We start from the raw sequence: 72,089 nt of genomic DNA, 5'->3' as shown, positions 1-72,089 counted from the left end.
GAGGTCATCTGGTCCAACCCCCCTGTTCAAGCAGGGTCACCTAGAGCAGGCTGTCCAGGACCACGTCCAGACAGCTTTTGAGTATCTCCAAGAATGGAAACTCTGCAAACTCCCTGGGAAACCTGTTACAGTGCTCAGTCACTCTCAAAAAAAAAAGTATTTCCTGACTCTCAGATAAAGCTTCCTGTGTTTCAGTTTGTGCCTGCTACCTCTGGTCCTGTCACTGGATGCCACTGAAAAGAACCTGTCTCTGTCCTCTTTGCATACTCCCTTTAAATATTTTTGCACATTCATGAATCCCCTCTGAGCATTCTCTTCTCTAGGATGAACAGTCCCAGCTTTCTCAGCCTCTCCTCATATGAGAGATCCTCCAGTCCCTTAATCATCTTCGTGTCCCTTCGCTGGACTCTTTCCAATATGTCCACATCTCTCTTGAACTGGGGAGCCCAGAACTAGACACAGGACTCCAGGTGTGGCTTCACCAGAGCTCAGTAGAGGGGAAGGGTCACCTCCCTTGACCTGCTGGTAATACTTTGTGTAATGCAACTCAGGATATGATTAGCCTTCTTTGTGGCAAGGGCACATTGCTGTCTCATGGTCAACTTGGTGCCCAACACAACCCAAGGTCCTTTTCTGCCAAGCTGCTTCCCAGCTGGGTGGCCCCCAGCATATACTGGTGCATGAGGTTGCTCCTCCCCAGGTCCAGGACTCTGCACGTCCCCTTGTTGAACTTGTCCCCTTGTTGTAGTGGGTGACTCTGTTCTGAGGGGTACGGAGGGGCCCATATGTTGACCAGACCCATACCATAGAGAGGTCTGCTGCCTCCTTGGGGCTCAGGTCAGAGATATTAAAAGGAAGGTCACTTTTCTGGTGCGGCCCTCTGATTAACACCCCTTTTGGTTATCCAGGCAGGTAACGATGAGGTGGTAGAAAGAAGTCTTAAGTCACTCAAAAAGGACTTCAAGGCACTGGGGTGGCTAATTGAAGGCTCAGGAGCTCAGGTCATGTTTTCATCAATCCCTCAAGTGGAAGGGAAAACCACTGATAGAGGGTGGAAAACATAGCTGATTAACACATGGCTCAGAGACTGGTGTCACCGTCGGAATTTTGGGCTCTTTGACCATGGCGAGGTTTATAAGGCACCTGGTCTGCTGGTGACAAATGAGACAGGTGGGATGCAGCTGTCCCAGAGGGGGAAAAGGATTCTGGGGCAGGAGTTAGCAGGGCTTATTGACAGGGCTTTAAACTAGGTATGAGAGGGGACGGGGAGATAACCGGGCCTGTTAGGAACAAGCTCAAGGGAAGCGTGCCAAAGCTTGAAGGATGGTGGACTGGTGAGGGGTCTCCCTCTGCCACTTCATTTGAGAGAAAGGAAAGATGTTTAGGAACCGTGGAAGCACCTGAGAAGGGTCTGGTAGGGAATGGGGCCCACACTCACAAAAAATGTTGGATTCACTAGCTCATCTCAAGTGCATCTATACCGATGCACACAGTATGAGCAACAAACAGGGGGAGCTTGAGGCCATGATGCAGCACAAGAACTATGACATAGTAGCTATAACAGAAACGTGGTGGGATGCCTCACACGACTGGAGTGCTGCAATCAATGGCTACAAGCTCTTCAGGAGGGATAGACAGGGAAGGAGAGGTGGTGGAGTGGCCCTATATGTAAGAGAATGCTATGACAGCTCAGAAATCAAGTATAGTGATAACGGGGTTGAGAATGTTTGGATTAGGTTAAGGGCCAATAAAGCAGATCTTGCTGTGGGAGTCTGCTATAGACCCCCCAACCAAAGCAGTGAGGTGGATGAAGCTTTCTATAAACAGCTGGGAGAAGTCTTGCAGTCACTTGCTGCTGTACTTGTGGGGGACTTTAACCTCCCAGATATCTGCTGGGATCACAACACAGCAGAGAGGGAACAATCCAGGAGGTTCCTGGAATGTGTGGAGGATAACTTCCTCACACAGCTGGTGAGTGAGCCGACCAGGGAAGGTGCCCTCCTGGACCTGCTTCTTGTGAACAGGGAAGAGCTTGTGGGGGAAGTAAAGGTTGGAGGCCATCTAGGGTGCAGTGATCATGAGATGATTGAATTTTCAATCCTTCGAGAAACAAAGAGAGGGGTTAGTAAAACTGCCACCTTAGACTTCCGGAGGGCTAACTTTGACCTGTTCAAAAGACTGATTAACAAAATCCCTTGGGAGGGTGCCTTAAAGGATATGGGAGTCCAGGAAGGCTGGACATACTTCAGGAGCAAAGTCTTAAAGGCACAGGAGCAGGCTGTTCCTGTGTACTGAAAAACAAGCAGGCGGGGAAGGAGACCAGCATGGCTAAACAGGGACCTTTGGCTGGATCTCAAGAACAAAGGAGAATCTATTGCCTTTGGAAGAGGGGCCAGGTCTCTCATGAAGACTATAAAGATGTAGTGAAGTTATGCAGGGAGAGCATTAGGAGAGCCAAAGCACAGCTAGAGCTCAACTTGGCTACAGCTGTAAAGGATAACAAAAAATGTTTCTATAAATTCATTAACAGCAAAAGGAGGATTAGGGAAAATCTCCCTCCTTTACTGGATGCAGAGGGAAACATGGTAACTAAGGATGAGGAAAAGGCTGAGGTGCTCAACGCCTACTTTGCCTCAGTCTTTAGCAGTGGAACTGGCTGTTCCCTGGACACCCAGCCTCATGAGCTGGGAGATGGGGAGGGGAAACAAATTGAGGTCAGCACAGTTGAAGAGGAGGTGGTCAGAGACCTGCTACACCACTTGGATGCACACAAGTCTGTGGGACTGGATGGGTTACACCCAAGGGTGCTGAAAGAGTTGGCAGATGTGCTCGCCAAGCCGCTTTCCATGATTTACCAGAAATCATGGCTAACTGGGGAGGTCCCATTGGACTGGAGGGTGGCAAATGTGACACCCATCTACAAGAAAGGCAGAAATGAGGATCCAGGAAACTATAGACCTGTCAGTCTGACCTCGGTGCCAGGGAAGGTCATGGAGCAGGTCATCTCAAGTGCCATTAAAAGTCATATAATGGACAACCGGGGGATCAGGCCTAGACAGCATGGGTTTATGAAAGGCAGGTCCTGCTTGACAAACCTGATCTCCTTCTACGACAGGGCGACCTGCTTATCAGATGAGGGAAAGGCTGTGGATGTTGTCTACCTTGACTTTAGTAAGGCCTTTGACACCGTTTCCCACAGCATTCTCCTGGCGAAACTGGCTGCTCGCGGCTTGGATGGGCACACGCTTTGCTGGGTAAAAAACCGGCTGGATGGCCGGGCCCAAAGAGTTGTGGTGAATGGAGTTAAATCCGGTCGGCAGCCCGTCATAAGTGGTGTCCCCCAGGGCTCGGTTTTGGGGTCACTCCTGTTTAACATCTTTATTGATGATCTAGACGAGGGGATAGAGTGCACCCTCAGTAAGTTTGCAGATGACACCAAGTTGGGTGTGAGTGTTGATCTGCTCGAGGGTAGGGAGGCTCTGCAGAGGGATTTGGACAGGCTGGAGCAATGGGCTAAGGCCAACTGTATGAGCTTCAATAAGGCCAAATGCCGGGTGCTGCACTTGGGCCACAACAACCCCCAGCAGCGCTACAGGCCTGGGGAGGAGTGGCTGGAGAGCTGCCAGTCAGAGAGGGACCTGGGGGTGTTGACTGACAGCCGGCTGAACATGAGCCAGCAGTGTGCCCAGGTGGCCAAGAAGGCCAATGGCATCCTGGCTTGTGTCAGAAATAGCGTGGCCAGCAGGGACAGGGAAGGGATCTTACCCCTGTACTCGGCACTGGTGAGGCTGCTCCTCGATTACTGTGTTCAGTTTTGGGCCCCTTACTCCAAAAAGGACATTGAATTACTGGAGCATGTCCAAAGAAGGGCAACGAAGCTGGTGCAGGGTCTGGAGCACATGTCGTACAAGGAATGGCTGAGGGAACTGGGGTTGTTTAGTCTGGAGAAGAGGAGGCTGAGGGGAGACCTCATCGCCCTCCACAGCTACCTGAAAGGAGGTTGCACAGAGCTGGAGATGAGTCTCTTTAACCAAGTAGTAAGCAATAGGACAAGAGGTAATGGCCTCAAGTTGCACCAGGGAAGGTTTAGACTAGATATTAGGAAGCATTTCTTTACAGAACAGGTTGTTAGGTGTTGGAATGGGCTGCCCAGGGAGGTGGTGGAATCCCCATCCCTGGAGGTGTATAAGAGTTGGGTTGACATAGCGCTTAGAGATATGGTGTAGTTGGGAACTGTCAATGTTAGGTTAATGGTTGGACTGGATGATCTTCAAGGTCTCTTCCAACCTAGATGATTCTGTAATTCTGTGATACATGAAGTTCCTGTCAGCTCATTTCTCCAGCCTGCCGAGGTCCCTCTGGATGGCTATATGCCCTTGAAGTTGATCAGAGCCTATCCAGTACATATTACATATATCCAGTAGGACGGATTGAGGAAAAGATGGTTCTCTCAGCTATATACTAAAGTGACATTAACGTGACAGCAGCTGTGCTGCCAAACACTTTTATTTCCTTGGGCAGCTCAACTCTATATCTCAATTCCATCATATACAAAATGGAACAATAACACTAAATTTTATTTGACTTAATATGACCAATTAGCTCCCAATCTTCAGTGATAATCTCAAATACTACTATGTTAAATGGCTTTTATGTTCTTAATATTTCTAACTCTCTGTAGGTAAGAGATGGTAGGAAATGCTTCAGAGTCACTGTGGAAAGCACAGAAAGGGTATCAATTATTTACAATACTGAATTTGCTGTGCTGATGATAAGAACTATTACAGGGAGTAGGGAGAAGGCAGTGTGTAGTCTTGTGGAGGTTATAGTTTGCACTGGAGTTAGCAAGGCAAGTTTAAGTCTAAGCAGGCTATGGTACTCTTAACTCTAACAACCTTCTCTCCATTAGGACTCTATCACGATTTAGCTAAATTTAGGTGAGAATTTGTTCCCACATTCACATTTCATAGAATCATAGAATTGTTAGGGTTGGAAGGGACCTTAAGGATCATCTAGTTCCAACTCCTCTGCATGGGCAGGGACACCTTCCACTAGATCAGGTTGCTCAAAGTTGAGCTAATGAAAAATACATGGGTAATGGAAGGATTTTGATGGGCAGGAAGAATGCAAAAGCCCTTCAGAATGAGGAAAATATTTAGTGAGTAAGCAGAAGACCCAACCCCAAAAAAAACAGAAGTAAACAAACAAAAATTCTGAAGAATTAGGGGATAAAAGCAAGAATGTTAAGAGGAAATAATACTTGAAGTCTATGTAAGTACAGTCTCTCATTTACACTTTAAGGAGTTGGTATTTACAGTATTAAAAATTTTAATCTCATTCAGAAGGGGACTACTTAACAGTAATATGAACCTCATACCTGTGGAATAATGTCCTGCATTAGAATTGAGCTCCTATGTGACCAGCAGTTTCCAGTAAGCCTTCTTGAGATGCTAAAAATCCCTTCTGGGTTTCTGATTGAAAAGTAGCCCTAACTTTGACATTTGGAAGCATTCAGTTCATACTGCAAATGAGGTTATTGAGATCAAAGAAGAAGACAGATCTTCAAAGTGATACTGAGCCAGGTGATAGAGTTGAGTTCTTTTGGTTTTTTATAATTATAAATTGTGTGAAGTGCAAACATTAAATAAATGGACACTTTCACTATAATCTCAAAGAAGGCAAAGTGATACCTGTTTAGATGTGTTGCACTTTCACTTACAAAGGGGAAATACTATAAACTTCCCCCATAGGGAATCTGAAAGGAAAAACATGAAAGTTTAAGTTTTATCTAGTGTCTCAATGGTGTTCTATTTCTGGTTCAAATGCAGCTGTCTCTTGTAACAGCTGTCTTGGTTTTTGTCATAATATAGAAAAGGGTCTCAAATGGCTGAAATGGTTGTTAAAAAGTGGACCACTTGCAGAGGAATCAAAGTTGAAATGTACACCACTAACTGTTGCTACTTTCAGAGGTCATAAATAATCACTAACTGCAGTTATTGTTAATTTAGACTAGTCATACAAGCATGTTTTCAGAAGTAACAAGTATTTTATCACAGCAAAATCGTGCTAAGCAAGTGAGTGCTAAGTACAGAAACTTTCTTGAAGCTCAACACACTAGATCTTGATTGACGCAAAGGCAGACATCTAATGTAAATGGTAGACACCTGTATGTCACTAGTCAGATAGCCAACAAGTTCCCTCTATAATTGAGAGGGGCTCCCAAGGCAGGATGAGTTCACATCTGAAGCAGTCTCCCACTGTTAACCATCGAAAAAACCTGCATACAGCAGCTGTCTAATATTTACATGATTGAAGTTAAGGGAAATCCACTGCCTGATTTCAGGAATGAACCTCTGAGTAATTTTAGTTGGAATCAAGTAGATGACCTTGTGTACAGAAATATGTCTATGTTTTCCATTGTAATTGTTATGTTTTTCATAATCCTGTAGGGTTTTTTATGAGATTTATGTATTTTTTACTGTTTGTGTGATTTATTTAAAGCTTGTTAAGTTTGTGAAAGGGATTATATGGTGATATGGCCTTGTGATAGTGAGGAATGAAACTCTGTGACCCTTCCTGGCACAGATTATATATAGTTTTGCACCATGGCATTTTTTATCTCCCTGCACTAGCAAAAAAAGCTAACAGATCTTCCAACTTTGAAAACAATCTCTAAATATAGTCATATGTACAACCCCCGGCATCGTCTGTATATAAGGAATGAAGAAAAAGCCTTCTAATATGTTCTTCAGTTGCATCAATTTCCTGAACAAAGAGGCTTTAGACAAGGCAATTGCAAAGGCGCTGTTGGAGGAAACAGTCCACTTGAGTGCATTGTTAGGTCACCACTGCTCTGAAAAGAGGAACACATTCACTTAGCTATGCATCATTAGTATCATTAGCCTCATACAGCTAGAAGCTGATAGCTATCAGTTGGTGTCTGAACTTCTGTTACTATTAAAACATAAGATCAGTCTATAGAAGCCTAATGTAGGCAGAGTAGTTGTTGTCTGTATGAGAAACAGGTTTAGAGTGTTCTTATATGGGCAGCAGCACTACCGATTCCCTGTATATCCAACAGGAAAAGCAATCCTGAGTATCAGGCAGTTGTAAATTACTTGAAGGTTTATGGACTGAAGAGAGCAATGAAAAATTTACGTTAAGCAACTTAAACCCTACTTGTTGCTCCTGGAAAATAAGGGCCAAATTGCTGTGCTAAGCCGGATGCTGTGGTACAGGAAACGCTCATTCCTAGTGAGTATGCTAGTCAGTCTTGCTCTAGATCAGCTTAGCTTTCCACAAAGAGCCAAATTAAACATCTTAGTAAAGCTGGGCCACAAGACACTACCACAGAAGGTCATGACAGGAAGACAGTTCTGTGGTTGGAAAATGTAAGAACAAAGAGAAGAGCAATTTTCCTGTGTTGAGGTCTAACAGTAGTTTCTCTTGCAATTTTGGACAGCATTTAGGCTGAAAACTCAGGGATCTTCAGATCTTGTGTGCCTGATAGACCCAGTAACAAAGCTCCCTCTAAACTGTGGCAATTTTAAATGCATCTTCTTTTCAGTTCCTTAAATTTAACTATTACTAGGATGAATAACTATGTCCCACTTTATGTGAGAAACGCTCAGTTGCCAATTATCCATAGCTCAGACAGGATGCGGTGTGAAGCACTCTTTATTATGTTCTTGCAAGACCGGGCGCCCCCATCAAGTGGACGCGCCTACCAGCCATCATGCAATGGTTTATATCCCTTTCTCCCAACCGCCAGTTCCCTCCCCTGATTCCTCATTGGCTGAGTACTACAGGGTGTACAGACTTCCTGAACCGCCTACCGATACGCCCCTTCATGTATGTGTTCATACATCGCATGTTCATGGAAATGAACCTTGGCTTTCTCCAGGGCGGAGAAGTTAATATGCATGAGCTCATCACTCAAGCATACTAAGATGGAAAAGTTCGCCCCAAGTCTTTCAGTATCTGCATCCATCTAAAGCCAGTTCCAAGTACTGGGTCATCACAGTTGACAAAAAGACCACTTGCCTTCTAGCCCTAGGCCAGGGATTTCAATGGTTGTGAATTGCTCTTGTTGATTGCTTTGGTCAATCGCTCCTGCCCTTCCCATCAGGCTTATTATGCGAAAACAACATTCTTTCCCTTACATTTACATGGTTCAGGATATAGAAAAGTAAAATGTTGTTGACAGCTTAACACTCAAGATAAAGTTAGGTGAAAGCCTGCACACACTCTGGAAACAAAACACAAAGGAAGGTTTTGAGTTGAACTGATGACATGACTTGGTCTTACCGAGCAAGATGCAATTAGAAATTGGGAGCATATGTCCAGCATTTTAAATCTGAACTCTTCTCTCTTCAACCTGGAGAGTGGATACTTCCACTCTCCATGGGCAGCCTACTTACTTATTTATTAAAGCAAGCCTTTACCAGAATGGTCTCCAAGTCTCTAGAATTACTACAACATATGCCCCAGTTCCAAAAAGGCTAAGCAGTTTATTCTGTTATTCTAACCTCCTTTGGGATCCAGAGAATAGGAGCTCTGTAGTACAAGACTTTTGATGAGTTTAATCTGTTGCTGAAAACACTGATTCTGCCATTGTTTTCTTACAGACAAATACTGCAGAAGAGTTGTTCGTAAAGAGAAAATTCTCAATGTTCTCAAGACATGTTTTACATTTACAAAGCAACTTCTATCAAAGATTGTGGGAGGCATTGGCCTGCCAGCCTTGCACAGCCTCTGAGAAAGTGCTAGGCTTTGACGAAAAACAGGCCTTGGAAGAAAGATAAGAGGCTGCTGAGCTATGCCAAGGTGGCAGGGAAAAACAACGGACAGCTGCAACACTAAACTGTGGAAAAGTACTGAACTGCGAGAAGATGCTACTGCAAGAACAGCGCTTGAACAAGAGGGTGATTGGCCTGCACAGCGCATGTTAGAGTGGCCTTATGCTGATAGGAGAAAAGGTTGATAGCTGTCTAATTGCTGATTTGTTAGCTATGAAGTAAGAGCTTTTCCGACAGCATCCGAGAGCGTAAGTATGTATCATTGTAACAATAAAATCTCTCTTTCTTTCTGGATTTCATTGGGAGTCCGTGCCTCAGTTGCCACAAATGGTGCCCTGTGTCTGCGGGAAATAAGTGTGACCAACTTGGATCACCCCAGTGGCATCCCCCACAGAACTTAAGTAGCTGCTGAAAGGAAGCAGAAGCCGGCATCAATCACAGTTGCAGTGTGAGCAAGGTGATCTGTGGGAAGTAATTAGTAGTCTAATATCCTCGGAAGAAAAGTCAATGCTTTCACTGATGGAAAGACTGTTAGCTAAATATAAGGTGCATATTAATCTGCATGCCTTGAAGAGAATTTTAAGCTGGGTAGCAGCCGCGGTTACTATATTCACTGTTCCGATATGGGATACAGCAGGAGTAAGATTGTGGGACTGTGCAACCAGAGGGAATGAGGTTGCGGCAGAACTCTTGCACGCATGGAGAATTATTTTTGAGATAATAAAAAGACAAAATAATGAACGCGGCCAGGCTGTTAACACAGAGAATGAGAACCCAGAGGGCAAGGACACTTATTTTGAACCTCGGGAGCAAGATTTATATCCTGGGTCTCTAGACTGTGATAATCTTTTAGACCCTGACACTGTAAATCCTAAAAGAGACTCTGGCCTGTGTCCTCCCTTAGCTGGGGATGATCCGTGGGTAAAAGCGAGGCAAGAAACCTTGGCGCAAGGGAATATGGACATGGTGAGAAAGGTTGTTGCTCCTGTAACTTATGAGCCAGGATGTCAGCCACGTTGGGAAGGACTGCATTTTTCTGTTATTAAAGAACTACAGAAAAGCGTTAATGAGGACGGGCTTCAAAACTCATTTACAACAGGTATACTGGAGGCAATCACACATGGATGTCAATTGGTCCCCTGGAATTGGCTGGCACTTATAAAAACGGTACTAACGCTGGCACAGTATTCTATCTGGAAAACCCAGCGTGTGGATCTCTGTAGTCAGCATTCACGCTCCCCCACCTGCAAGCGCGGAGTTGGCGGCGGCGGCCCGGGGCCTCCCCGAGCCCCCCCCGCCGCGGGGCGACTGCCTGCGGCCGAGCCTGGCACCGCGCTCTTGGCCGGCCACACCCCCCCCCCCCCTCCCCAACGCCAAATGCGGCAGTTTTTACAGAAGGTGCTGACACTGGAATGCGGTGTCCCTTGTCTGTCAAGACCACATAATCAATAAGCAGTGGCTTTATGTATTCTTAATGGTGTTTTGATGTTTGTAGAATTTGTCATTTTATGTTGTGCGGGTAATAAGTGTAAGGGGCCTCTTTGTGTGGTTGTGTGATTGTTTTGCATGCATGAGGCACAGCCCAGCTGCAGCTGCGGAGTGCTGCGGAGTTCTCTGACGGAGCACCTTAGTGGCCGCCTGCTGGGTCACTGGTGCTGCCTGTTTGTTCGGGCTAAGTGTTTTAAGTGTCACAGGTGAAATATCTCCTCTAGCGGGAGGCAGTAATTCTGTGTTAATTGTTGTCTTGAATTGTTGTAACATTTCAAAGCAAAGTTCTCATTCATGTAAGGGGCCCAGTAAACTGGGTAGCAACTATTCGTCCATTTATATTGGAAACCCCTATTACATTATGGGGTCGTGACTGTATGGCTCAATGGGGAACTCAAATTGGATCAAATTTGTCTTAATCGCCACTGCAGCGCAACCCACCCCTAAACCCACCCTGAAACTAACCTGGAAAACAGAATCACCTGTGTGGGTGGGTCAGTGGTCCTTGCCAATGGAAAAGTTGTGAGGATATGGGTACGTTACAGACAGGAATGTCCTCCCCAACAACGATTCCCCAAAACTGGCATCTTGTAATAATTGATCTAAAGGATTGGTATTTACCATTCCCTTGCATCCAGATGATGCATCTAAATTTGCCTTTTCTGTTCCCAGTATTAATGTTAGTGAACCTGCAAGACGGTACCACTGGATTATTTTGCCACAAGGCATGAAAAATAGTCCCACGATGTGTCAGTGGTTTGTTGCAAAGGCTTTGAGCCCTGTTAGAATGCAGGTCTCTCAGGCTGTTATATATCATTATATGGATGAAATCCTCATAGCAGCAGAAACACAGGAGATGATGGAAAAGGGTCTTGCTTTAACCAAAGACTCAGTATCTCAAGTGGGGTTGCAAATAGCACCTGAAAAGGTACAGAGATCATCACCATGGCAATACCTGGGATGGAGAATTTGTGAACAGACTATTGTCCCGCAACAGGTTGAACTTAAAACTGATGTTAAGACTTTAAATGATTTACAGAAACTGTTCGGAGCTATAAATTGGATACAGCCGTTGTTGGGCCTAACTAATGATGATCTGCATAGCTTGTTTGATATTTTGCGAGGAGATACTTCACTGACATCACCCAGAGTACTTACAGAGAAAGCGAAACAAGATCTCCATCGGGTAGCTAACGCCATCTCAGAAAGACAAGCATAGTGATGTGTGCCCGACCATCCGTATCAACTGATATTATTTAATCCTTCAGGGCAGCCTTATGCTCTGCTGTTTCAATGGGATGAAACACTTAGTGACCCTCTTGTTATTATTGAATGGATTTTCTTGTCACACCAAATGCACAAGACGGTCACTACTCGTCCAGAAATGTTTGCCAAACTGATCATGAAAGGTAGGCAGCGCCTACTATTACTTGCTGGTCAGGAACCTGTGTGTATCATTGTTCCGGTTACTATGCACATGTTACATGGCTAATACAAATGTCTTTAGAATTCCAGACAGCAATCTGTGACTACCCTGGACAGCTTTTAGTACACAGCCCATCACGCATTTGGAACGTTAAAATGTGTACATATGTCTGTTGATACCTTTTCTGGAGCAGTGTTTGCATCCTGCCATAAAGGTGAAAAAGCACACGATGTGCAAAGACACTTTTTAGCTGCATTTGCTTCCTTGGGCATGCCATGACAGATTAAGACAGACAATGGACCTGGTTATGTTTCTGCTTCTCTTTCTTCTTTCTTTCAACAGTGGGGAGTCAAGCATCTGACCAGCATTCCCCACTCACCGACCGGACAGGCCATGGTGGAGCGTACGCATGGCATGCTAAAGCATCTATTGCAACAACAAAAAGGGGGGAGACGGAGGATATCTATCTACATGTCGTGAAAGGCTAAATAAGGCATTATATGCCATGAACTTTTTAAACATTTCCCCTGTCTCACAGGTGCCACCAATATTGCGTCACTTCTCGTCGCAGATACCAGATCAATAAGAAGTCCAGGGCAAGGCTCAAGTGTTAGCAAAAAACCTGGAAAGTGGTAACTGGGAAGGACCAGATCCTTTAATAACCTGGGGAAGAGGTTATGCTTGTGTCTCCACAGGTCATGGTCCCCAGTTGCTACCAGCAAGGTGTGTGTGACCATACCTGAGGTGTGAGAGGCAGCTTTTGGTGGACACCCAGGAGCCGGCTGTGGATGCCCCTGTGCCAACAGTTTGCGGTCTCTTCGACTGATCATTTAAGCAGAATGTATGGGTAATGTTTGCTACTGCGAAGGACAAAATACACTACCATTGCCAATTCTTTTCAGAGAAAATGCTAACAGTAATTGCAACTTCTTAATGAAATATATAAGCCTATTAATCACCAGTGAAAGATGTAGCTTAGACGAAATGTAGGATGTAATGCTATAAGAATGTGTGTATTCAACTTTCCTTGTTTAATGATATTAAGAATTAAGAACTCAAGTGTTTAACCTTATTAGAAACTCCCTTGGTTTTCCCCCTTGAGTACTGGCCAGGCTCTGGGTGGAACCCAACAGGAGGATGAAATCAGATGTTTCCGCTCAAAGAAAATTGCCAGTTATTTTGGCCTGTTGATTTAGATATACGAGGCTGGACCTGCTTGCAGCGATTTTGGATGCCTCACCTACAGATGGACGCATCGCGTAGGATTTCCGGTTTGCGAGGAAGGGTACTCTAAATTCTCACTGAATCCAGGGTTCCCCAGCAATTGCGGATCTGAATAGTAGTACCCCATTAAGTAAGTGTGCTATTCTGTATTTTCCTTACTGTTTATTTTTGTAGTATTTAGTCATATCCCTCAAAGTAGTGAAATTAGCCTACTCTTTTAACTAGTAACTGTAAGTGCTGTATTGTTTCTAGCCTTCTGTGGAACTATTTTGAGTATGCTGTGTTTTTTCAAGTTTGCTTAACCCTTAATTGATAAGTCTTGAAATAAGTCTTGCAGGTGCAGCTGCAAAACAAAGAAAGGGGAGATGTGGGAGGCATTGGCCTGCCAGCCTTGCACAGCCTCTGAGAAAGTGCTAGGCTTTGACGAAAAACAGGCCTTGGAAGAAAGATAAGAGGCTGCTGAGCTATGCCAAGGTGGCAGGGAAAAACAACGGACAGCTGCAACACTAAACTGTGGAAAAGTACTGAACTGCGAGAAGATGCTACCGCAAGAACAGCGCTTGAACAAGAGGGTGATTGGCCTGCACAGCGCATGTTAGAGTGGCCTTATGCTGATAGGAGAAAAGGTTGATAGCTGTCTAATTGCTGATTTGTTAGCTATGAAGTAAGAGCTTTTCCGACAGCATCCGAGAGCGTAAGTATGTATCATTGTAACAATAAAGTCTCTCTTTCTTTCTGGATTTCATTGGGAGTCCGTGCCTCAGTTGCCACAAAAGATACTGAAGAAATTGCACATGAAAGACAGTAATTATGGAGAAACATAAACCCATTGTTTTCTCTATTCCATTCTTCAGCTACTCCTCTAATAGGTCCTGTAAAGCAGAGAAGTATCCGTTGCTTACCAATATGGAAGGGCAAAAAGAGCTCGCATACTGGTAAGGTCACATCAGAGGGGCATTATTTTCTTTACAAAACCAAACTTCCAGGCCTCCTCTTCCTTCATGTAAAAATACTAGTGTCCTGGAATTAATTGTCTTATTTTAGTTTATACCTTACCAGGAAGTGGTAGCTTAACTTAGTAAAGTTATACATCATAGCACTGAGTTTTCTCAATGCTCTGGAAAATATAAAGGCAAAACCAGGGACCAGTGTAAGTGATGAGCATGCAACTGGATTTGCATGAAAATAAGGATGATTAGTGCTGCATTTGTTATAAAGATTCTCATATGCAAAATCCAAGGTATCATTGGAAACACTTCATATGATGTGTTACAGATGACCATGTGAATAGCTTCAAATATGAAGATATGCAAATATCTAAAATGCTGCCTGGATTTTCCCCTTTCTTACATGAGGGAATGATAATTTAACTCTCTGGATTGTTGCATATATATTTTTATAAATTAATTTTAATATTATAATTAACTTTTATACCATTTTTAAAAAATTGGGTTGAGACTTACTCTTCTGTTACTGAGGGCTGAAAGAAAAGCATGTTAGAAATCATATTTGTCATTGGCAAAATTTGAATCCCTATTCCATAATCCTAATCATCACTGATTTCTGTGATGCCATAACAAGTTTTTGTAATTCTTCAATGGTTTTAGGTGTAAGACAAATGAATACTCTGTTACAATGTCCCTTCATTTGATATGTTTTACCATCCCAAACCAGTTGGAGACCAGTTGAGCTAAAAGCACTATACGGGCATAAAACTGGAGCTGCTATGACAAATATCTTATTTGGATGTTTACCTTATTTTGACTAGTGAATTTTGCATAAGCTCCTTGGTTATGATGCTGATAGTTCCTGTTTATGCTCTATGGTAAACTTGGAGGGAATTTTACTAGTTGAGAGCATTGTCTATGGAGAGATTTTTACAGTGTAAGTAAGAAGACAAAAAGAAGACATACTACTAGTTTAAAGAAGGTATGAAGAGATTGTTACTGGGGAGCAGAAACAGAGACAGTACTGTTCAAAAAGGTAGAGAGAGAAGTTACCTGCTGATGAGAAGACTGTCTGTCTTATCAGGCATACTGACAATCGAGCCCAGTCAGAGAATTAAACCAAATATTTGGATATCACTTATGGTTGTAGCTGAGGATGATTTGCTTAAATCTGTGTAAACAGAATTCTGAGTTTTGGGCAGTTTTTTGGAAAAAAAGGAGACGAGACAATTCTGTATATAAGTTTCGCCTGCACTAAGAACAGCTGTAGATTTTCTGAAATTTATTTAAAATTTCATTTTCCAGTGGCCTTTATTTAAAAAAAGAAATCTGTTTTTGCTCTTTACTTTTGTCATTATTTTAATTAGAGCAGTCAGCAGCCCCCAACATATGTACACACACACATAAATTCTATTCTTTCTTTCGTCCCACACTTATCTTCAAGGCTGACTTTGCAGTTCGAAGTCCTAATTTACTTGATTTAGCAAATGCATTGAATTAGTCTCCCCACCCCCCCACCCCCCCCAGTTCCACTTATCCATTATCATTTTGTAGCATTCATATTTTCCTCAGAGTAAAAGTGATGTGCGGAAACAAACTCTACAACTCGCATAAAGTTCTAAAGCAGGCATGTTTATTCCGGCTGGGGTGCAAGGGGATTTCTCCACAAAGCTTGCACACCGTCTGTGGCAAGTAGCCAAATATTTATTATACCAAAGCATACATATTCATTAGGAAAGGCCGGGTTATTACAATTAGTTTGGGGAATAGGTGTGATTATTATAATTATTTCTCAGAACTCATTTGCATAGTCTGAGCATGCGTAGTAGAAATAGGGTGAGGGTCTTTTGTGGTCAAGGGAGAAGTACGTGGTCCTCTTCATGGTGTCCGCTCTTCCCAGGGCATGCCTGTGAAGCAAAGTCCAGGTGTCTTCTTCCTAAATCGGCGAGATCATCCTCCCTAGATAGCATCTCTGAGTCCTTTTGTTCAAGTTTAAGTTTGCCTAAGTGCCCATTGAGGGCTTTGAGTCTGCTATCAGTGAGTTGTCTTTTTATTTCATACCCCAGGGCTACCTGCTACTTTCTTATAGCCAATCCCCAAACTATCTTGTAAGCTACACTGAATCCACAAAACATTCTGGGCAAGCAGGATTCTTGGGCAACGTTCAGAAATCATCATATGTTGCTATAAGTAAATAATTTGCAAGGAAAGTGGACATTTCTCTGTATCAAAAGCTTGACTCATACATTGTTGTTTCTCATTGAAGCATGGTGGTCTGAATACTGAACCCAACATGAACAGGTACTGAAACTGTCAACTGTAATTTAACAGTTTATTAAGTAAATTCGGCTGCTGTTATGAGAAAAAACTTTTAATATGACACCACTCAGCTAAAAACATCACTGAGATATAAATGCATCCCTAACAGACTGCCACCAGACTGATGTTCACCTTCCACAGGTACTGAAAGGAAAAAAATTATGACAGAAGCTGAAAGCAAAATCATACACTTGAATGTGCACACATGAATATTCACAAAGTGACAGACACACAGATATGAATGAGGCCAAAGCTCAGAGTCCTTTATATGCTCACCTAAAGGATAACATTTTTTATTTTCATTTTCTGTAATGAAATTGCTGTCCCTGGTAAGCACTGTAGGAACATACAGACAGCCAGGAATCATTGGCCCTCTGACCAGCTTTTCTGGTCTGCTTTTCTCTATTTCATTCCATGTCCTCATTGCCACTCCTCTGTCTGTAATGAGAAATCAGAGCTATTTCCAACTTTTACCTTCTTCAGTCTATGCAGGATTTTTTCACCTCTGTGTTCTTTGGCTCACTGAGTTCACAGTGAGAAACATAAATAGTGTACTGGCTTTTAACCCCTCTGATCCTCTGTTATCTTCTTCCTTTAAGACTTTTTAAGGTTAAGCCAATGCAATACTTCACACTATGGCAGACCAATTACTGAGGGCTGTTTTCTTCTACTTATGCCTTAATCAGAAAACATAAAGAAAAAGACCTGGCATAATCTGGTGTGTGCATTGCATTGGATCCATCCTCATGTCACAATGTTTTGGGGTTTCCTGTCACATTTGCTCTATGTCTCTGGGAAACATCTCTCTTTCACACATGTACTGTCAGTCTCTGAGCTGGGGAAACAACTTCCATGAGATTCAGCTTCCATTGCTCATTTTAGCCATGGGTTGGCCAAGGCTGCTGATCAGGAAACTCTCTGCCACAAATAGAAATTTTAGAATATCTTTCAATCCTGATTCACCTGGATCTTTGCTGTGCCAGGATTTCAATATATATTAAGGAAAATAATTCTCACTCTTATTCTAGCAAATCTGGGCAATGTTGGACCTAGCAAATTATTGATTCTCTCCTTTCTTTCAACCAACTCTTTTTGAGATGTAGCTTGAAAGAGTAATTAATGCCTTTATTTTCTATGTACTGGTAACCTATGATAACGCTTGTAAGTCTTAATACCCCACACCCCCCAAAATTGTTCTATTAGTGTGTCTATTATCTTGAAAAACAGAAGAAACAAGTTACTGGAAAGGAAAATTGACTTGGCAAAGAGGATACCTCATAGCAGTAGAGGAACGGCAATAATTGAATCCACATCTCCAGATGGAATGATTCATGTGTTTTCTCAAATGAGAAATAAATCATACACGCAGCTCTGGAGCAAGCTTAAGAGACACTAAACCTGATTCCTCCAAGCTGTCCTTGGGACAAAGGGATAAAAATTTAAAGAATTGAGAGCTGCCAAAGAGTCTTGTGCCAGTCATAATTTCAAATTCAAACAGGGTATGTGATGTAAGAGCACTGTGTCCCCCAAGGTGAAAGCTAAACACCACCATTAGCACAGCCTGAGAACATACCTAGAACATCACACTTCACACATGAGGTTTCCAGGGGAATCTGAGAATGCCTCCAGGATTTAAATACTTTATATTCAGTGTTGCCAGGATTTGGATAGTTGCATGCATGTCTTGTCAAAGAAATGTTGGCGATCAGGGTACCTCATGGGCAGAACCATGGGGTCAAGAGTATCACAGAATCACAGAATCATCTCGGTTGGAAAAGACCTTGAAGATCATCCGGTCCAACCATTAACCTCACACTGACCATTCTCAACTACACCAGATCCCTCAGCGCTGTGTCAACCTGACTCTTCAACCCCTCCAGGGATGGGGACTCCACCACCTCCCTGGGCAGCCCATTCCAACGCCTAACAACCCCTTCTGGAAAGAAATACTTCCTAAAATCCAGTCTAAAACTTCCCTGGCGCAACTTGAGGCCATTACCTCTTGTCCTATCGCTTACTACTTGGTTAAAGAGACTCATCCCCAGCTCTCTGCAACCTCCTTTCAGGTAGCTGTGGAGGGCGATGAGGTCTCCCCTCAGCCTCCTCTTCTCCAGACTAAACCCCCCCAGTTCCCTCAGCCGCTCCCCATCAGACCTGTGCTCCAGACCCTTCACCAGCTTCATTGCCCTTCTCTGGACACACTCGAGTCATTCAATGTCCTTTTTGTAGTGAAGGGCCCAAAACTGAACACAGTCATCAAGGTGCAGCCTCACCGGTGCCGGGTACAGGGGTAAGATCCCTTCCCTGTCCCTGCTGGCCACGCTATTTCTGATACAAGCCAGGATACCATTGGCCTTCTTGGCCACCTGGGCACACTGCTGGCTCATGTTCAACTGGCTGTCAATCAACACCCCCAGGTCCCTCTCTGACTGGCAGCTCTCCAGCCACTCCTCCCCAAGCCTGTATCGCTGCTGGGGGTTGTTGTGGCCCAAGTGCAGCACCCGGCATTTGGCCTTATTGAAATTTAGGAGTCTTCAGTATTAAACTGCACCTGTGCAAAGGATTCTGCCTGAGGAATGAGCAATTTCTTTATTACTGTTTTCAGATCCCAATAAATCATTATCTTAATCTTATTTTCCTCATAATTTTTGGATGCTGTTTTTCCTTTTTTTACCTTAGTGATACTTAGGACCTTATCTGACATGACAATGTCGATTAAATACAATTACACTGTAACTTTGATGATATACTTGGAGATTTTCCCAGCATCTCTGTGAATAAAACATAAAGGGTTTGGTTCCCAACATGACAGATCACCGAAGTTTCCATTGCTCTATATGTAAAAAGCAATATAATACTTCTTTTTAAATTCTCCAGCAGAGCTACATGCCATAAGAATAGTTCCATGTTCTTCCTCAGCCTCAGGTGTAAAAGGACCTGTACATCTTCTGTTCTCTGTTAAGAAATACTTATAATACAGCAGCACATGGTGTTTTCACCCTGTAATACCACCTCCATTAATAGGATCCAAAGTCATCATGGGCTCTTTTCCAGCTACTGTGTAAAATCAAATTACTAGGAAACTGCAGTCACTCACTGTGATTGTTTTCTGCACTCAGGAATATGTGGAAAACTCTTCCTTTTCTTCAAGTCATTTGGAAAAACACTTCTTTTCAATGAGGTTCTCATTGCTTTAATTTACTTACACATGTTCAGCACAGTGTTACATCTACAGACAAACTAGTATGAGATTTTTTCCACTTTTGTCCAAGGAATCTCTTCCTGCTCTAATGCAGAGGGTGTGTATCTCCCCTTAAGACTATCAGATCTTACAGTCTGCAATTTCCCTTGACTGCATAATGGCTTCTAAATTGTCTAGTCTTACTAAAAGAGACTGAGATTTTAAATACTTTTTTAAACTTAACTCTGGATCCAAAACATTGTATCTAACCACACTTCTTTATGCTAATCACTTCAACTCAAGTAGCTGCTGTAATTAGTGAAGAGTGAGTAGAGTCTTATAACTGTGAACTCTGCAACAAAGCCCTGCCTCTGTCATAGTCTGAACAGTAAGTGCAATACTCGCATCTAGCAGCTATGCTAAACTTAATTTTGTCTATGAACTGCATGTTATCTTTCCTCTCTACAGCTTTAACAGAATAGATCCTCAGTCCGCTGTTTAAATTTTTATTATTTTTAAATTTTTAGTATTTTACAAGCAGATCCTATGCTAAAGTTCACTCTGAAGCACTTCAAGATCATATAGGATGCTGATGAAAAGCTGAGTTTCAGCTTTCTTCCTTTGTTTATGCTTTCATTATCCGTGTAACCTGACTTTAATTCAGATGTGTACTTCCATTAGATAAGCAGAAAGTAAGAGTACATTTATGTGCTGAAGGAATATGAAATGTGCACTTACCCATTAGTGACCGAGCAGAATATAGTTACACATGCATGTACCATAATGACATTACAATTGATGAAGGAGCATCTTTCAGATTTTGCTTGTCAGTCAGCCATGTGTTCGCTGCGGATAGGTTAATACAGGATTTAAAGAAGAGATGAACATCATCCTATTTACCTCCATTTCCAGAGGAGTCTCAGATAAACACCAGTAACAGCTGGATCTGACCTGCCTTCAGAGCATAAGCTTACTTCAGATACAGACTTATTTCATATGCATTCAGACTGGTTGCATAAAAGATCATGCACCAGCAGGGATTTGGGCAAGGGGATAAAGATAGACAACATAGACCCAAACATGGGTGGCTCAGACACATTCACTCATCTTTAGTTGAAGTCTAGCACAAGCATATCTCAGAACAGTTTGTGTTTGCTCAGCACTGGGTAATAAATAGTGCATGGTTGTTATGGATGCTCCCTCTTAGATGCTGTATGCAGCAAATAATGATGAGGTAAACAGAACAGCCTGAACTTAGCAAGGGCATGCTGTACTTCACATTGCATCATAGAATTGTTTAGGCTGGAAAAGACCTTTAAGAACATCAACTCCAACCATTAAGCTAGCACTGCCAAGTCCACCATAAACCATGTCCTTAAGTGCCACATCTACAGGTCTACCTCCAGGTAGACCTCCAGGGATGGTGACTAAACCACTTCCCTGAGTAGCATGTTCCGGTACTTAACAAACCTTTTGGTGAAGAAATTTTTTCTAATGTCTGATCTAAACCTATCTGGCACAACTTGAGACCATTTTCTCTTGTCCTATTATGGTGTTACTTGGAAGAAGAGACCAACACCCACCTTGCTACAGTCTCCTTTCAGGTAGTTGTAGAGAGCAATAAGGTCTCCCCTCAGCCTCCTTTTCTCCAGGATAAACAATCCCAGTTCCCTCAGCTGTTCCTCATAAGACTTGTTCTCTAGAACCTTCACTAGCCTCATTGCTCTTCTTTGGATGCCCTCCAGCACCTTAATGTCTTTCATGTAGTGAGGGGCCCAAAACTGAACACCTTATTTGAGGTGTGGCCTCACCAGTGCCAAGTACAGGGGGACAATCACTTCCCTAGTCCTGCTGGCCATGCTATTTCTGATACAAGTCAGGATGCTACTGGTCTTCTTGGCCACCTGGGCACACTGATGGCTCATATTCAGCCAGCTGTTGATCAACATCCCTGTCTTTTCCAACAGGCAGCTTTCCAGCCAATCTTCCTCAAGCCTGCAGCATTGCATGGGGTTGGTATGACCCAGCATGTAGCCTTGTTGAACCTCATACAATTGGCCCATCAATCCAGCCTGTCCAGATCCCTCTATAGAGCCTTCCTATCCTCAAGCAGATCAACACTCCCACTCAACTTGGTGTTCTCTGAAAACTTACTGATGGCACACTCAATCCCCTCATCCAGATCATTGATAAAGATATTAAACAGAACTGGCTCCAATACTGAACGCTGGGGAACACCACCTGTGACCAGACACCAACTGGATTTAACACAACTCTTTGGGCTTGGCCATCCAGCCAGTTTTTTGCCCGGTGAAGCATATGCCCATCCAAGCCATGAGTAGACAGTTTCTCCAGGAGAATGCTGTGGGAAATGGTGTCAAAGGCTTTACTAAAGTCTGTGTAGACAACATCCATAGTCTTTCCCTCATCCACTAAACGGGTCACCTTATCATAGAAGGAGATCAGGTTAGTCAAGCAGGACCTGCCTTTCACAAACCCATGTTGACTGGGCCTGGTCATCTGGTTGTCCTGTATGTGCCATGTGATGATCTGCTCCATAACCTTCCCTGGAACCGAGGTCAGACTGACAGGCTTGTAGTTCCCTGGATCCTACTTCCAGCCCTTCTTATAAATGGGTGTGACATTTGCTTGCTTCCAGTCAACTGTGACCTCCCCAGCTAGCCAGGACTCTGGTAAATGATTGAAAGTGGCTTGGTGAGCACTTCTGCCAGCTCTCTCAGTACCCTTGGGTGGATCCTGTCTGACCCCATAGACTTGTGTGTGTCTAAGTGGGGTAGCAGGTTGTTAACCATTTCCCCTTGTGTAATGGGGGTTTCATTCTGCTCCCCATCCCTGTCTTCCAGCTCAGGGGACTGAATACCCAGAGAACAAGTCTTAGCCAGCTTTCCAAGGGACAAGCCACCCTTTAGGTCATCACACACAGCCAAGGTCGCCTATCAAAATGAACTTAGGAAACCCTCAGCAGCAATAAAATACACCATTTTTCATGACACTTTGCTTCTATTGGTATATCTGATGGATGTGTTTGGTATATTTTCATTATTATGATGGTACAATGCCTGAACATAGGTAGATAACAAGTTTCTTCTGAGAACATCACTACATCATTCCTCTACTCTGACTTGGGTAGTTTTTAGGGAGAGTGAAAGAATGTTGTTTGCAGGCAGAATGGAGAGATTACCGTCTTGACTCATGTCAGCAACTTGGTTTGATTCATTTTGTTTGATACATCAAACCCACAAATCACTTAGATAACTAAGCGTCCAGTGAGTTACAAATATTGTAGGATTACATTACAGGATGCATTGCATTACAGGATGACAGCATCTATTCTTAGGACTTACTTTGCACACCTTTTCCAAATTAAGGCACATTCATTCCAGCAAAAAAGTTTCACTCTTCTTGCCACTGTCATGAAATGTTATAAATAGAGAGTACCAAGTAGTGACTAGGCAAGGATTTTCAAGGCTTCAAACATCTCCATGTGCCCTAAGGATCAGTATGGGAATTTACATAAAGCCTGGACCCACAGATTAACAGCAAAACCACATCCAGGAGCACAGTAAAACTGCGAGTGGAAGGGCTACCTAAGCCCAGTGCTGCCCATATGAAAAGAAAAAAACAAAAACAAAAACAAAAACATGATGTTGTTTTGTCATATTAAATCAGTGAATCTTAAGATAAGATTTTGTGGAATTATGCAGCTACAATGAAAATGTTCTCAGAAGGACTTGATAAGCAGGAAGAACTGTTTGCAGGTGTGATAATCAGTGACATCCCTGAAACGGGGGAGTTCAAGATACTGAAGGGTGTGAGGAAGGAGTACTGCCCCTGGATTTCAGATGACCAGATTTTAATTTCTCCAGAAAACTGGTGGGTAGGATTCCACAGGAGGAAGCTCTAAAGTGAACTCTAGAGATGCTCAGGAAAACCTGTAGGTCTTTAAGGACAGCATCTTCCAAGTGCAAGAACAGTCCTTCTCAGCACTCAGGAACACAAATAGATGTCTCAGGAGATGGGTTTGGCTAAGCAGGGAATTAATGATGGAGCTCCAATTCAAAAAGGCAGCATATAGAAGTGGAAGCAAGGTCAAGTAACAAAGGAGAAATATTGCATAACAGGTAGGAATGGTGTTAGGAAAGCTAGAGGTCAACTAGAGCAAGGGCGAGGGCATCAACATCAATGCTTCTATTGCCATGTTAGTAGTAAAAGCTGGAACAAAGAAAATGATGGCCTGTTGTTGAATGGGTAGGTAATTTAGAGTCAGTGGACATAGAAAAGTCTGAGGTACACAATGCTTTCTTTGCTCAGTCTTCACCAACAAGTTCTCTTAGGCCTCTGGGCTTGGCAGGAGAGTTCAATGAGAAGGAGAACTACCAGTGGAAGACTGAGTCAATAGTCACAGGCTGGGGAACTTCAAGCTGAATAGCTTCACTTTAGTCACTGGACAAAATCATTCCTCTGGGGACATGCGGAGAATGTGATTTGGAACAGTCAGCATGGATTTGTCAAGGTTGAATCATGTCTGACCAACTAGATTGCTTTCTGTGATAAAATAATTTGATTTGTATATAAGGACAGAGCAACAGATGTTATTTACATCAAATTTGGCAAAGCCCTCAATGTTTTCTTGCTCAGTATTCTTGTATTCAAGTTAGGGCACTGTGGTCTAGATGGGTGGGCAATCACATGCATAAAAACTAATTGAATATCAGGCTCAGAGGGGACCGGTTAATTGATCAGTAAACTGTATTCTGCCTGGTGATCAGTAACCAGTATGTTATGGCAGGGGTTATTCCTGCAGCCTGTCTTTTTCAACATCTTTATCAATGACCTGAAGGATGTGACAGAGTTCTTGCTCATCAACTTTACAGATGGTGCCAAATTGAGAGAACCAGTTGATACAGGTGGGAGCAGGACTGCCATTCAAAGGGACCTAAACAGGCTAGAAGAATGGACCAAAAGGAAATTTCTGAAATTCAGGAAGTTCACATTTAAAGTCTGCACTGCAACAGTGCAGGCTGGGAACTGACTGGCTGGGGAAGAGCTCTGCTGAAAAGGATCTGGAGAGTCTTGGTAAACAGCAAGCTGAATATGAACAGCAGCGTACCCTGACAGAAAAGGAGGCAAACAATATCCTGGGCTGTATTCAAAGGGACATAACAAGTAGATCAGGAAAAGTGATTTTTTTCTCTCTACACAGCACTTCTTAGACCACATCTACAGTACTGCATCCAGTTTTTGGTTCCCCAATATGATGAAGACAAACTGAATGACATGAGAGGAAGGCCACAAAGATAAGAAGAATAGAACATTTGCCCTGTGAGCAGATGCTGGAGGAACTGAGCCTGGGCAAGGGAAGGCTTCAAGCAGACCTAATAGTAGTCTTCAGGTACATATGAAGTAGTTACTGGGAAGATGGAGCCAGGTTCTTCACAGCAGTGCATGGTGGGAGGCCAAGAGGCAAGAGACAAGAGAGGTTCCAGCTGGATATAAGGAAAAAGCTTTTCACTATGAGGACAGTTCAACATTGGAACGGGTTTCTCAGAGGGTTGGTGCAGTTTCTTTCCTCAGAGGCTTTCAAGACTAGATTGGAGAAAGTCCTGAACAGCCTTGTCAGACCCTGCTTTGATGTCCCCTCCAATCTGAATTATTTCATGATCTTAGTTCTCTAATCATAGGAATTTGCCCCAGTGGAGACTATCTCAAACAAAATAGGTTGTACCCTGTTCTATCCATGTTCTGCATCACCTCCTAAAGATACAGAGTAAGTTAGGGAGAAGATTCTCAGTTTTATCCATAGGCTTCCCTGGCTAACTCTTTTCGAGCTAATATGGCAACAAGGAGCTAAATTTGAAAACTCAAAGACTCCTTTGAAAACAAGTAATTTTTTCTCTTGTACCTTTGTGATCCATATCATGAAATGGGGAACTATTCCATACTAAACAACTCTACCTGGTTAGGTTTCTTTTCTTCTGACTTTTGAGTGCCAAGACAATGGATGAAACATCACCCACAGAAAGGTTAAATACTGGTTAATCACTTTTGGACTTGTTTAATGCATTCCCTTTACTTCCCATCACATTTTAAAAACTCTCCTGTCCTTAATGGATTTTGTTTTATTTAGTGACATGTCTAGTCAAAAAGGACTCTCACCATTGCTGACTTTATTTTTTTTTATGTGTGACAGGACTTTCCCAGTCTCAAAGGTGAAATATATAAGTAGGTGGCAAATACAAACAGGAAAGGGTTACTTGTATGTATACTGAAGAAGTATACATTCTTCACTGTAAGGGAAGAAAATGCTCAGTGGTTACAAACAAGCAATTCCCACTTGTGTGTATGTGGGTTTGTGTTTGATGTGATCCAAATTATTAGAAATAGACTAACCAAGTGCCTCCAAAGGTTTAGAAATCTTCTTTCAAAAGGATGCAACTCATATAACAAACATAATAATTTGAAAATGAAAGAAAGAGGTAGAAATTGAAGATCAGTTGCAGATAATAAAACAGGACTGACACAGCATGACTCAGGAGCACTCTGGAAACATATGAACCTTAACTAACAGAGACTGTAAAGGTAAATGGGAACAAGGAGTCCATAGTAATGAGCTGCTTGAAATACTCAGAAGAAAAAAAAGAAAAAAAGCAAAAAGCAAAGACTGCAGGAATTCAGATACCATTAGTCAAGAGAACAAAATCTACTGAGCTATAATATTGCACTTCTCTTTACTAGACCTCACAGTATTTTATAAATAATGATGAAGTTGAATTTAAATAAAATCAGATCAGAGTACAAGTAAAACACTAGTAGATTTACTCTGTAGTTTGTGTTTTTAAGGCACTTATTTGGTGTTCAGATGGTCAAATACACGTCTTTTTTTCACTGACTAATTACAAAAAAGTTGAGCAGCTTCACGAGGATAGGCTGAAAGAACCACAGCTTGGCTGTGTATTCTGGGTTTCTATCTTGAAAATAAGCTGAACCATTTTTAGATCCCTAAGTCCAAGGAAGCTTTGAGAGCTGCTGAGATATCTCCCTTTGATTAGACATTATCTGCCAAGAATATTCAAGACTGTCTGGTCATCTCTCCTCCTTTAAGCATTTCTTATTTGCTGTCTCAGATGGTTTCTCAATGAAGTTTCTGTGTAGTACGAATTTCTTTTTTTTTTTGGTGTTTCACCATTGTGGGTTAACCAGTTAAGCCCCACACAGACACAGATGCTTGCTTACTCCCCCTAGTTTGATGAGGGAAAGAATTGAAAGGGTAAAAGTGAGAAAACTTGTAGGCTGAGATAAAGACATTTTAATAGGAAAAGAAGAAGCTGAGTGCACAAGCGAAGTAAAATATTCATTCACTACTTCCCATCAGCAGGCAGGTGTTTAGCCAATTCCAGGAAAGCAGGGCTAACATATGTAACAGTTTCTTGGGAAGACAAATGTCCCCCCTTCCTCCTTCTTCCCCCAGCTTTTATTTCTGAGTACAATATAGGGTATGGACTATCCCTCTGGACAGTTGGGATCAGCTTTCCCAGCTGTGTCACCTCCCAACTTCCTGTGCACCCCGAGCCTACTCACTGGAGGGGCTGTGTGAGAATCAGAAAAGGCCTTGATGCTGTGCAAGCACTGCTCAGCAATAACTGATGTGTCCCTGTGTTATCAGCACTGTTTTAATCACAACTCTAAAACACAGCACCATGCAAGCTACTGTGAAGAAAATTAACTCTATCCCAAGCAAAACCAGTACATTCAATTAATTTTCTCTGTATATTATTGTGCAGGAAGCCTAGACGGCTAAATGACAGCAGAAGATACCAGTGTGGGAGAAACCCCCAAATTAATTGGTACAATAATGATAGAAGACAAAAGCCCAGCCCCCAAACTTCTAAACTCAGCCCAGATGTCTAATGAAATAATGTGAAGCCCCAGGAGAATGATTTAGAGCAACTTGCATTAAGTATCCAGTTATTTTATGTGCTTCTATATCCTATCTCCATATTCTTCAGGTATGCCTATAGAAAAGAAAATACTATGGAAATTGCCTGAACTTTTCTGTAAGTCCTAGCTTATTCCATAGTTCTCAAAATGCTTTTGAAGCTGCTATGCAATTACCATTAAAAATAAAGATTCTAATAACAATGTAGCATTTGTGCCAAGTTCAAGAGTAAGAGTCTGCAGTTCCTGAGAAGAAAACAAATATGCTTTGTATAAACAGAGGAGAACTTGGGTATAGGTGTCTTGTAAAAGTGATGGTATGTACAGATAGACTTTTTAATGGATTTCAGCAATTAGGAGTCTGCAAAGATGATAATGGAAAACTGTTTTGTAGATTGGTAATTTATCTCATTTCTGACCTTCCGCAACATCACTCTGAATGAGAGGTCCATTATAAGGAGGGACATGGTAGCTTTTTTCCCATTACTGCGGAAAATATATGTTTATGCCTTTGTTCTCATGGGCCCCATCTTTTTAATACATACATATATACACAATCAGCACTACAACAGGTGCAGTTATGTTTCTTTTTATTTCAGTTTTTTGAATTAGATTCCTCTGCTTTTTCTATGATCCTATACTGAATGTACTAATTTGTATACCTTTTGCACAGGGCTCACTGGATATGTGGAGGTGCCCCACAGACAAATACAGTTCTAGGCTTCCTTGAACTGTATGCTACACCAGAAGAAGCTTGTGTTTGAAGATGAAATTGATACAATTAAGAGGTAGACAGAAGTTTAGGAGAAGACCCAGGGGAAAGTATATATGTGAGGAATATCTCAGAAGGTTGAGATTTTTTCTGTATTTTAACCCTAGGATAAGATCTTCCTATAAAATCTGATCTTCTAACAGGCTATGCACACTAGTTTTAGTATCAGGTTGCATGTCATATAAAAAGGGAGCTTTTATTTGCCACAGAACTGCAAAACTCTCTAAAGTAGCTTGTAAGTCTATCGTGTAATAAAACTAAGGAAAGTCTTGATCATACTTTCTCCTGTCAGGGAGTGGCCCCAGCGCTACTGATTGACAAAAGGCATTTGGGATAAAAATAGAGAGTTTTAAAAGACAAGCTGGCAGATTATTCCATACTGAAAGAAACATATGGAAGTATATAAAGAAGGAGCTGCTGGAGTAGTGAACAAAGAGAAGGACAGAAAGACAGAAACAGAAGAATACGTCTTTCTTCCTACTAAAGAAAATAAATCCAGACATACAGGAGGTGAAAATATGAAGACAAATGCACACCTATAGGAAGTATTTCTTAGCGCAGATCATCAAAAGGGGTGTCAGAACACCAACACCAGAGACCTGACTGTTGTAAATGAAAGGATTTATTTAATTAGCTATTAGCAATATCCTCTGACCAGTCAATAGGAGAGCTAGTCTCCCATAGGCAGACACATGTAAATATGAAGATTTTACTACTTTAGCATTCAATCATATCCTGAATCTTTGGAAAGCATTGGTGAGGTAAGCTTTTAGAAAAGATCTTTCCAAGAAAATACAGAGTTCTAACTATATTGCTTTACCCTTCTGCTTTTAATAGTGAAGAGTTGTGTTACAGTTAGAAAATGTCCTCACTTTCCAGCATTCATATATATTTGAGTTTAAATATTTTGTATTATGAGTAGGTAGTTCTGACACTAGATCATTTGGTCTGTATTGTTCTACCAACAAGAGAAGCACCATTTGTACTTTTCTAAGGGGGTGCTCCCTCAGTCTCTCCTAGCACCCAGGTCACCAACTACTGATACTGGAAAGCCCTCTTAAAAACACTAAACAATAACTTCCAGTGATGCTCTCTTTACTTGAGCAGTGTTCAAAGCTATAGGTCAAATAATCATGACAGAAAACTGTTGAACAAAGCCATCAATGGCAACTTCTGTTAAGTGTGATGAAGAAGGGGAAATACATTGCTATCATATGTACAAAGCATTTCAAAATATCCTATCTTTTCCATTCACAGAGAATAGGAAAACACCCAGGCTTGTTGTGAAAAGGTGGTGGCTAAAGATCATAGCACAACCAAATAACGTGGACTGACCACATGCCTTCTTTCAGCATGGATTCCACCAGCCCATGAGTCTGATGAAACTGTTAAGCTTTAAGGCCAGCTAGGATTACCTTCTGCAAGCTGGTGAACCACTCCTTCCATCAGCCCCTCCCTGGCGAGATTAGTGTTTGTTAAATTCAGTTGCTTTAGAATTATGATTGACACCCAGATATGTGTGTGCAAGGCTGTCCAGAGCCCATGCCCGCTGTTGACACAATGGCATGAAGGTGACCTTTTGCACATTGACATTTATGATCCATACCTGATTATTTCATATGTGGAAACATGTGGTCTTACCAACAGGAGTTAGTGAGGTCCATTCCAAACATTGAGACATAGGAGGAATAAGCATGGCAGTGTTCTCAAGCATCTCAGTTACATCCCCAGTGTATCACATTACAGTGAGCCAGTCTCTATTGCTTCAACACTCCAGGGTACTGTCCCCAGGAGACTAAGCAAGCTAGTCATGAGCCTGAATAAAGAACTATCTCTTATCTGAATCCATTAGATTCCATTTCATATCTGTCATAAGCAGTATGTACTTCCATGTACAGAAGAAGCATAGATGGACTTCTGGGAAAATTACGAGCAGCTGTGGTCTTATTGCTTTGTAAAAAAAAAAAAAGGAAACTTAGAATTATAGTTCAAATTCTTCTGTTTGCATCTGCCTTGTACCTCCTTAAAACCTATTCTTGTCATTTTATTATCTTTCAGTTCAAGTGCAAGAAAATTAATGACGTCCCACTTAATCTTTTCATCTTTGAAATGTTTGGATTTGTCACAGTTCAAGTTCTACCATTTGCTATGGAAATCATCTTCATCTACAGCTAAAAGTTTATAGCAGGTTTCTTCAAAAACACAGTCTGAACTCACAGTTTATAACCAGTTTAAACAAATAGTTGAAAAGAAATCTTTCACCCTATAATGCACACTTCACATTGATTTAGTGTAAAAATTGCTTCAGGAATTGGATTTCTGTGATTATTTTCTCCTTTTCTGACTATAGCAGTACTAGGGAACTCTTTCTCTAATAAGAGAGAAAAAAAGCCCTTAAGGATATGTGGACATTTTTTGCAGAGGCGAAGTGGCCTTACTGTCAGTTATTAAGGATGGATTTTGCCTTGGTCAGGTAACAGCACGTCAACTCACTTCAGCACGTCAGATGAAAAACTAAGTCATATAGACCTCCCTCTCCCACTTCCCTCCCTCCTTTTTCATCTTTCCTCCCTCGCTCCTTCTGCCCTTCACTCCTTCCCTACTTCTTTCCTCCCTCCCTTCCTCTTTTCCTTCTTTTCTTCCCTCCCACCTCTCCACTCCTTCCTTCCTTCTTTCCTTCTTCCATATGATTTGATCATATCAGAAATACCCTGATATCTAAACACGCATGTCTGTTCCTTGTTAATTCCCAACTGTCTGCATTAGTACTTACTGAATTTTTGTGATCACTAAATTCCAGTCTTATTTCTGCCAAAGAGGTGTTTCTGGTTTTTGGAATAAACTTAAAGATATTAAAAATGTACCACAACATTGCAATATTATATATTCCTGCTGTAAAACAAAGTTTTAAAACAGCGAGCAACTTCCTCTAAATTTAGGAGGTAAATAGTTGTTCTTCAGTGTTTACCCATTTTATTGTCCCAAAGTTTGGAAAAAATGTTTATAAAAGTCAGCTTTCCTGACTTATTCACAAGGACACTACTCTGAAAACCATGTGACAGTATGACACAGCAACAGTTTCTTCTCCAGAATGTACAGGCCTGATCAACAGTACTGATTCCTTTTCATTAGTCCGTGGCCCAGCCATGGCCAGCAGGCTTGAGTGGACCCTGGGTGGGGGGGTGTAAATGTTACATATATGTGATGTAAGCTTGGTGAAACCAGGGAAAGGCTGAATCATGAAAAATTGCACATGAATTACAATTTAAGAAAAAGGTGCCAAGCTAAGGTGAGGTGCAGATTCAGCAACTTAGGAGGAAATCCCCATACTTTCTTTAATGACAGGTCAAACTATTTCAGTCTTATCTTCTGTAGCACATAAACTGAGAACGTTGCAAAATATGGTGAGCTTAGCACTTCAAAAAGTCTTCTTTGAGCCTACAAAGAAAAACAGCCTTCCGTTGTCTTGTTGATGTGCCTTAAGCAAGACAGTCAGGCAGCAAAGTTTTCAAAATTCTTGTTCATGTCCTAATTATCAATATATGATGTTTTGCATGAAGCCTACTAGGAATTTTATGAAGACCCATATCCTCCAAATTACTTCCAGAGGCCTTTCAATATGCTTCAGCTGATGTCCTTCAGCAGGTAAGGGCTTTACAACTTACTTGTTTGTAGGATCACCCATGAGACTATCTGAATGGCACTATCAAGTATACCCTTAACCCCAGGGGATACAAGACTATTGTTCATACTGGGAATCATAAAAACACCAAGACAAATGTCCAGCTTTATACTGTTTGCTAAGTTTCATTAAGTACATTTTTTTTAGCTCAAATTTTTTGCCTGTAAATACAAAATTAATCTCTTCAGTACTGCAGTAATTAATGCGGTTAGTATATGTATATATCTAAGCCTATTCAAATTCATATTGAGCTCTAATATGCTGATGGAGGACAAAATATAGGCACAAGACCAGATGGGAGAAGGGAAATTACAGGAGACAGTAAAGATGGGCTTACAATTTAATTTTATTTTAGATTTCCATTTTCCGGGGGGATGAGGATTCAAATAAAGAAGGCTATTAATGTCTGAATAATAAGGGACAATGATCAATTGTGACTTGAGAGGTTCAGCTTGGACATTAGGAAAGAATATTCTCACCACAAGGCTGGTGAAACAGGTACACAGAGGAGTTCTGGATCTCTGTCTTTAAGATTTTCAAGACTCTGGAAGACAAAGTCATGGCAGACATGGTCTGATGTTGGATGACCTCAGATGTCCTTTACAACCAATTCTTCTATGAGCCAATCTGACTAGAAATCTGATAAATTCAAAATCATTCATTCATTTTTTTAATGACTTGCTTTTCTTGTATCTTCAAATCCAAGCTGACTTGTAAAATTATCCTGCAGATAATGCCACTGATTAGTGATCAGAATCACTGGTATTTATTTGTGGGAAGAATTAGTCCAATCTATTTCACCTCTGGGTGAAACCCTAGAGCTTTATTTGTCAAGCACTGAACACTAGAAGAAAGGATGAAGGGTGAATAAGTCAAATTTCCTCCCGGAAGAGTTTTTCCAGGCAAGCTAGTGAATTTATCAGAAGCATAGTGGGAAAAGACAGAGAATAGTTTACAACATAAATGAGAATAGAATTGGGCAAGTACTTTTTGTACCTTACTCTCCTGAAAGGCAGGACTGTTTATTCTGCTCCGTTGAATTTGCCATAAAATTATTTTTGATGCAGAATTATGTCTCATCTTTTCCTATTTAAAAAGTTTTCAAAATGGAGATAATCTGAACCAGTGAGGAGACAATAACTAATAACCTAACACCTGGTTGGTTCTGTGGAAAGCGTGAAACCACAGCTACAAGAGGTGTCAAGTGCCTGACTCATCTCAGTCAAAGCTTTAGATTTTCTGTACTTAAGCAGCTGGGCAATTTGAAAACTTATTTCTCAAGATGACACAGAAATCAGCACATCTGACAAGGAATCTGTAACTTTTTCCATCTGGTTCCTGACATTTCATTTGCCCAGCTATCCCCTTGGGAATTCTAGGAAGCTACCACATTCTCTTCAACTTTCCCTCCATGTCCCAGACAGAAGTGGGGCTAGCACCAATGCACAGCATGGTTTTACCAAATGGCTGTCAGTCCACCTTGACTATACCAATAATACAGTTGATTAGTATGTGTTGTAGATATTGTCCCCCTAGAAACTTTAATTTATTGATATTTTATATTAAAATCCCTAGATCAACTTAGAACTTCTCAGAGGTTTTTTAAAATCAATATCAGGCTGGCTGAGCTTATGGAACACTACAGTATTTTTTTCTCAGTTCTGCTTCTTTCTGACATACAGTCTCAATTAATTAATTGTAACAAAAAGAGAACTTTAGCCAACCAATGCATTTGATTAATGAGTAGGAAGGTATTCTAAGGACAGGATTTTCATGTATGCAGAGGGATGATGGTAAAGTGTGCTTCTGATGGAGCAGCAGAGAGGAAAAAATAGCAGCAGATCTTACATAATTTGCAATTATCAACCCAGCATAAAACAGTAGCAAGATCAGAGGCTTATCATATAGCCCAACTCAGAGATGCTTGCTTACATTTTCACTAGTTTCTGGTCTTGGATTGTAGATTCCTCAAAGCAGGCCCAAAACTCTTGTCAAAGAGTTCTCTGTGCACAGTTGAGAGCTTGATTAAAATGCTATCACTTCAGAAATAAAAATAACCTTATTCTTAAAATCAATAGTTAATGGCTCTAAATATTACCTAAACTTCTATGAACCAATTATTTGTTGGATTGGTTTATTCCCATTTAGAAAGCTTTGAAAAGATCAACTTAAAATGTTGTTTTGTTTATTTCTATACAAGACACAGATAAGGATGGGTTTGTTCTTGCATTTATTATAAAAATCTAAAAAAATGGCACATATTACTGGGACTAAAGTTAGATACTGCAAACAAGAGAAAAAACAAGTGCAAACAGAAAGTCCAATTAAACTATTGTTTCAGTATATTAGCAATTTTATTGATATCTAATAAACAAGCAAGACCCTTTATTTACAGATGAGTTCCTCAAGAATACAGAATGCACTTCAATAGGAGTTTATGGAAATTCATTCATCAGGATTCATCCCACTAGTCTGACTTGCAGTTTCTTTACCTTGTTTGCTTTAATGTGTAATATAAGATGAAGTCCTCATCCTAGATGATCTTCAAGGTCCTTTCCAACCTATATGATTCTGTGATTCTGTGATTCTGTGAAATCATAGTAATCATTTAAGAAATGGTGTAAACATCAAATTCAGCAAACCACGATTTTACCCACAAAACTGGGCTATCTCTGTCTGGTTTGCGTGTGTATTACTAATGAAACTCCCTGTACCTATGTGCAAAATAGGTCATTCCACCAACAGGAAAATATGGCTTTTTCTCAAAAAACCTTGTACTGCAGTTTTCACTAAACACTCAATGACTTTAAAAAATAAGGGCCTCGATAGTTCTTATTTTGAAATGGAAATCAGTATTTGAAACTATACAAATTTTGTATAAGGAAATTACTGAAGTGGATTGCTGTGGAAAAACAGCTTTAATCCAAAAAATCTAACACGGACCCAAACATGACAAACTGACCCAAGTCAGTTAATGTCTGTGATTGTTACCAGAGAAACAAGCACAAAAATCAGCCCATGATATTTATTTTACATACAAAGAAGCAGACAACATACTCCATATATTTAAAATTTTTATTTTCAGTAAAATACTTCTCATTTTACTACAAGCAACTGGATCAAAACATTAATTCTTATCACATTATCAGAAACTAAGAAGTTGCTTCAGTAAGGTAGAAGATAGTTTGAGGTCAGCAGTTTCAGGGAGGGGATGAATGTCTGCTTTGAAATTATTGCAATATTGTTAGAAGGGAGAGGAAAGACACCTTGCAACAAAAAGGAGCAGAAATACTGTTTCAGAATTTTAGGATATAACTAAAATGCAAAAAATTGAAGCAAATCCTGAAGCAGCATATTCATGCAGAATATTACAGCAAAAGTGCTTTGCCTTTGTGTGACTGTAGTCATTGCTGTTTCCAAGTATGAGCCAGACAGCATTAAACCAGCTCAAATTTTAGTCTAGTGCCTCCTATTAGTTCACCATCTGAGGTTCACATGGGCACAGCTCATGTGTATATGTCCTAACGGAAGAGGGTAGGTATTCCACATTTACATATTAAATTTAATATTTCCAGCTTCTGCTGTGCCCATTATATCTGCTGACTTTTCCCACCTCAAATTTTCTTCTATAGCTGTTTATCCTCCAGATCAAATAAATTATGCTAAAAATGGTCTACACCAGTCATCATCAACAAAAAGAATATGCAAAATTGACTGGGGAATAATTTAATATTGATAAATATTCTGCCCCCTTTTGTATATGATTTTTTCAGTGATTTTTTTTTTAATGTGCTAGTCACCTCAGGAAACTGGAAGCCAAATTCCAATAGCAGTCAGGAAGAAATTTTTTATGATGAGAGTGGTGAAACACTGGAACAAGCTGCGCAGAAAGATAGTACATGTCCCATCCCAGAAACATTCAAGGCCAGGTGTGACAGGGCTCTGAGCAACCTGATCTAGTTGAAGATGTCCCTGCTCATTGCAGGGGGACTGGATTAGATGGTCTTTAAAGGTCCCTTCCAACCCAAAATATTCTATGACTCTCTATCTTATTTACATTAGGCAAGTCCAAAGACAGGAAATAAATCACACAGTTCTATGCTGTTCTGTGCATAGGTTCTGTGGAAGGAGTTTGAAAGCTAACTATTACAGAATATAATTTTTCAAGAGGAGGCACTTCCTTAAAAATATCTGCTACTGGATTTTTTCTTTTCTTTTTATGCAGAGCAGATACAGAAATCTATAAAGACCTAGCACTGTTAACTGAGTTCTGTTCTGCCTCCTGCAATGTCAATATGTTGTTTTGAGTTCCGAGGTCAAAACTCTAATTATTGTTTATAGTGACGAAGAACACAAAATCAGAACAGGGCTTACACAGCCTATACTTCAAACAAGCTTTTAAAATATGATGATGATGATGATGATGATGTCACAAAGAGGAGTCCTTTTGTAGAAATGGCTATATGTGGCTCCATCTTAATAGTATTACTGCAGGTTTCTAAACTAGTGAAAAGACTACTATACTTGGGGGCAGGGGGAGGTGGGGGAAGCCATCAGTTCTCCCCTACCTGCTACTTCATATTCACTATGACAGAAAATTCATCTACAATTACAGCAGCAATTCACAGTTCTGGTTAATGTACCACATTGTTCCCATCCCCATAGACCACCAGCACAAAGGTTTTGGGAAGGACTGACAATACTTAAGTGAACAAGACCAGGCAACACTTTCAATGCAACAAAAGGAGTCAACTCAAAAGTATGCAATTGAATTTCACAGTCTTCCACTGGAGCATAAATACACATTCAAGTAAGAGAAAGAGGACATTTGAATAAACACACATAATTGCAAAGGTCACGATGCTCATTATAGCACCTGCAAGAGAGGAGGTGTAGGAGATGTTTGCTGTGATATTTCAATACAATCAGAAATGCACTGGATTCAGCTTTTTCATTATCTGCTTTGATTATCACAGGGTGATTTGGCTCAAAGTCTAATGCTAGATAATAATCCTTGGCTTCTTAAAAAACAAAGTTTCTGTTACTAGCCCTGTTGGACAGAAATGTTAAGACCATGGACTGCTTTCCACTTCTGTTACTGGCATAAAACTCCACACCCCTGAGAATACAAAAAAGCCTGAAATGACCCTGCATTTCTCTGAACATTTCTCCATTTTTCTTAAAGTGGTCCTAAGCAGATGACAAACTGACAGACTGGCACAGTATCATGCGTGGAAGGGAACTGCATGGATGACTCAGTTGTTCATTGGACAGTTTTAGACTTTCAGAGAGAGAGCAAGCATGTGAACACACAAGTTTCTGAACTGCCTCTGCAATAGCTCTTATTCATCTATTCAACATTTCCTCTCCTTTTCTTTCAGTGCTACATTGTAGCACACTACCCAAGGTTGACAGCTTAGTTATAAGTCAAAGAACCATGGCTCAGAATCCTGCTCTTCCACAGAAAACAAAAGACCAGCTTCACCTCACTTGGGAGATCAATAGCTCTGCTGAAATTTCACACTGCCGAAAGTCACCTTACCAGGTCATATGTGCTCTTATTAGGAAAAGAAGTTCCTACTTCAGATCCTTCAGAATCCTCCCAGGAATAGCAGTCACTTCTCTTTAAAAGCTTAAAGTGCATTCATGTGACAACAAAATAAAACAAACAAACACATCACTAAAATAACCCCAAACAAACCAACCAAACCAAACCCAAAACAAAACAGTCCTGTTAAGACAACAATGTTGAAAATGCAGCTAATAGAGACTTCGGTTCTTCAGAGGGCAAAATCTGTCAGGCCCTGAATGCCAGCTTAAGTAGTTACAGTCCTTTTAATCACCACAATGTCAGTGACTATCTTCATTCCTGAGCTTAGCTACAGGGTTTTTTTTCAGTTCTGTAACCAAATCATAAAACAGAACTTCAGTCAACTCTCTCTGCTATAAGAGCATTGGGATTTTGTGAAATTGGAGGGAGAGATTATACTGTATGCAACAGTCTGGGAGAGGACTTACTGATCACTTATTTGTAAATGGATGAAATCCCATTGCTGGCTTCTTTTACTCATTTCTGCAGGGTGCATAACAAACCACAACAGACCTTAGCTCAACAAGCCCACCAGCTTGGTGCAAGTATCAGTGCAACAGCAGAGACACTTAAACGTAGGAGAGAAAAGACTGCATTCATATATCATAACACAGATGCCATGAACTGTTTGTGAACTGTTCACCAGCAGAGTTCTTCAAGGCTGACAAGTGTGTGTAGCATGCTGGAGTGTGTATGAACAGTTGCAGAAGATAACTGTTGTGACAAATGATCTGTGTTGTGGAGTAAAAAAGAGGCTTCTTAGACATCATAAACCTCCTCTTCCATGGCATGACCAACCTCTCCACAAAGCTGGTGGAAGGTGTTGCGCCTCAGGATCTCCCAGCCACGGTGAGAACTAGTCCTGGATGTGCTCCGTGACAATGACAGAGCAGACCGTTCCTTCTTGTACAGAATGTCTCTATTGATTTCCAGCTTTTCCAAACCTTTGTCATAGTTATCCCTATCCTGAGCCTTAAATGCTTCTGTGTAACGCATCAGCTTGTGTTTGTTGGGATCAACCCTGTCTTCAACTCTGTAAGAGGATTAAAAAACATAAACTGAATGAAGTAGAAACATGCCAGTTTATCAACAAAACCAAGCAGTCACAAGAAGCAAGCCCCTCCCAAAAATATGCCTACTGATCCAGACATTCCAGGAAATCTACACAGGAACAGGAAACAGATCATAGGCATGGTGCTAGCAGCTGCTAGCACACAATTATCTCCTAGATCTTCATCCCCATCATTGACTTCAGTACCCTTATCTGCCCATGGTTTCCTGTCCTTCAACTCATTTTCATGATTTGGCCTTTCTGTTTTGCCAGCTGTAAGCTATCAGCAGACCTACCCTACCTGACTCTAGGTCCAGATCCTTTCTATATACACATATATTCATCCATTGCCTTTGTTCTTCTCTTTCCTCCTCTGATACTCCATGGCTGCAAGCCTCAGGATGTCACTTATCTTTTGCTGAATTTTTATTTAACTGCTCCACTTGCACCAACCCTTCTCTACATTACTTCTAACTTGTCTTCTGAAATACTCTCCCACACTATATACAATGAACATACATGTCATTTGACAGAACTAAATCACACCAAAATTTCTTCTCATAGCATCGAGCAAAGAATTGTTGCTGCGATATTGCTCTTGCAAAGTTACATTTTGCACCTTTGACTGAAGGTCTTGCATATTGGTACCACTTTAGGTCTGCTTGTTCTGCCCAGCAAACCTGAAAATCCACAAGGTTCATTTCTCTGCCAAAACCTGCAAAAAGTCCTATTTTGTACAGTCACCACTCCCCCTTCTGGCTTTATCAGCAAAAGATGATGCAGTTAGAAATGACACATGCCCAAAGTTAAATCTTTTCTCACCCTGGAATAAATATTGATTAAAATCAGAAATAACGAATCTATTGTTATGTCGACTACAGACAGTGTGTTTGTTATTTCAGCACCTAAACTGAAATCCTGGACCTAAGCTTTTGCCACCCAATGTAGTCTTTGCAAAGTATAATATAGTTACTGGGTTCACACAAGAAAAGAAATCTTGCCTTTAATTATTCCTGGTTTTGAATAATCTGTAAAGCAGTTCATTGTTGCTGAATACCTAATTGATTGATCCTGCCTCTGCCATTTCATGCATCTAATAGATAGGGACAGACAAGCAAGCACAGCAGTGAAGTTTTGTGATACTCATTATAAAAAGTTTGAAAGAAAAATTCAGGCCTTATAACCCATGTAATTTCTGGGGTCTGTCTCCTGTGATTACTGGATAAGATAACATCAGCTGATTTCACAAGGAACTGCACAGCAGGGTTTTCTGCTGGGAACAGTGGTTGTCTATCAATCACAGACAGAAAACAGATTGGGGTCTGTATTCTGGAAGGGAAGGACTCCAAACACTCCTCCCCAGGCCACTGGAAAGGCTCTTTATTAACATCCATACACTGGATTCTTCTTCTGGGATCCTTACATGCACACACTAGAAGAGAACTGACCTGAGATACCATCGGTCCCCTAGCCCGTACTCCCTCCCACAGATTCCAGAGCGAGGCCAGAGACACCGTGGCAGTTTCCGCTCCAGCATGACAGTAGTAGCGACAACCTTTAGAATAAAAAAAAAAAAAAAAAGAAAGCACTCGGATGAATTAGGAAAAAAAAAATTCAGACTGTCTTTCAAAATTACCAGTTTTATAAATACTGACCCATTACCGTACTTCATTATAGCTCCATATGTAATGAAGAAAAATCAGAGTCAATCCTCCATTTATTATAGGACAATTCACTATTTTAGTCCTAACTGTACCATGTTTTGAGGAAGCAAAAGTGCTCAACTGTTAAATTTCTTTCCTTTTATACCTGATGGTAATGAGTAGGGTAATTAATTTGCAAGCTAGAGGAGAGTATTTATATCTGCATTAACTACCATCAAAACTTACCAATGTGGCCACACAACTACATTTAACTATTTGACTTACTGCTTTCCCAGAGAAAAATAGTAGGAAGTGGATTTCCTGTCGAGCAGCTATATAACTCATCTGTTTGAATTTTTTTGCCTTTTGAGCTAGAGTCAGGCCAACTTCTTTTAATGGATCTAAAGATGTTACTAACCTACTTGTAATCATTACCTTGCATTCTATCTCCTCTCAGTCAATCCCTATAATTATGATTTAACTCTCAGTTACATAGAAATGCAATTTGTAAAAAAAGAAGCAACTTTAATTCTATTTAACAAGAGATTCCATGAGTAAGGAACAAACAGCTAGGACAAGAAAGGCTGGATGGGCTTCAAGCTGCTATTTGAAATAAGGTAGGAATACCCACACAGCAAAGATATATTGGAAGACAGTTCCACATGGGAAGATGTGCAGAGGAGTAATCCTGCACATAGAAAGGATGGAAGAAATTTAGTGGCTGATGTACAGAAGATGTAAAACATAATTAAAAGGACATGGCTTATTGTATTAGTCCCTGAGAAAAGTGAAGGACAAAGAAATGTTTTAAAGTACCTCATTTAGAGCACAGATGTCAGAGTAAGTAATTGCACCGTCTGGCCCATTCTCCCTGGACAACCTTTCCCCTTCTTTATTCAAAACAAACCCACTACCATCTAAACTAGATTACCTGGGCTCTCCAGAGCTCATCCCGCTCATGGGCCACTCTCCAGTGGGTGTCACCCATCATGGCAATTAACAAGTTGAGCATAAGGAGGGTGGCAATGATGGCGAAGGCAAAGTATACCACGCTGTACATAAAGGGCAGGTCCACATCATAGTTTGCAGGGCCATCAATGATAGTAAGGAACAGCTCAAAGGTGGTGAACAAGGACATGGGATAGTTGTAGAACTGCCCAAGGTTTTCAGGGTTCTCTGTCTGGAAGATGATGTAAAAAGCTAGAGGAGAGCAATGGGGGAAAAAAGTTTAACCCATAGTTTAAAATTAAAATTAGTTTAACAATGGGAATCACATTCCAAAAGCAACAACAGGGTCCTGTAAGAGATGCTGACAACACAAAGTGGTCTGGGAAGGTGTTTCTATACTAGTGCAGTATCCAGCATAACAAGGACAAATCCCTGACTAGAAACCACTGGCATCCATTATAAAATTACTCAGAATTACTTTGATTATTTATTTGTTCTCAAAATAGTGATATTTTCTTCTTCAAGGATATAATAAAGGTATGTGTGTTAATCTCCTTTTCCAAAGACAAATATCATAAATGTAGCATGTTTTTAAACCTTGCCACATATATGTGGAATTACGTGGATTGTCCTAATATCTGTTACCCTGGAAAGAGCAAGAATTTCAAACCAAACTCATAGAACAGAAAACAGTACTGGGAAAGTGACCATGCTTAAAGAAATAGACTTTATACATCATCACCACCTTTGCCACCTAACTTAGAGGGCAACCTGAGAATAAATTAAAACCTACACATTTAATACATACTGAAGAAGTTGGCAGGGGTAACATATTGCTGTTTTGCTTTTGTAGACTCACCTGATGCAAAGCCTAGTATCACCACAGCCATGAGCCAGCAAAAGCGCATAAGATCTCCAAATATCATCTGCAGAGCAAAGACAGAGCCACCATAAGGCCCAACTGTCCCACCAAGTCACAATGCAAGCCTATATAAATAATCTTCCAGATTCTAAGACCATGAGTGGACTAAAGGAAACTTCTACACTGAAAAGAAAACGTGGAAGTCCCAAACAATCTGTGCACTTGCCATTAATGCTAGTCCTGAGGAAGAAAAAGTATTCTTTCAGTTCTCCCTATCTGCAAAGAGGTGTCAGGATATGTGTAACAAGCCCATATTTGTTTGTGTCTTATACCTTCTGGATCATGATGGTAAAGGGTCCAAGCATCTGGAAGCCTCGTGCGAAGTACATGACATTGCACCATCCTAGCACCAGGGCAAAAGACATGGGCACCACCTCACCAGTTGTGCTGGTGAGACGCATCACCATGGTTACTAGAATCATGCAAGCATATGTGATGCTGCAAAGGAAGAAGAGACAGTGAAAAAAGTTCAGTAAATGAATCTTACCCTCCTTTTTTATTTCTTTTCAGAAATTCCAAGACAGGCATATACAGCCACCAGCCCCATAGACAGAGACCTCTCAGCATTGTCAACTCTACCTGTCTGCTCACCTGGCTTCCTACACACCAGCTGGGCCAGTAAGAGAAATAAATCAAGACAAGGTATACTCCAAAAGAATGAAGAAAGTAACTCATCTGTCAAAAGACAGCAGTGGGGAAAATCAGAGACAATATATTTATTAGACTTAAAAAGTGATGTACTTACACAATTATGTGGAAAGGCCCTCCTAGGATGGTTTGTCCAAAGTATTTTGCTGCTCCAACTCTAAGGATATCTGGGATCTAAGAGACACATCCTAATGACTTTAGGACTCAGACAGATTCCATTACACTATTGGTAACCACCAGTATTCACAGGTCTTGGGTCCAGCTGCATCTGCTTTGTTTGATGATTCACAGTTTGATTTCTATATTACTTTAACAGAATGATTTCCTGTGGGATGTGACAGAGATTGCTGGAAAATCTAAGAATGCTTGGGCAGATTGAGAGACTTTGGTATGTGGCAGAGAAGTGTTACAGCGCAGAGTTGTGAGCCTGAAGTTCATATAGATTACTGAGAAGAGACCAGACAAACAGCTGAGCACCAGAAATTAAGACAAAAAAGACCTCTTGGGGAATCAAAGGAGTTTGTTATAATTCTGACTGTGTTAGCTGTAGTGTAGCCTCAGAGTCCCAACCAAACACAGGAAGAAGGATCTGTCCTGAAACATGTATGGGCAGAGAAAAAGCTGTTTACAAGCCCTGTTTTATTTCAGTTCTCCCTGGCTTTGTCATTTGAGTTTTCTCCTATAAATGTTTTGGCTTTCTATTTCGTATTATAATAAAATCAAGTGGGGGATGTATTTATTTTAATTTAAAGAACATTTGCATTCTTTTTGAGAGATCATGGTAAGGAGAACACCTAAATATGTCCACCTCAGAACTCTGGTTGAGTAAGGCTCCTGTTATAGGTCCATACAGTCACTGATCACAAACACAAACTTTTCTGTGTATGCACAGAAATCACCTACCATCCCTAAACACATTAGTATTTAGCAGCACTGGGTGAAGAATCTCTTAAGAATCTCATGCCATAGCTGGGATTCATCTGGACCCACATATGGTGCTAACAGAATCTCTGGCATTATACTGCAGATAGCATTTAAAAGTGCGGCCAGTTCTTCTAATTGCTGCTTCTGCACCTGTAGTCTTCCTAGTACATTGTCACAGTCTCTGTTTCATTCAATAGATATTATTGACAGTGTCTATTGCCACAGATGTATATCAAAGCACTTGGTCTAAGCAAATAAACCCTAACAAGTTGTGAGCACAAACTCATGTCTGTCTAGTAAGTAAAATCGGTCTTGATGAAACTCGAAACTATATAGCTCACTGCTTCTCTTACCTCAAGGACCAAAATTACTACAGCTCCAATGACTGTTATCAGCTCCCCCACCAACCTCAGCTCATCCTCATATGTCATATATGATTCCTGGGAAAAAAAAAAAAAAAAGAGGTGAATGGAAATAAAATTAAATTTTAAAGGGAGTGAAAGGAAATTAAAAAAAAAAAAAAAAGGATGGAGGAAAAGAAGGCCCACTGTTAGTATAATAAACATAACTAGGCCTGACAAGGCCACAGGAACCATCCCAGCCCCAGCAACGGTGAACAGAACATACCCCATGCTCCTCACTGACAACAGTCAGCTGGCAGAAAGAGAGAAGGAGGACAACTCCAATAGCTGGGAACTGGGAAAGACTCGGACTTTCCAGTTAAGTAGGTTAGATGAGAACTGCTCAATGCTGCCTATGGGGCCCTGACTCCTATAGACACAGTACCTGCAGCATTTTCTGGACATAGATTGTATTGTCTCGGCTGCTTGTTTTGTTGCTTGTTCGGGGTTTCAGTGGTCGGTAGACACAGCACATAGTGAAGCAGACCATGTAGAGTATATAGAATAAAGCCAGGAAACAGAAATAGGGCCGACCATACATATTCCACTTCAGGCTCACCAGCTCCTTCACAGGTGTTAGGTCCAAGATCTGGCGTGCCTGAGAAAGACAGAAAGAATTAATTACCATGAGGACATTTGTTTACAAGCATCATTCACATTGTTTCCTGGGAGAATGTTAACAAACTATTCTCACCTACACTATTCAGCTTTAGGAAGCTCAATTTATTTTGCAAAAATGGAATGCTCAAGGGGGTTTGGATTTGCTCAGTTTGCCAGTAAAGAGCTTTGAAAAAAAAGTAAAAAATACATCCTGCAGAGAACAGCTTTTGAGTGACAGTGGGAAGCACAAGAAAAGCATGCTAGTACTGGAATAAGTTTGTTGGCTGTTTAGGCCTGGATGCATACACTTGAGACAGACCTATAATCTAGGTCCATGAATGCAAATATATGAGGATGTGTTACAGAAAATAAAAGGCATTATTTAAAATAGCATTTGATAGCATCCTTTATGAAAGATCCCACTATCTTTTATGAGGCTACCTGCAGAGTGTAAGATATATACATATTAGGGTTGGGCTAACTTTACAGTGTCAGAAAGTTTATAAATCCTGTGAACTCTAGGGACTCAAACACATACAAAGCTAATTCTATTCATGAATTGTCTTTTACTGTAACTGGAACCAGTTTTGAAGAATATTTTCATTTGTTAAGCAAGACAGCACAGTGCACTCTACAGCAGACACTCTGTGTAAAATATACATCATAATTAGAACACAGAATTGAAAATAAGATAATCTGGATTCTATTTTCAGCTACAGAAAAAAGTTTCTGTACAATCTTGCAAAATTCACTTTGATTTTTTCTCCAAATTGGAGTTCTGCATTTATACATGTAAGTTAACATTGGTTTCAACAGCTATTTCTATCAACTTCAGTAGCATTTGTGGAACTCTTAATCTCTAGGAAACATGTCAAAAGATCCTTTAGATGATTAGCTCTCTTTGAAAAACTGACACTGATATTACCTTGATTTAGCAGGCAACTAAGAGGACTTTGGAAAGATTTCCAAAGTTCCTTAATTTCTGTCTAAATGCGGCCTGTTAATGGACTGGATTTTCAAAAGTTTTCACCATTCAGCTATGATGATAAAAAATACAGTATACCCACAGTGATATATACTGTGAAAAAAACAGGCTCTTTCAAACTAGTGCCTTTACATTATTTTTATCATAATCAAAGTTTTGTCCCTTCTTTTTAGAATCTCAGTGGTGCAGCTCAACTATATCTAGAAGATCACATACAGTTCCAGGAAAAACAGAAGCTTCTTGCTTGATATGAAGTGAGCATCTTGCATGATATGAAAAAATAGTGCTGCTGCATACCTTGGGGTTGTGTTTCTGTCAAAGATCTGCATATACGTACTGTGTAGCTGGGAAATTCTATACAAAAAGAAAGCTTCATCAAAATAGTTGTGACCATAGTTTTAGAAGTGACAAAGAGGCTCTGTAAAAAGCAAGAGCAGTGGAGTTATGAGCACTGGAGGGAAGAATCCTCTCCTATCATACAATTCCATTTCAAAAACTAACAGGAAGAATCCAGAAACCTTCTTAAGTGCTCTCATGGTTGATCTGGTTGATTTGCACACATGCACATAAAGGATAAAGAAAATACAGTAGGATGTTACAGGAAAAAAAAAAAAAAATTCAAGATTTTTTCCTCTGTTGAACATTGCTGATCTATGCCTCTGAGTAAATCTATTGATTTGCTGGTGGGATGACAAGTATAAAACCTGTAAACATCAATATCACTCCACTCTTTTTAACTGTTTTCCTAGGACAAGATGAAATTACAGCTACATGAACTGTCTAACAAATGTCATTACTTCCTCCTACAAACTTTGCCTTATCTATGTCCTTAGAGTATCAGTACTCCATCACATAACTTTAGGCACCTAAAGGAGGTATCTTCATTAGTGATGTGGTTATCCTAAGATTTCTCTCCTTGTAGGCAATAGAGTCCTACAGACTTCTGTTCAGCTCACCTAAGATCTAAACTGTTCTCTGGAGATACTTAGTTACTTGCATTTCTCTATCATCCACATGTAAAATACAGGGAATCTGTATTCCTTAATTAAACACTGTAGTTGGAAGCAAAAATGAGATGGAATGAATCTAGGCCAAGTGCACCTCTTTAGCTTAATTTGTCCAATGTTAACACATAATATTGTGTGCAAAAAAGTAATTACTCTCAAACCCACCCAAAACTAGACACTCTGCTTAGTAAAATAGTCTGTGAAGAAAGAATGAACCACAGGAAAACATGTTAATTTTAGTATGTAATGCACTATTGGGATGTATTAAATAACATAGTGACAAGAGCACTATGCTGATATGAATAAAATGGAAGAGAGAATATTAGGGTCTTTTCATACTGAGTTCTTTTGAAAAATTTGTCCTGTGATTCCCTAGTGGTCATAAACTACATAGAATCTCACTGTGAGGAAGTATGTTCCACAGAAGTGACAAATCTTATTTTCAAAGTAGATGGATGATACTGACTCAGGTTATCATGGCTTCCAATATCTGCAGTAATTGAAGAGTTAGATATCTACTTTGGAATCAAATGGATCACCTTAAAGTATTTTCAAAACAAAATCTTTTTCATTCATTTATAAACCATAATCTGTTAAAGTGAAAGTAGAACAAAGATACTTTGTTTATTTGTGCCTGCAAACCCACAAAATCATCATGGAGTGTTTTTGTGTTTTACTGTCATCTCATTATAACTGTTTAGGGTCCCATTCCCAATCTGGAAGAAATCAGTATAGCTGAACTGAAGTTATAATTGTACTGGTTTCCTAGAGTTGAAGAGTGAACCTGTAGTCCTTTATCTGTCTTCCCTATATGGAATTTCTATTGATGTAGATAGAATATGGAAATATTCAGTCTAGAAACAGAACTATGGCTGGTATGTTTATAAAGGATCAAAATTTGATTTGTAGGTCAATGGGCTCAATCCACTCCAGAGATAGTCAAAAGCAGTTGGATTCAGCTACTTTAAGACAGTCAGTGTTATTTAATTTGCAGTTTCTCTGCCTATAAAAAAAGGAAAAATTTATTTGCCTGTTCTCACAGAACACATGCAGGGTTCACATGAGCAGTAAGTTACTATTCCAAGAATCCTTTCAGAGGTTGCTAACCAAGTGCCAAAATATCAACAAGGCCTTTTCTGTAAAAGGGAAACAAAGGCATACATATCATTGATTGGAAATTGCCCTCAGTTCTGATGGCATCTTGAGGGTAAAACAAAAATCTGACAACTAAAATTTATCTGATAAACCTTTGAAATGTTTTTTCCATCCAACTGAGGATGACAGAATATTCCTGTTAGTACAGCAATACAAGTCTTTTGTATCAGATGATTTAGGATAAGAAAATTGGAACATTTTTCCAAAAGAGATTAGTACTTGTCTAAAGCTCCATGGCTTATGTAAAAATATTACATTTTAAGTTTCTGCATTATTATTTGGGTGATACTTAACTGAGTCATCTATATCAAGCCTTCAGCTTCAGCTAGAAGACTGACACAGCATAAGTAGGACAAACAAGATACTTTACACCTTGCTTATGAACTTGACCCACGCACTTTATTAAATGCTTCTAGACCTACTTCCTATTGTAATGTTTAGGGGACCACTGCAATAAGCAAAAAGGAGACATAAGTCAAACTGGCATGAGTGGGTCTGCCTGTAAGGAAAACTTCTAATTGCACTCTAGATGTTTTCCTTCTCTTGCTACGTTGCCCTGTTTCCTCTAAGTCAGCCAAAGACAAATTGCAAAAAGTGAAAGGAAGATGTATGTTTGAGTAAATGGACATGGCTCTAACAGAACTCTTGAATGACCTAAGAAATATCCTAAAGGATCAAAACTGAGATAGCTAACCTAGCTAGATAGCCTTAGATGTTCTGTTTTCTGTAGAAGTCAGTATTCTAGAATTCTTTGCATAGGAGAGTAAATTTTCAAAGGGGTAAGTTTGAAGCTTACTATAATCTTCCTGTAGCTTAGTTCCCTTCTATTTTTTCAACTTTTCATCCACTTAAGGGTCAGAAAATATATCTTAGTACCTCTTTGTGTATGAATCCCCCTTAATACAAGAGGAAGCTGCTTCTGACTGGGGCCTAAATATGCTCTTCTAGTCCAATACCAGACTGGGAGGGTATGATAGGATGGGGTGACACATAGCATTCTTCTAGAGGAGACAGCAAACATTTTGGGCCAAACACATATTGAATGCAAAAAAGAATTACTAGTTATGCATGCAAAAATTGCGATTGCTCATATTTAAGAGTATTCTGGAAAATAAAGAAATCATAGTATCTCATGGTATTTGGGGGCATCTTATCCACTGAAATTAGGAATCTTGGATTTGCATGCACTATATGTTTTAGAATAAGACAGAGGCACAGTATTCTGCCTTCTTTTAGGATTATGGTTTAGTCTTCTGGACAACTTCTAAGGTTGTTCTATTTTTTGACATAGTCTGCTTTCCCCTGAATTTCCACATGTATCACCACACCTAGAAATTTAGAGGATTTTAAATAAAGGAAAATGAGAGTTTCATAGACTTCCTCCACACTGTGCAAAGCTCTCCAGTAGCTGAAACTTCTGTTAGAGAAGTCTGACTAAACTTTTGATAGATAGAAATAATACAGGATGGGTAGAACTGTGCTAATTAAAGTGTCTTCTGATTCATTTCCTGTCCTATTAGGATTATTTAAGGTGATTACAGCTGACAGGGTAGTGTACCTTGAAAGTCTTCAGATCTAAGCTTGCCATTAGTCTGCTATTTTTATCTCAGTGATCCCTTTACAAGTTTTTGAGCCTACAGCAGAAGTAATTCTCCCACTTTGAGTCATAACCTGGACAAGCAGTATCATTAAATGAATGGAATAATAACAATGAGTGGTTTTAAAATGCACTGCAGTTTAGGATTTCTGAACATAGTTGTGTCTCACAGTGACATTGTGAGAGTTAATGGGTATCACAGTTACAGAAAGCTACTTGCTAGAGCTGCTCTAGAGGTACTTGTTACTGATATCTTTGAGCCTGGTGAAAGAGAGAGAACCCTTTACTGAATCACACAACATCATTTCCTGTAGCTTGCTCAAAGTTCTTTCAATCATCTGCAAGTGTCACACCTCAGAAGAAACTGTATATTAAGCATCAGATGTAGCCAGATCATTAGTAAGCTGCTGCATTTCATATATTCCCTGCAGCACATGGTACAAACTCCTTGCTCTGTGGATAATATAAAAGAGCTTGAACCTTCTAATTCATCTTTCTTCTCCTTTTATAATCACCGTGGTCTCCACATCGAAAGCATGTGGTGCCCACAGTACCTCTCTCTTCTTGGTTGAGACAATGAGCTCAAGGAAGGACTGATCTTCAGCCCAGGAGTCAATCTCTGTGAGATCATAGAGCACAGTGGTCAAGGGGCCAAAGGACCAGAGATTGTGCTTCCGCTTCTGCATAAGGTATTGAAACATCTGTGGAGAAAAGAAAGGGGTCAAGGATATCAGTTTTCCAGTATATAGTGTATTTGCAATGAGAACAAATAAAGTTGTTAAAAACCCTTAACTGCCATGTATTTTTCTTGAACTTGGCAGTTGTTGTGGTTCTCATATATCTCAGGAACAATTACAGCAGGCAAAGAAGTGGAAGAACTTTTTCTGATTCACATCTGATCATTAGCTTGTGCTTGAGGTAAAAGATGAGCGATTTTTACACAATTCTCATCAAATTGGTAAAGTTATTTGACACAGTTATACATCTTGATAATAGATTTCAGATGGAATTATATGTTAATTAGAAAAAAAAATCCTTTTATACTCTTCTACAAGCTATTAGGAAAGAGGTGTGGCAAGGGAAATGATCCTGTCCTTTGTGGATCTGCAGAAGAAACACTAAACACCTTTGTCTTTTTGTTAAGGGGAAGGATGAGAGTTTACATTAAATATTGACGTCTTGTCTACCAAGATATGTCTGTGGATACATGAAGAAGTTTCCTGTGTGTCACATTTTTCCTGTGTGTCACAAAACTAGACAACAAAGACAGTGATTTCAGTCAGACTTTCAAACAATTACTTGGGGTGGATCTTTCTGTTAATACCTGTTTAACTCAAATGCTTCAAAAATTGGGTCAAAAGATCTATTCTTTAAGCACTTGTTCCTTTCATTAGGATAAAGAAATTTCTTATAAATGGTTTTCTGGTCCTACATGAGACTTCTGGGGGAAAAAAAAAAAAAAAGACTTGTATGTACCTTCTAGCCACTAAGAACATGCACAAACTCCCTTGGTCTGCATGACATTATTTCAAATTCTCCATTTCTATTTTGTATGGAGGCAACTGTGTCACATAAACTCACCACAGTGTTGCCCTCAACTCCAGCCAGTTTGAATGGAGTAAGCCCCTCATTGTTAGGAATCAATTCAAGTGATCCTGGTCCCTCTTTGTTCCTGTCATAAGAAAGTATCAGGCTGTACATGTGGCAGGCAAACGTCTTGTTAGGTTGGAGAACCAGGATGTGAAGAACAGTGTTACCTATGAAGGAAGCAGACCAGAAAAAGTATGTGGAATAGCCCAGCCCTGTGCAAAGACTGGCAACTGACTGATGGCTTTCCTTTTCCTCACATCCCTCATCCCACAGCTGTTTGTAATGAGAGAAAAGTATGTGCATGCCCAGATGACAGAGTCTGATTTAAAGTGTCCAGATCCACAGTATGCAATTCACTAGGCTCTACAGCACATACCTAGATAATCTCGAGCTCTAATATCAGCTCCACTTTCAATGAGCAACTGTACAATTTCCTCATTTCCCACACAGGCAGCAAATGATAAAACATGTTCTCCTGCAAAGAAAAGAATGGTGTGAAACAACATTAAGACCCCAGGAGGCAGGAGAGGTTGAAGCATGCTGAGGGAAAGCTATCCATGCTATGAAGCCAGAGGTTATGAAAGGAAGAGTTACTTCAGGTAACCTGTAAATTTCCTGCCCCGCTCCTCATCCCACTCAGAAAGGAAAAAAAGACCTGCCCCCCACAACACTAAAAGGAAGAAGTATTCTTTTCAGGAGATTATCTTCATCAGAAGGCTGACAAGTAAGTTGGGGTATATGCTACTAGGAAGAAATTAAATTATAATTTTTATGCAATATATATTTTTGCATACATGAAAATATATAAAATGTGTATGACATTTATATTTATTTACATACTCAGATGGAGTCTTACTGTCTGCTAAAAGCTGTGTGACTGATGACACTTGGAAACAGGAGCCTCTGCTTATCTGGTTTAGACAGGGACTAAAGCAAGCCTCCCTTATATTCCCTCATCACTCTGCTAGTTCCCTCCCATAGCAGCAAGGGGAGAAGATAAGACTGTACCAAAATAGAGAAGGTTCTGGGAGCTGCGCCTGAAGAAGTGCCCAGTTGCCTGTGCTGTGCAGGCATTGGCCCCTCTCTTGAGTAAAGCCTTCACCAAAGTGATGTTCTGGTTCACTGCTGCAATGTGGAGAGCTGTCTGCCCTGTAAGACACAGATATAAAACCTTGCCTTCCAAGAAAGCTGATCAGTAGCTTGCAGTTCACATTTCAGTCATGGTAAAATGAAAGTTTTTAGGACTGCATCCGTAGTGGCTATATGATTTAGCTTTGAAGTTTTCCGTGTTGTGTGCAGAGGGCTGGACTACAGATTTTCCAGAGGTGCCATTCTACTTAAATCTTTTTATGAATTCATGAAAACTGATTTTACAACCTGCCAAAAAAAGCAACAGATGCACTTTCTAGATTTTTTTCTGGGGAAAAACAAGACATGCCACACTCTTTCAGGAAGCACACTGAAAGCTGTGTGACTATGTTTGCCTTCATGGGACATGAAGACCAAGTCAAGACAAAGATCCCAAAGAAGACTTGCTCTAATCCTTCAAAATAGTTATTAGAATTTTTAAAACCCCATCATTATTATTTTAGCGGTTTCAAGATTCTGTCTGGCATTAGTCAGTCAGAACCATTCTTTAAATAACTGGCTCAGAGTCTAGACTTAAAAGCAGTGGCCACATTTGTTTTCAATCCCTATTCTTTGTCAACCAACAAATTATTTTTTTCTCCTTTCAGAGACCAGGTAGGGACTCCTTTGTTACACATGAGTATGCCAGAAAACAAATTATACATATCCTTGAAATCCCACTATAACCAACAGGCCCACCTGTGATTAAGGGTTTGTCAATTATGCATTTATATGTTTGCACATGGGTTTAATATAATTTCACTCTCCACAAATGGTCAGGAGCCGTTTGTACGTTGGTTTTGCTATGTAACAGTTTAGCAATATATTGAACCATGAACAGTGTAAGCCACTTTCCTAAATGTACAGGTAGCACTTCCTCTCTCCCCCTGCCGAGAATCCTGCCCATCCTCATTCCCTGAGATGTTACCTTCATAGAGCTCTGATGTCATCCTTTCATTGACGAGCTCAGGAGCTGCTTCCATCAGAGTCACTGCTGCCTCCACGTTATCATACAAGGCAGCTACATGAAGAGCGGTCTCCCCCACTGCACCTAGAAACAGTAGAAGTGAGAGCATTGTCTAGACATTCAACTATATGGGAGAATTATGGGAGTGCTAGGTCCTCCGTTGAGTACTGCCAGGTGCCGCCTCATAATATGACACGGTAACAGCCACGTAACTGCACAGTCTCTGTGCTTCACTCCACCAAAATCTGAAAGCCCTCTAGAAAAAAAAGGACCATTCAAGCTGTAGACCTCTGATCTTCACCATTCCTTTAGAGTTTGATGAGCTCTCCAAGTCAGAAAACTCACTGGCAGGGTTTTGGTAGTGGGGGAGGAGGTTACAGTAGGGGTCCCCTGTGAGAAGCTTCTGGAAGGTCCCCTGGCTCCAAGCTGAACCCCCCTCTGGCCAAGGCCAAGCCAATTAGTGACAGTGGCTGCAGCTTTGTGGTAATGTATTTAAGAAGGGGAACATGGGAGGAGGAGTTGGCCTTGTGAAGGGTTGGAATTTTGAGGAAGACACCTATGCAAACACAGAGGTCAGTGGAAGAAAGGAGGAGGAAGAGGGCAGAGATGTGCACCAGAGCAGAGACCCCCCTGCAGCCCATGGAGGTCACCGGTGGAGCAGATGCCCACCTGCAGCCTGTGAAGGACTCCACACCAGAGCAGGTGGCTGCACCCAAAGAAGACCGGGACTCTGAGGGAAGCCTGCACTGGAGCAGTTCATCACTGGGAGGACTGCAGCCCGCAGGAGGGACCCACGCTGGAGCAGTTCATGAAGAGCTGCAGCCCGTGGGAAGGACTCACGTTGGAGGAAGTTCATGGAAGACTTTCTCCCATGAGAGGGACCCCACGCTGGAGAAGGAGAGGAGTGTGAGGAGTCCTCCCCCTGATGAGGGATGAGCGGCAGAGACAATGGGTGATGAACTAACCGCAACCCCCATCCCCTGCCCCCCTGCATCTCTGCGGGGGGGAGGAGGAAGAGAAATTGGGAACAAAGCTGAGCCCGGGAAGAGAGGAGGGGTGGAGGGAAGGTGTTTTATTTAAGATGTGGTTGTATTTCTCACGGTCCTCCTCTGTTTGATTATTAAATTAAGTGGTGGTGGTGGTGTTTAAATTAAATTGATGTTGCTTTTCTTCCCCGGATGAGTCTGTCTTTTGCCTGTGACCATAATGGGTGAATCATCCCTCCCTGTCCTTGTGTGGATTACTGAGCCTTTTGTTGTATCTTCTCCTCCCCATCCCTGATGGGGAAGGAGTGAGGAAGCAGCATTGTGGTGCTCAGTTTCCCTCTGGACTCAAACCACGACACTCACTTATGTTGCAAAGCTGCTGACATAGACTTAAGTGGTTTGAGTCTGCTAATGCAAATGTTTTAGCAAACTAACAAATGTACTACTCCTTATAGCAGGCTTTTGCCTTCCACAGAAAACCATTTGTCACAAATAATCAAGTTACCTCTCTGATAGATATCACAGATTCCATCAGTGAGAAGTTTCCTAATGGCTGGGAGATTGTTCTCTTTGGCAGCCTGGAGGAGTGGGGATTCCCAGATCCTGTAGTCAAGAAAAGTGGCTGATAAGAAACACAGTCAAACACATGGTGCTGCTCTGCAGAGCTAGCATGGCCTTTGCTTGAGACAGTATGTATCTTCAACATCTTCACTGAAAGATCAGTAATGCACACCTACCATCTCAGGTATTTTTTGAATGCAAAAAAAAAAAAAAAAGAACCATCAAAAGCAAGCAAGTGCACTGCTAAAAACCCAGGTAGGTTGACTTACTGATGCTTAACCATATAGTGGCAGCAGAGGGAAAGATAGGAGAAACAAATAACCAACTCCACAATGGTTCTGGTTTATATAGCCCACATTTTGAGACACAGAAGATAGCAAAAGATGGGTCATTTGATATCCCTCCTGCCAGTAGACCAGTTATCTCAGTAGCAGAGATAATTATTTCAGGACAGAAAAAGCCAGTAAAATTTTTTTGCACAGCACAATAAATTAAAAAAGGTTGGCATCTGAATTATTCCCATAATGAATGGAAAAGAAAAAGTACAGAGAAGAATTTCCCATGTCATAGCAACACTTCCTATGGTATAATGAAAAGAGTGAGCTCTGAAATCTGGTTCCTTATCATATAAACTCATGAGGAAAAATTTGAAAGCTTAACTATACTATTTTTTTCTCTGGTGCTGAAAAAAATTGAGGAAATTGTTGAGAACTGAGATGTATGCCTGTCCTGGGCAAGAGCATGCCATCATACAAGTCCCAGACTGAATGGTTCACTTATAGTTGAAGAATGCCCTTGAGTCTTCCATGAGGGTCTGGGTTATTTCAGTAGATCCTCTGAGACTAATGAAGAATTTACAAGGACAACCACTAAACTTCACTACAGCAAAGTCCTTTGATGCAAACAGAAGGAAAGGTAGGTGATCCTCCCCCTCTACTCAGCTCTGATAAGGCCATACCTAGAGTCCTGTGTCCAGTTCTAGAACACTCAGCAAAAAAGACATATGGAGCTATTGGAGGAAGTTCAGCCAAGGGCCACAAAGATGATTATGGGACTAGAGCATCTCTCATATGAGGAAAGGTTGAAAGAACTGGGGCTGTTTACCCTGGAGAAGAGAAAGCTTGGGCAGGGTTTTATCAATGTGTAAAAGTACCTGAAGGGAGGGTGCAAAGAATTACCTGCAATGCCTGCTTGCTCAGCATCCAAATAAACTTTGCCAATGTTCAAAATAAAGAGTTGGCCACACAAAAATCACAAAAAAATAGAACAAGATCTACTAATTTGGGGTAAATATTTGTTATCCTCGAATATTTTCAGATTCATCTTTTAATTCATAAAAAGTGGTTTTGGGGTGGGGTTTTTTGATTTCTGTTTCTATACAAATAAAGAATTGTAAGTAGCCCAATTTCAGGAGCTAAAGATTTAAGGGGAAGAAAGACCCTCAAACCCAAAGAAACAGCCTACGTCTCATGAATTTTCAGTATGAAATAGAAAGAAATTCCTCTCTCCAAACAGGATAAATTCAGGTTTAGATCTCTGTTCTGATGCAAATTTTGTGCTTTTATGTCACCTTTAACTAAAATGTTTAATTTGTTCTTAATATTTAATTTGTTCTTAATTATCTAGCATGGTTCAGGTCAAATTGTAATGTGTGATATGGAATAAATCTAAGGAACACAGTAGAACAATGACAAATTCAAGCTGATATGAACAAGGAGAACATCAGCCCTCATCTTCCTACCAGCTCCAGTCTGTCCTTTTACTACAATCTACGAATTGTCAATAGACTGGATGTTAGTCTCACACACACACAAAAAAAAAAAAACATGTGGGACCAAAGTCAAACCATATACCTGGAGGTATATTCAAAGCTTTCTGCTTGTGAAGATTTGTCCCAGATTTCTTCCTTGTATTCTTGTATTATTTACTTATAAGGTTTTGGAGATACAGTTTATAGTGCAAATACTATATGAAGCAATAGGTGTTTTGCATTAAGTGATAACACTGATGTTAGAATACATTATCTATTAATATAACTCTATTATAAGCCACAAGAAAACCCATATCACAGAGAGAATATAAATGGTCCATTGCACAAAATGTTTTCTCAGAACTTGTGCTTATTAGGTATAGGATAATTTAACAATAAAACCATAGGAAAACAAGCAACATCAGTTCTGTGGTTTATAGAAATATATATTTCTTGCTTTAAATTATTCTTTTATGAACAATAGAATCTTGAAGAAAAAAAATTATTTGATATGCCATTATGTCTTGATTTTATCAACCTGAAATGTGCAACATTGCACACCTTTATAGCAGAAAGATTACACACTTGAGAGAAGTCGAGGGATAAAGCAAAACAAAGACAAGTATCAGAATTACACAGATAAATACGAATCATTTGAATAACTGTAAATTAATGGGCATGGGCTACAAGTAATAAAAGCATAACTGAACATTATATTTATCATTCCATAAAAGCAGCATTTCCTGTCACCAACAGCATCCCATTATCTAAGTCACTAGAAACCAGACTAGAAAACTGCTGAAGAACAGATGAGATATTCAGAATATAAAGAACCATCCTGAACAAACCAGGGAACCATTCTGAGATACTTTTATGTGTCCTTCAAACTCAGCCTCGTTGCTCTGAGAAGTATTCCTTCTTTAGCTTACTCATTCATCAGTTGTGTTAGTTGGTAATTACAAGATGATTTGATGAAAACACTGCATCTAGAGTCAATACAAACAGGAACAAAATAAAGAGGCACTTTGAGCGAAAGATTCAGTATCAGTGAAGCAAGCTTACCACCTCTGCCATTATTCTGGCTGAAAAAGAGGCAGGAAGTGGGAAGGAGGTGGGGTTTCAATAGTATAAACAGTACTACAATTAATATGTTGATGCTTTACTGGGTAGGCCTTTATCCCTCAAATGACCTCAGAGAGGAGGAAGGATTGGGCAAGAGACAGTGTGGGAGGACACAAACACAATACCTTTCTCACAAAATTCTCCAAAGCCCTTGTAAACAACTAATTAAATTACAGACCTGCTAAGAGGGAGACACCTAATAACTACTACACTCAGATTTCAGAAATTTAGGGCAAAATTGTCAAAGCTTTTGACTCCAAACTGGGCTTAAAGAACCAGAGATCCCAGGCCAAACATCAAGCTGGTGAAGAACCCGGAAGTATTGGTAAATGTCATGGCACACTGCCATGACTTACATGTTTACACCATATGCTTTTACGCTCATTTAATTTTCTATCCCATAATTGGGGAAACATTTTACTCTCATTTAAAACATACCATTATAATTATCAACTCATTTTTAATACATTACAGTAGTGGGATAAGCATGTAAATGTCAAGTACTAGGTGAGCCAAATCCACTAATATAAAAAAGTCCACTAATATAAAAAACCCCAGAATCTAAAACCTTCAAAACATTTTAATTTCTTTAAGTTCTGCATATTTGACCAATTTTCTTCCTGACCCATCAAACACAGCATGAATTCTGCATTTTACAACTCTAGTTCCTGTGTGTCAAAGCAGCAGCAGGTAAAATTTGTAACTTAAGTCTCCTAACAAAGCTGCCTACAGTAGATGCTTTGTTTCCATAAAGTACCATTATGTCACTGGATGGAGAGGCTGGCTTTCAGGGAATGATTTAGCAGAGATCTATTTAGACACTCTAAATCTAATTTAGCACATCTAAATTAATCTCCTATTCTAAATCATTCTCTTCATCAGCTATGGAGTCAAGGGACACCAAGCTCCTAATTTAGCCAACTAAATCAGGTCTGTAAGACTAGGCAGTACTGACATTACCTTATAGGATCAGTTTAGGATAAGCACAGCTACACAGCTAACCAGTAGTTCTGATGGGCAGTGAAAACCAAAGCAGTATCCACCCAGAAGTGCTCCTGGGTTCTTCTTACTCAGCTAAGGAATGAAGCTGTGTTGAGACACTTAGTAAACCTTGATCATGCATTACTATCAGTCAGTTTTCTTAACAGATGGTCCAATGATATGCTCAGGAAGCTATGACTTGTTTTTCAATATAGGTGAGGACAAAATCAGGAACACCCGAAAATCCATTGTGAAACAAAGAGAAGATAGAATGTAGGTCAGATTCTGACTGAGGGAGTCATGTAAAATAGTTTTAAACAAGGTTAAGGATTTCACAAGCACTTTCTGCTGGTAATACGTACCCTTTGGGATTTACAGCCTCTTAAGCACTTCTTTTGGAGTGCATCCTGCTCTTTACACTTATGAAGAGATAAAGAATGCAAGGACAAGTCCATAAGTCTTAACTCTGTTATAAAAGGAAGAATTTTGATTTATAGGGTTATTCTTTTAAAACAAAGAAATACATTAAATATGTGAACTGTCTGGACAACAACCAGTCCAAAGCTTCTTTTTCAAGACTGAGCTCACCAGAAGTGCAACTGAACATGTCTTTCTCTTCTTTCCTTCCCTTCTCAGATTCTACCACTTGAGTCATCCGCTGTATGGAATCTGCCTATTGTTTGTTCTAGTTTAAGCTTAGCATCTGCTAGCTTCATGCTTTATCTCCAAAGCTATGTCAGTTACTGATGGTCTAAAGTAATTCCAACTGAGCTATAAATGAATCAACAGGGTATTATTTCAGCTTTCTTTTCTTTCCCAGTTGTGGTGCTCAGAATATCCATTCTCAACACTTCATCATGAAATTGCCAAAGGAGATTCATCTTCTCCCTTCCTTCTGCTAGCATGATTATGTAAATGTATGCAAGACTTCAGGAGAGCAAAGGAGTGCTCAGAGGAAGCTAACCGGCCACAAAGAAGATTAATGCAATCATCTAACATGATGCTACAGTATGAGTTAGGAAGTAATAACACAAAGTGAAAAGGAGACAGGTAACAGGGGCTTGGACAATCAACAGGGTCAGCAAATTTCTTCAGCACTGACAGCAGATCTCAGCAAATTAACTGGAACCTCTCGTGCATACATTTCAAAGCCTCTTCAGCTGACAGAAGACAGAACTTCTCTGGAAATAAATTATACAGGTTACTAATCTACTAGTCGATGGTACTAGACAAGAAACTGATAGCTAAACATCTGAAGGAATAAGATTTCCCTGTCTACCACACTAAGTAATAGAAATCTTGCTCAGTCACTTCCACCAGGGCAATCTCCTTGCATCAATCTCCTTTTTTTAATTCTGCATCTAAAACCAACCTAAGAATAATCTCATGCTAGAACTGGATTAACAGTTCAGCAGATGTTAGTTATTCCTTATTATTTATTTACTGAGTTATTCATACACCAAATTTGTTCTCTGAAGCTTAACCTCATCCTGCATCAAAACTTCCAACCCTCTTCAATAGAGATTTTCTTGCACTTTTAATCTAGGTTGTGTTCCTCACCCTGTGTCTGATCAGTTTTCTCTAACAGCTTTTTAATTTGAGATGGATTATTTTCAGAGCACAATCTTCATGTGTACTTATTCACAAAGAAACCTATAGTGAAGTTTAAGAAGGCAAACACCTTCCTAAATCTATGAGCCTATGCCACATCTTAGGCACTGAGGTCAGATGTGTGTATGTCTATGCATTGTTGGGGAAATGTGAGTTCTGGAGGACCTTTACACTTGTGAAATTAAGGAGGCTTGTTTTCCATTAGGATGAAGGTGTCACAGCATAAGACCAGAAATGCTGTCAGTGACACCTTTGACTTCATTTTACATGCAGCAGCAGAGCTTCCAACAGGCTGTTCTTAGCATCTTGACTACTCAGAAGCACTGTTATTAAAATATATTACAAATGAAGTGGTGAAACTGGGAGCTGGCACCTTTATCTCACTGTCACCTTTGGGAGCAAAGGAACCAATTAATACTGACAGGCTTTGTGGATTTTAAGACAGGACAGGACAGTCCTACATTAATTTGTGCACTGAAAACTCAGTAATGTTGTTCAGACAAATGAACAGCAAAACTATGGTGACATCTCTCATTCACTACTAGCTTGAGAAAGATTTGTTTTCAGGGTAAGCAAAGCACTTTGTGAATATGTTTGTAAGACTAAAGAGCCACAATAAAATCTGGAAGCTTAAGGGGATATAAAGTTTTTATTGTGACATGTTTAGAATGACCACACCTCTCTGCAAGTTATGCAAATTGTCCCAAGCACCTCTAATGTATTATTTCTTATAGCGCAATTTTCTATAGTTAATTAATGTGTAAAAATGCTTTGTTTGGATTTTTTTTTTTTTTTAGGATGTACCACACAAGTTAAATACTTTATGGTTATTAGAATAATTAAGCCTTAGAGCATCCCACAAAGGCCAGGTGATACTACTAATACCTAAGCAGCAGCTGTGAGAGAGAAGAGACACACAGAAGATAGAATATTTATCAAATCAAAGTTATAGAGGCAGGCAATAGCATAAAAAAAAATAACATTAATTGTCCTGGATCGGCGTACTCACTTGCTTTAATTTATTTATCAGTTATTTTTTATGAACAGTGCAATTCTCATATGGTGGAAATTCTAAAATTACATGCTAGGGAGATTTTGTTCACATTTCCTTAGAACTTCTTACAGTGAAAGCCAGACTAAAGAAAAAAAAAAATCAAGCAATGGCTCTCATAATTTCTGGAAGATCTATTAGACTGTGACAGGCATCTGCTTCCTCTTGACCTTGCTATCAGCCCTGAATTTTCGTATTTATCTCTTTTTTTTTCCCATGATCATGAATTATGTTGGATTTTGATGTTCATATGCTCCAGACTATGTAGATCTCAGAGTTTACTTCCAAAGATAACTATAGAAAGGACATTTGAGATGTGACCACTGTCACTGGGACTCCACACTGAGATACAGGCTGTTTCAGTTTTGGGCCCCTCACTACAAAAAGGCCATTGAATGACTTAAGCGTGTCCAAAGAAGGGCAACGAAGCTGGTACAGGGTCTGGAGCACAGGTCTGATGGGGAGCAGCTGAGAGAACTGGGGGGGTTTAGTCTGGAGAAGAGGAGGCTGAGGGGAGACCTCATCGCCCTCTACAACTCCCTGAAAGGAGGGTGCAGAGAGCTGGGGATGAGTCTCTTTAATCAAGTAATAAGTGATAGGACAAGAGGTAATGGCCTCAAGTTGCACCAGGGAAGGTTTAGACTAGATATTAGGAAGTATTTCTTTCCAGAAGGGGTTGTTGGGCGTTGGAATGGGCTGCCCAGGGAGGTGGTGGAGTCCCCATCCCTGGAGGTGTTCAAGAGGCGGGTTGCAATAGCACTTAGGGATATGGTGTAGTTGGGATCTGTCAGTGATAGGTTAACGGTTGGACTGGATGATCTTCAAGGTCCCTTCCAACCTAGATGATTCTGTGATTCTGTAAAAAGGAGATTCTTGAACAGAAAGAAACCAGCAGAGTAAGGCAAAATCAACTCAAAGTCCTCTTTAATATTAGGAGATTGTATCACATTTCCTGAACTTGAATGTCCCTTTTAGGAAATGTTATACAGTGTGGGATTAAGGCAAAGAAACCCCTCACTGTGGATACTGCTGAGATTAACTGCCACTAAGATTCAAAGAACTATTACACATGAAGAAAATGAACAGCAATTCCAGTGAAAGTGAGAACTGCTAAAACAGTTAGCTTTCAGGTATTATCATCACTAGTTGTAGGACAGGAAAAAGCATTGTTTTTCTCATGCAGACTTTCTGTGTGCAGTCAGAGCATACTAGTTAAATAGAAATATTTACCACTGGCTTTCAATAAGATAAAGAATTTAATTGCTGCTTATTACTGTATGGATTCCAGCACCATTAACACTAAGAAGGACTCAAGATGAAGCCACAACACTAATTCCACACAACAAAATGACAGGATGAAGTAAAAGCCCTCTTGGTTTACAACAGTTTTTCCACAAAAGCAAACATTTTATAAAAAGTAGTTCGAATACACAAGTCACCACAGAATGTTTTCCTGTTGTGTTTTTCTATCTGTACATAATTAAGAATATGAAAGAGATAAGATTGATTCCAGTCCTTGGCAAAAAGATCGTTTTCTTTCTCAAATTCTTATCATCTCTGGAGACAGGAAAGGAAAGGAAAGGAAAGAGTAGGATAGTAAGAGGGAGAAATGGTCCTGCCCCTCTTTAGGAAAAGAGTATCTGCATATTGGCACCATGTAATTTCTGACCAAATAACAGAAGGCTAATAATAATAGTTAGTTCAAAGCTGTGGAAAACATATAGACCTAAAATGGAAGGGAACAATTGTGTCCCCATGCAGCCCTGATTCCACAGACAATGATATCGTATACACTACATGTATTCTTAGATAGAGTTTTCTAAAGAAACACAGAAATGTTAGTTTTGGGGACCACTGGGGTTGCACTATAGTGATCTAAGAGAAATTTATGAAGAAGGGTTTATATGCCTAACATTTTTTCTGTCTTCCTCTATCAGTAGCAACACACAAGATGTTCATGGGCCTGCAGCACATGATTAATGAGGATTGTCAAGCAAAGAGAAGGTTGAATGGCAATCTAAGAGCAGCCTATGTGAAAGGAAGCAACAAAAAGTAAGGGGCCAAACCCTTCTTGGTAACAGCAGATGGTAAAACAAGGGGCTACAGCATCAAATGATGATTTGGAGGTTCAGATTGAACATTTGGAAAAAAAACGTTTTCACTAGGAAGTTATTACAACACTGTAACAGGTACCTAAAGATCTTGGGAGGCTTTCAAGACTGAGCTAGACAAAGCCAAAGCAATGTGATCTGTTGCTGGCAATAGTCCAGCTTTAAGTGGGAGGTTAGATAGAGACCTCCAGAGATCCCTTCCACATCTCTGCAACTTAAAAATGTGAAGACAGTTGTAATTATAAAAATATTAATATATTTAGACTTTTTTACATATTCTCGGAATCTTCCGAGAACTTATTTTTCAGTTATCTGTGATGCTTTTCATGAACATACCAAAATGTTCAGAATTCTATGGAGAGACTGTTGTTCCCACTGCCCCTCCCATTTTAATTAAGTCACACTGCTCTGAAAGAAAACAGAACACGCTTTTGTTATTTGGTCAGCTAAATGATTATATATATGTAAGTTCTTTCCCTAAAGACAGATACATACATTTGTCCCTTGTAAGGTACTGTCCTACTTATTTCTATACATATATGTGTGTGAGAGCAAGATTTTGTCCCACACAGGCACCTTCTTGTCCCCAGAGATGTTCAGAGTTTTGTGAGGAAAGAAAAAACAAATTTTACAAGGGACTGGAAGCAATTTGTTATTTGAGTACTGCAGTGTTTATGCTTGCAGAAATGACAAGGAAAATGAAAAACACATTCAGCAGGATTTCCATGAATACTCCTGCATTCCCGTGTGTGGAGCGAGCAACCCTGCACAGCAGTAACAAACTGCCTTGATTCAATATTTACATGTGAAGACACAGGCAATCTTCTTGATAATGTAAGGTCTAAGAGGAGTCACTGTGCATGTTGACACCCAGGCCATGGGGGTGAGAAACACCAGTCCAACTCAGGAAGTGACTGACCACCAGAATGTGGAACACTTCCACTCTATCCCACAGTAAGGGCAACCTTTAGAGACAGAAAGCAGAATACTTGCAAAAAAAACCATTCTTTCAGCTGACTGCAGAATATGTCTCATATACACTTAATAATTTTAAAAAAACAAATAGACCCTCATGCATTTTTTTGTGAGCTTTACCAATGAAACAGGAAAGACAAGAGTACACATTATTAATTTGTGACTGAAGTCCTGCACTCAGGGTAATTCAACTGCAAACTAACAAACCCACCTGTGAAAGCAAGGTAAGATTGGAACTCCAGAAGCATTCCACCTTCAAAGAAGAAATCAGATAGAGAAAAGTGCTCCAGGGTTGTTTAAAGTTTATCTACTGGCAGAAACGCCTAAGGGAAAAGAGTGAGAATCAGCTACAGAGAGAGAGCAGCAGAAGAAAGGAAGACAAGAAGGCTGAAACGCACTGTACCTTTTCTGCTGGCGTAAGTAGATTTCATCCAGATGTTTATCCCAGGATTTTTTGCCTTGCAACTTCTGACTTAGTCCATTCCAGATCCGGAAATAGAAGGGCTTGCTATCCCCAAATAAAGGTACCCCCATAGCACGTCCCCTTTTCTCTCTGGCCTAGCTGCCTGAAAGCCAGCAATCCCGACTTTGAAAAGTCAGGGAAGGCTCCCCACAGGTCACCGCGCCTCCACCCCCAGTCTGTTACTTACAGAGGAGACTGTCTGTCAGCTGATCAAAGTAATGTAAAAACACAAAATAAAATCACTTGTCTCTAGCAGACTATACCCTGAGCCTCATCAAGTACTTAGTTTCCAAAATAGCCCAACCCAAAGGTGTGTCTGATTTAGAAGTAGTTTGCCAGCTGCTTACCCCCTCACAGTGACCCTGTATAGCACTGCAGAGTATGTACAGCATCAGTGTCCTAGGCTTCTAGGTATTTCATTTCTGAAGTCTAGAATTTAGAAGTAATCCTCCTAATGCATCTCTGAATTCCTCTGGAAAGCAACATTTAAGCAATTTTGAAATAGACAGCTGAACAGGTTAGACAAAACTTTAGGTGAGTGAACATGTGGGAACGTGCCCTAAAAGACACTGTGCTCTGGGAAGCTAGTATAGAGGAGGACACACCTCCCACCCCAACTGTCTGCAAATCCCATTGAAGAAATTATCATTATAGACTCCACCTTCTCTGCGTCAAACAAAATCACAAGTTGGAAGAAGAGTTTATGTAGATTTAATGTGTAAACTTTGCATATTTAATTTTCCTTTAATGTTCCAGTCTCTCACTGTTTCTCCACATTTCTTCACAAAAAGCTTATTTAGGAAAGGGATGAAAATTTCTATTTAACAAAAAACTAGGTTTTGGTATAGAAAAACATCATGAACGTCATGGGGGTGTGTGTGTGTGTCTGTAAAGCAGTAGACAAAATATCAAAATGAAGAGAGGAGACATACGTCTTGTGAAGAAGCTGGAAGCTATGTGGGAGAAAAAAATTGCTCCTAGTTTCTAATCTTCTTTCCCTAAAGACTTGTCCTAATATTCTTGCATCCTGAATCAACAGAAATGTCCCTTCATTCTTACTCCTGCTGTAGTGGAAAAGGATTCTGTTCAGGGTGCCTGCTCATAGGCAGAATCAGTAGGTAAGGGAGAAAAGTGTGTAAAGCAATAGGGCTGAGTCATGAAACTCCTGGTTTATTTAGAGGTTACTTAGACTTACCAAACCAGGATTCACATCCAAACTTCTGTAAACTCATGATATATCCTATCCTGTAAAAAACATAAATCACCCCACAGAAAAAACGATGCCTTAAGGCAAACTTGAGGACTCGTATCCTAAAATGTAAGATTCACCGAATTGTCCAGTTCTAGGAAGAAGTGTCAAATTAAACTGTCATAATGGGGAAAATTAATTACTTGCTACATTGAGAGGTTAGAGTGTAACACCAGCCAGATGTTATGAGCAAAATGTGAGGGTTTTTTGACAATATCAATAAAGTATCCCTCCTAACATTCATGAGGGGGGGACGAAACTCCACTCAAAGTTGAGAAAGATATTTAGACACTGTAGTGTTAAGTGCCTGTGATAGACAAACACAATCTCTATTTTCCTGGGCTGCTCTCCGAAGCAGAGAATACTTAGTACTGTCTCTCCAAGGACTAAAAGACCTAGGAGACTGGTATCAGCAGGGCGAGCAAGCAGTGACACGCTGCTCCCTCTTCTGGGCAGCAGTGCTACAGCCACCCAGACAGCAGCTCTGGAGGTACAAGGAGTAACAGCAAGTTGAAGAGCTGCAGCAGCCAGGGCAGTCCAAACAACTGCAAATAAGTATCTCAGATGCACTCCCCACATTGTCGTGGGGGGGCTCATTACAGCTTTCATTATAGTTTGAGACTGCAGTAAATGTGACTCAATACCTTGCCCACTTGCATGGATATGAAGTCTCAATACTGCAAAAGTATATACTCAATACTGTTTTCTTGTAATTCATGATAGAGGTCGGTTTTAAAGGTAATAGAATTCACAGATGAAAGATGGATGAAATATGTAAGAATATTGCACAGACCAAAGTCTCTTTAGCAGATCAAGGCCATACCTCTTAAGCACTGCAGGGCTTTCAATTTAGGATGCTGTAAAGTTTTTCAAAACTAAGTTTCAAAAACTAAGGACCTGATAAGGCCTAGTGGTTGAGGGGTGGATTGTAAGTCCATATGGTTTTGGAGAACATGGTTTCCCACATACCTGGTACATGTTTTTAGCTCTTTGTATGCCTTTCCAAGTCATACTATGACTCTGGCTCCTAGCCCTCATACTTAAGGCCTACCTTTAGCTCCTGACACTATTCTAGCTCTGTCTGTTCCTTGTTCCAGAACCCTACTGCAAACAGGATCTTTATCCTGGCTGCCAGTGATGCCCTTTCCTGGTGTGTGTCTTGACTTCTCTTGTTTCTGACTTGGGCTGATTCTGGCTGACCTGATTCCTGAAATCTCTTGATTCCAGCTTGGCCCTACCTAACAAGTATGACAGCTGATGTCAAAATCTCCTTACACACAATTTCCCTCCTATGTCCATAGGCCATGAGTAGCAATGTAGGCATGAAGAAATACAGAGCACAACCTGGACAAGTATGTTCCTCACTCCACAGTGTCTAACAACACAAAATTAGCAGCAGAATAGCAATGATAAGATGATGTTGGTTCGGTGCAGTTCAGTCCAGTCACACCATGGTTCTAGGAGATCTATCAATACTGCATATAGCACAATTTGTAGAGCTATAGAAACTGTGTAAATAAGCCAATATCTGGAAATACTTCAGCAAAAAAAAAAAGGAATTCCTATTTTCACATACCTGCTATAGATACAAGGGAACAAGAAAGCCCTGTTTGCCACTGGGGATTGTGATCCTGCCACTACTATACACTTTTTTATAGTGCATTGCATTTCTTTTAGGTCAGCCTAGATTAAAAAAAAAAAAAAAAAGTGTAGATCTGCATAGCTGAGTATGAATGAACTGACTTTTGGTGACCCTGGCACTTAAGTCAGCCTTTTCCAGCAACATGCCTGAAAAGGAAAAATTATTAGAGAAAAATTATATAAAAAGATTACAGGAAAATTTTCTACACAGTCTCCAGTTTTCCCTTCATCCCAGCTACCTCTTCGATTCCTTCCTTCTTTCAAACATAAATCAAAATGGCTATTGCCTGGCCTATTGTAAAAGTAATTTCAGTGCTAATGTAGAGACAGACATAATTTGCACAGTACATGGCATGGATTCCTTTCCTTCTGAATGGCTCTGACCCTTACATTCCATGTTCTCACAAAACCCCTGTTAACCTTCCTGGAAATTTTAGAGTGCTGAAGGTATGTAGGATTGAATTCAATGTGCTTATCTGGTGACAAATCAGGATGGGAGTGCATGTTTGTTTTTCTCTTTCTCTGTTTTTCTCTTACAGTTTCTTTAGCGTGGGGAAAATTGCAAGAGCTGGGTGATATTTTAAAGTTACTACAGACATATAAGTGTAATCCTAGTCTTTCACAAAATCCATGAGAATGTGCACTGTGATTAGCAGGGAATGGAGAAGATAAAAGGCATTGTAAAAGTAAGGAAGCCTGCTGAACCTAAAGGATAAACAGCATTAGTTGCACATGGTAGAAGTCCCCATTTTTATCTTCTGAAAAGATTTTAAAGGTTTCTAACAGAAACAGCACAGAAAAGTATGTAATGAATGATGTCAGGAAAACTTACACAAAGTGGCTTTTGAAGAGAAAAGAATGAAAGGGAAGTCAACTTATTTATTATGATGATTTGGAATTCTCTTCTGTTTGCCCTCCCAATTTGCCCCCCAAATCCATATTAAGCATCTGGTAGACATATAAAGTAGCATAATTAGATGCTTAACACATCTTCAGAGCATTGTACAGCCATGGGATAGCCAAGTTGTCTTGGCTAGCCTATAGCCAATCCAAGTTGTCTGTGTCAGAGATTAAGTATTGCCCCAACCCTTCTGCTTGGACAAATTTCAGCACAAACATTTGCCTGTTTTGCTGTCTTAGGGACAGCATCAGAGCCACAGGTTGCCAGGCCATTTCAGAAGCTCTTATTCTTTCACTGCATATTTCTCCCTGTCTTGTTCCATATATTCTTACTGAATCACAAATATGTTCAAATATGTTCAAGAAAATTACATTTTCTTTTTTTTTCTCCAATTCACAAAAATCTCTCACATTATCTCTCACAAAAATTTGCACTTCAGAATTCACAAGAGAAATTCTGTCATTTCAGCAATGGCAAAAACAAACTGCATGGATTGCATACCCAAGTTTAGACTACCATCTTAAGAGCAAGACTGGAAGTGCAGCCTACAACCAGACCAATCTTTCAATATCGTCCCTGTACATTTCTTGTTGTACTGCAATTCTTTGTCTGAAATCGCAGCATCTAATAGCCCTAAAGATGTGAGTTGTGAGAGAAAAGAATGAGAGAAGCAGAAGTACAGGAAAAAGCAATGAAAAATAACAGTTTCTGAGTACAGACTGAACACAGAACAGAAAGTCAAGAACTCACCAAGTCAGCAGTAAGCAGTGATGTAGTTTCTCCATGTGTAGTTTCTCCATGGGTAATCTTCCATTAGAGAAGGTTGTAATAATGATGAGCCAACAACTGCTTGATGTATTACAGATACATTAGGGAATCCTGTTGGACTGTGGTATTTCCAGTCGTTCAAGTTATAGTATCTTACTTGTGTAGCATAGGAAAACAAAGTTGTGGATAATTGTATGCAAATGCACAGTATTATGGACAGTTTCATATCACACAACTGAGTGGTGATATATATCAAAAAACAAAACTAAGTAACAGAGGAAAATAACTAGATATTCCAGAAGCAGCATACTTGTACTGTTATCTCCACCAGTCTTGAGAAATTCTTATCTTCACAAGATCTCATTTACTGTGTAAATAGGAATTACTTAACCACTGGTAATTCACAGATAACTCAGAAATAAAAGTAACTTAAGAATTCATTATAAACTATATCAGGGCATAGCTGTCCTGTAAGGATCTGCTATACATTATGCAACTAATCCTGATGTGTAATTCTGTGAATCTGTCTCCTGGCCTGAAGGACTGCAAAAGGCTGGAGGCAAGCTTGTTTTAAATGAAATATTAAACTTAAAGAATTAATCTTAATTGTGTGTGGTGGTGGTGGGAGGCGGGTGTGTCTGTGTAAGTGTGTGTAAGCCTGGTTAAGAAGAGACTTAGAGTGGAGCAGGTCTCCACTTCTTCATTTGGAGTTGCAGAAGCAAGGCCAAATATTTGCAGGGGAGAATGGCAGCAGAGGCACATACGCCTTTGAATGCATTCCAAAGTTCCCCCCACCAACACTTGCAGCAGACTTTGTAGCATTTCCAGGAAAAGCTGGCAAGAACTGAAGACCTCTGGTGACTGCAGCTATATTGGCACCTTAAAGGATAGCTCTTAGTGAAATAGGATCACCAAAAATCTTCCTAAGTAACCTTGAATGCATGGGTCAGTAGGATCGTACTTCATTGGGGAAGCCTGGGCAAGTGTTCTGGATTTTTCATACTGTTGTGATTTGATCCATTAGCTTAAATCAGAAAGTTTTCTGTTAGCGAGTTGGGAAGCTTACCACTGGTTTAGGTAAGAGACCAATCCCCCAGCTTCCTGTTGAGGTAGAGTGTCTCAGGGACTCATGCTCAATAAAAGCAGTAGCATATTCCTTTGGAAAAGATGGAATGAGTGAACGTGAAACACATATTCTAGTCGTGCACATAGGGAATTGGTAGTGGGTCCTAACAAAAAAATAGGTAGTGTCAAAAATATTTTACTTATTTTTATTCCCCTCTCCCACCTTGGTCAGATCCCTGAGTGTACTAAAAGGCTTTAATGGCCCTGACCAGCCCCACCTGGGGTCTCTACTCACACACTCATCATCTCAAAGCCTGTCCAGCCTCCCAGGTTTCCTAGGGATAGTTTGGACCCTTCCCCCTGCCCTGCCCTGCCCTGCCCCCAAAGCTTCTCAGGCACAGAGTGAGTTTCTGCCCCCCTCATCCCCCTCTCAAGCCCACCCAGCCTTTAGGGACCTCATAGGCAGCCTGAGGTCTGCTACCCAGCCCCAAGTCTCCCATGCCTTGTCTCTTTCTCAGTACCCTGTCCTTGGCTCTATGTCCCCTGAAAAAGTCCTATGAAAACCACAATTAAACCACTATACAAACAGTCCTTCCTGACCCCAGATCCCTGTAAGGTGTGAGGACACATATTGCTGAGAGGGGACGCTATTGTTAGGTGCCTGAGTGCACTAATGGGCTTTGACGCCCCTGACCAGTCAGACCCAGGGCCTTCAAAAACAAACATACATATACACATACACCCTGCCCATGAACATAGAACCCTCATTTAAGATCTGTCTTGGGCCTTCAGTTCCTGCCTGAGATATTTTGTAGGAGCATAAATTTTTAGCTCATCTACAGGTATGCTTGTGTTTGGCCATGGGCTCCAATGATCTGGACCCTGACCTGCTTACTGACTTCTAGCTTGACTTCAAACTTACTTTGTCAACATGGACCCACGTAGTGATGAGTGGACCTTGGTTACCATCACTAGTCATCATTCTGATCAATGTATTAACTTTGTAGCTTGATCTGAGACAATCTGCCACATCACTACAAAATTGCCTGTCAATCTAGGCTCTTGCTTGAACCTGGCTAACATCTCCAGGTCTGCCTACTCACCTTGCTCAAGCAGTGTGGGGCTCTGCCCTAGCTAATGAGGCCCCGGTACTGTCTGGTGTGAAGTCATGCTCAGCTTCCTATCCCTTAGTGTGCAGCCAGCCCTTGCTGCTCCCTAACATTTCCTTCACAATTTAAGAGGTCCTGTAAATACCCCTATGCTTATTACTCTTCAAATTGCAGTATCAAAGATTGTCCCAGTAAAGTCTTGACCTGTACTGAAAGTTTTGGCAGTAGCACGAGACGATGGGAAAATCTGACTCATTGTTCTGCAAAATTGCTTCGACAACTCATTGTTCCTGGAAGTAGTATTAAAGTAGAAACATATATCTGGTTATGTGAACTTGTTACTTTTAACAACAGAAAAGAAATAATCACTGAAAAATGGTAGAGTCCATTTATGGTATCTGAAGAACTGCTTATAGAATTTTCCTGGTAGAGAAGTGACAAAGGAGCCAGTGGTTTCTTGCATTAGCTATTAGAAGGCCTTTGATTAGGTGAGTATATCAGAGCTTGATCCCAAGCAGAGAGAGTTTAAAAAGGTCCCCTCTGAAAAAGAGCAGAGAAGCTAGAAATGTTCCTCTTAAGCAGGTTGTCCTGAAGAAGGATATTCATCAAACAACTTGCCCATAGACAGGAAGTATTTTTCTATTAATCATCTTTGGTTAGTTAACTAAGGGAAGGTTCAGGTTACTGTGTTACTGTGTGAGTAATCCTGTTCTTTCTGTGCAGGTATGTATTACAATAGTTAAGAAAGATACTCAAAGACTGTAGCACTCTGTCCTGAGCTTCTGGGAAAAAGACT

The 72,089-nt window shown here is 40.4% G+C and overlaps 1 protein-coding gene across 2 annotated transcripts; it reads right to left on the bottom strand.

The window, feature by feature from the left end:
• Positions 1-32,252: 32,252 nt before the first annotated feature.
• Positions 32,253-64,631, bottom strand: LOC141920116 (transient receptor potential cation channel subfamily V member 6-like). 2 transcript variants are annotated; one of them, XM_074816812.1, is made up of 16 exons: positions 64,501-64,631; positions 54,441-54,538; positions 52,911-53,033; positions 51,863-52,003; positions 51,231-51,329; positions 50,846-51,021; positions 49,819-49,965; positions 44,306-44,518; positions 43,873-43,959; positions 42,693-42,769; positions 42,220-42,385; positions 41,885-41,951; positions 41,009-41,277; positions 39,883-39,989; positions 38,178-38,416; positions 32,253-32,314 (listed from the first exon to the last, which is right to left on the bottom strand). In XM_074816812.1, the coding sequence occupies exons 1-16, from the start codon at positions 64,629-64,631 to the stop codon at positions 32,253-32,255; spliced, it is 2,202 nt and encodes a 733-aa protein (XP_074672913.1). The 2 variants fall into 2 exon arrangements, with proteins under 2 accessions (XP_074672913.1, XP_074672914.1); XM_074816813.1 differs by lacking the exon at positions 32,253-32,314 and having other exon boundaries at positions 37,610-38,416.
• Positions 64,632-72,089: the final 7,458 nt, after the last annotated feature.

This window comes from Strix aluco, chromosome 2 (assembly GCF_031877795.1).
Source record: "Strix aluco isolate bStrAlu1 chromosome 2, bStrAlu1.hap1, whole genome shotgun sequence".
Taxonomy (NCBI): Eukaryota; Metazoa; Chordata; class Aves; order Strigiformes; family Strigidae; genus Strix; species Strix aluco.
This window is presented reverse-complemented; position numbering and strand designations above follow the sequence as displayed.

Coding starts and splice junctions, on each gene's coding strand:
- LOC141920116 (XM_074816812.1), bottom strand. CDS start 64,631: ATGGGGGTACCTTTATTTGGGGATAGCAAGCCCTTCTATTTCCGGATC. Junction 42,386..42,692: donor GGGCCTTTCCACATAATTGT/GTAAGTACATCA, acceptor CTTCCTTTGCAG/CATCACATATGCTTGCATGA. Junction 32,315..38,177: donor CCAGCTTTGTGGAGAGGTTG/GTCATGCCATGG, acceptor TCTTAAAGACAG/AGATCCAGAACTCCTCTGTG.